This window comes from Eucalyptus grandis, chromosome 9, assembly GCF_016545825.1.
Source record: "Eucalyptus grandis isolate ANBG69807.140 chromosome 9, ASM1654582v1, whole genome shotgun sequence".
NCBI lineage: Eukaryota > Viridiplantae > Streptophyta > Magnoliopsida > Myrtales > Myrtaceae > Eucalyptus > Eucalyptus grandis.
Window position 1 is genome coordinate 11056366 of NC_052620.1, and position 72089 is coordinate 11128454.

General features: G+C 40.2%; 3 protein-coding genes, 1 long non-coding RNA gene and 1 pseudogene across 4 annotated transcripts in view; 3 read left to right on the plus strand and 2 right to left on the minus strand.

The window, feature by feature from the left end:
* LOC120288127 (cytochrome P450 71AU50-like) overlaps positions 1 to 11177 on the minus strand; it is an 11340-nt gene extending 163 nt beyond the window's left edge. Inside the window, exons 1-3 of the mRNA XM_039301535.1 lie at positions 11049 to 11177; positions 1854 to 1893; positions 1 to 631 (exon numbers count right to left, since the gene is read on the minus strand). The exon at positions 1 to 631 is cut by the window's left edge and continues 163 nt beyond it. Coding sequence (XP_039157469.1) covers positions 380 to 631; positions 1854 to 1893; positions 11049 to 11128 — 372 coding nt within the window. The 5' untranslated portion in view covers positions 11129 to 11177 and the 3' untranslated portion in view covers positions 1 to 379. The remainder of the gene's footprint in view (positions 632 to 1853; positions 1894 to 11048) is intronic.
* On the minus strand, positions 11136 to 11890 carry LOC120288385 (cytochrome P450 71AU50-like). Its single transcript, XM_039302336.1, has 2 exons — positions 11239 to 11890; positions 11136 to 11143 (listed from the first exon to the last, which is right to left on the minus strand). The coding sequence occupies exons 1-2, from the start codon at positions 11888 to 11890 to the stop codon at positions 11136 to 11138; spliced, it is 660 nt and encodes a 219-aa protein (XP_039158270.1).
* A 21318-nt stretch (positions 11891 to 33208) lies between these two features.
* Positions 33209 to 35246, plus strand: LOC120288594. The gene is made up of 2 exons (XR_005546696.1): positions 33209 to 33706; positions 35059 to 35246. It is a non-coding gene; the product is annotated as an uncharacterized LOC120288594 (long non-coding RNA).
* An 819-nt stretch (positions 35247 to 36065) lies between these two features.
* LOC104420249 lies at positions 36066 to 38798 on the plus strand (annotated as a pseudogene).
* Positions 38799 to 53730: 14932 nt separating this feature from the next.
* On the plus strand, positions 53731 to 54330 carry LOC120288386. The gene has a single exon (XM_039302337.1). It carries the CDS (start codon positions 53731 to 53733, stop codon positions 54328 to 54330), a length of 600 nt encoding a protein of 199 aa, XP_039158271.1.
* The last annotated feature ends 17759 nt before the right edge of the window (positions 54331 to 72089 follow it).

Consider the following 72089-nt stretch of genomic DNA (forward strand, 5'->3'; position numbering starts at 1 on the left):
TTAACTCTCTTTCACTCACTCAAACGGTACTGAGGCATGACCACCAAATGCTTAGCTCTAGGAGTAGTGAGCCCAAACTCCTCAGTCATGTCGAGCTCGCTTGGTGATATGCCAGCAGGAAGGTCCCAATCAAAGCAGTGTACGAGTTGAGCAAGCACAAATCGCACCACAGTCAAGCCAAGCTGCATCCCGGGGCATCCTCGGCGGCCTGCCCCAAACGGTAGGAGCTGAAAATCACGCCCCTTAACGTCCATGCTCAACCCTAAGAATCTTTCAGGTATGAACTCTTCCGGATTGTGAGTGGTCCACACTTTTGGGTCCCTTCCAATGGACCACACATTCACGATGACTCTTGACTTCAAGGGTATATGGAAGCCGTTCACTGTGCAGTCCTCAGTCGCCTCGTGGGAAGCAAAAGCGGAGCCACTGGGTGAAGCCTCATGGTCTCCTTGATGACCATGTCTAAGTAGTGCAAGCCCTCTAAATCTGATTCCTCTACTGCTCTGTTCATTCCCACGGCTTTCTCTAGTTCATCTTGGACCTTTTTCATTGCACTAGGATGTCTTACAAGTTCGGTCATTGCCCAGTCTATTGCTGTCGCTGAAGTGTCCATCGAACCCAACAACATGTCCTGCATGTAGAAATATATTGAGATTCACGCGCGCGCGCGCGCGCACACACACACACACACACACACACACATATATATATATATATATATATATATTTCCAGATATTGAGATTCACGATAACAAGTATCTTAATGGCACTTATCAGGCATATTTACAAGAGACTGAGTCATGGATGTTACAAGAAAAATTAGTGCATTGAAAAGATAAACTTCCTAAATAAGTTACTTAGCAAGCAAATTTAAAGAACCTTTCTAAAAAAAAACAATGTGTCAATTGAATCCATCAAAAAGTACTTATATGGTCATAAGTACGAAATTTCAGTAAGAATATACTTAAGATAATTTAAAAGATAAACAGCTTTTTTTTTTTCATGTCATTTTTTATGTTGTATGATGAAAATTATAATCTCAACTAGCTATTCCTTTCATACACGAATCAACTTATTGAAATCCTAATGGAAATATGCACCATGAATCACTTATTAATGAAAAAGTTCTGTGTCTCTAGCACTCTCTGTTTCATTGTTGACAAAACATTATTAACCCCTTCCCCTCTGGTGCTTGAAAGAGACAAGCACATGTAACTTAAGGAAGAGACAATAATTTCTCTGTAGTGATCCTTAACTTCTACTTCTTGTATATGACGCACTTTGGCTGACTGGTAGATAGACAACACAGGCTTACAAGATTCGTGGACACCGTCTGTTCACAACAACATATGTTGAAGCTAACAAGACTATCTGCTTGGGGAAAAATTATAGTTAAAACATATGTAATGATTATTAATATTGTAATAATTCATTTCGTGCTAACTATGCACAAGAAATATAAACAAATTATTATTGCTTAGAAAATGCCATTAGGACTTGCAGATCTTAGACAAAAGAGAGGATGAGAGGAGGAAACCAATTCACATGCTTCATAAAAATTTTCGGGACATAACAGTTGAAAAATTAAAATTCGCCTAAAAAATTGATTTATAAAGTGAAATGATAGATCTTTTCAGATGTTTCAATACGATGGTCCATATACTAAAATCTCTTTTTATAATTTATCGAATTACCTTGGAATCAATTTTGCTCCCTAATTACTGAACTCAGAACCTCAACTAGTGGGATCCCTGTTCTAATAAATTTTCCACCCTGAAGTATGCTTAGATAATTGAATAGCTAAGATTCCGGAGATAATCTTTAATCTAGATACAAAAAAATTGATTAATTACCAGAATTATGGCTTTGATATGGGGCCTGTCGATATGGTATTTGTCACGCCCCGATCCTCGGGCACGCACACATCCTTCTCATTTGGTCGATTTTATAATGCGATATCCCAGGACTAGTATCGCCGACCCTTTCATTTATTAAGCACATGCGGAAGCAGATTAAAATCCCAGACAATAAAACGATGGGATAGAAAAGCAGGGCCATATTTTTCATATTGAAATTTATAACCAAACTTTTATACAAAACACAAATCACTTCATAACTATTCACATCAAAATGAATTCTCAAAAGAAGATAGACTCTCAGCCCATCCAGGCCATACTCAAGGCCCCTCTCGGGATTATCTTCTTCTTCCAAAATCCTTCTACTCAAGGTTTCACCTCCGAGTTCTCCTTCTCGAGATTCCTCCTCGGCTCCTCAACGGGGTCCTCGAAATGGTTTTCCCAAACTGGGATGAGACTACGTCTCGGCGAGTTCTACCCCACTAAGCCCGATTAGTAAACTATTATACTAAAGGCTGCCTAAACACGCATAGGTCAGAAGGCATACCTTAGCATCAGATCCCACCTGCAAGTCAGTACAATTTACAATAAACACTCAAGCAATCATATCACCGATCGAAGCATCGATCAAATCGACCTAGTCGATTACAAGCCAACAAGACCACTCACGGTCATTCCCAATCAATCAACCAATTCACAACATCATATCAAAACAATGATCAATCGACCTAGTCGATTACAAGTCAATCCGACCATTCCCTGGTCACCTCCCTTATTCAGTCTCAAAATCTTACTCACTGCTTCACGAGCATAGACTACCAAATCTTGGCAACAAATTACAGTCCCGAAGGACACGACCTACCTTTAGGTAGCAAATTACGGCCCAATGGGCACGACCTTTAATAGGTGGCGGATTACGGCCTTATCGGGCGCGACCCGTATCGGGTGGCAAATTACGGCTCAACGGGCGCGACCCATATCGGGTGGCAGATTACGGCCTTAACAGGCGCGACCGACTCCAAATTCGGTGGCAGATTACGGCCTTAACAGGCGCGACCGACTCCAAATTCGGTGGCAGATTACGGCCTTAACAGGCGCGACCCATATCGGGTGGCAAATTACGGCCTTATCAGGCATAGCCATACTTCGGCGGCTTCTGAGGTTCAACTCACAACCTCTCATAGTCAAATTCTAATTGAATACCGACATTGATCAATCAGATCAATCTTGGGATGAATCCCCACATACTCATCAACTCACTCAATTTCCACACGATATTAACATACCTGATAGATCTTAGCCAAGAGTATATTCAATTTACTCTCACAAACTTCTCCACTTAATAGCCCATCAAAGCATTACAAATGCTAAATAAACATACTTGGCCATTTACCAATCAATAATTCAATCTCAATCAATTCCAATCAATTTAGGGTAACTCCCAAAATATCACAATTTATTTAATTCAATGCAACGTGGAGCTCAAATAAATAAACGGACTGCGCCACGACGATCAGCACGAGATTTCGGTCGTCGGCCATCAAAATCTTAATTTCCGAAAAATAAATAAATAAATAATTAATTTTATTAATTCAATTTAGTACAAAATAAAGCCCGATTAAATAAACGGACTTCACCACAGTCATCAGCACAATATTCCGGTCCCGAGCCATCTCATTGAATTTTCGGAAAATAAATAATTATTTAATTTAATTCCGAAAATTAATAATTAAATACTAAAAATCCACTTAGGCCCGAAAAGCCTAATTGGAGCCCACTAAGGGTCGGGAAAATTCCCGAAGCACTTCCAATAATTAGTAGACCACGTCTACTTGTTAATTGCACAATCAATTTATCTAAATCACATCACAATTGACTAATAATTGCTAATTTATTTAAATCTAACAACCTAAACATAATTAATTAAATCTAAACCAACCATAAGCATAATTAGCCAACTAATCCAAAATTAGTGAGATTACTCACCAAATCGCGCGCAAATCGGATCAATCCGACGGCGGCGACGCGAGGAACGATACTTCCCAAAGCAACTCGCGGATCCGGGGCCGGGAAACGGCCCAAAACGGGCCCGAACCAGCTGGAAACCCATTTCGTGGGTTTGCTGGATCCGCTGCAAAACAGAGAAAGAGAGAGGGTTGGGGGCGGCAAGAGGTCGGGAAGATAGGCGGCGGTCCGACGAGGCTGCACGGCGGCTCGCACAGCCGCTCGCCCACTCACGGTGGGCGAACGCAGGCCGAACCGAAACTAGGTCGCACGGCGAGGACGGCAGCGAGGCGATGGACGCGGGGACGCGCGCGAACGGTGGGACGGGCGGCGAGCAGCGGGCGCGCGGCACAAAGTGCGGGCGGCGGTGCGACGGCTCTCGGCGAGCTGCGATCGTCGGCTCTTCTTCTTCTCGGGTTCGCTCGCTCGGACGTGCGGAGGAAGGAAGAAGAAGAATACGGTCGCGTGGGGGAGGAGGAAAGAGAAGAGAGAGGAGAGAGAAGAAGAGATAAGAGAGAGAAGAGATAAGAGGATTTGACCGGGTCAAAAGAAAAAGGAAAGAGAGAGAGAAGCCAATTTCAATTTGGCAAGGGGCATTCGGCGGTGGGAGGGCTGCGCACGAAGGGGAGGGGAGAGAGAAAAGAGAAAAGGAAAAGGGAAAGAAAATAATACTTTAATAAGAAAACCCAATTTTCTTATTTCTAGTATTTTCCTTTTCTCATTCCCTTTTATTTTCTTTCGGGTCTTCGATTTTTCCTCCGATAATTTCTTTCTTGAAATTCGGACTCAACAATAAATTGATAGACGATGAGACGGTCCTAAAATGAATTGTGACACGTCTGAATATTCGATTCCCGAAACCAAATCAAATTCCATGGTTAAAATCGACCGGACGTGATTTTAGTCCAATCCAACCAATTAGGTAGCTTTTAGGGATTTTACCATGGATATATCCCTTAACAAAGCTTCACCCAATAGGTTAGTTAACTCGTGAGTGATCAGCTCGAGAAAAAGGACCATAGGCACGTCGACGAAATGCACATTTCCTTTTATCGAAACGGGTCGAATTTCAGGATGTCACAACTCTTCCCTCTTATAAAAATTTCGTCCTCGAAATTTAAACCATTACACTTCACTCAAAAGGCGGGGGTATAACTGTCTCATCGACTCTTCAATCTCCCAAGTATTTGCTTCGGTGCCGCGGTGTTGCTGCACCACTTTGACCTACGGGATGGTCTTTGTACACAGAACTTGCTCTTTACGATCGACAATCTGAACCTGGCTTTCCACGTATGACACACGGTCATCCACGTCTAATTCCTCGAAATTGAGCACGTGGGTTGGGTCAGGCTCATACTTCCTTAACCTCGACACGTGAAAGACGTCATGCACTTGCGCCAATCTTGGCTGCAACGCAAGACGATACGTTAGGTTTCCGATTCTTTCAAGAATCTCAAACGGACCTACGTACCTCGGACTCAACTTGCCTTTCTTACCAAAGCGCGAAGTTCCCCTCATTGGTGACACTTTCAAAAAGATGTACTCACCAATTTAGAACTTTTGGGGCCTTCAATGATCAACAATTCAATTATTCTGGCAGTTCGAGTTATCTTCCTTTCTCGGCACAAATCACAACAATTGCAATTACTCGACCGCATCAAGAACCGACCCTCGGCCTCGTGATCTTTCTTTCTCTTTCGATCTCATCTCAACAAACCGAAGTTCCGCACACTCGCTTTCGTTCCGCCTCAGAAGGAATTATCTGATTGATCTGCTGAAACTGGGAACCTCGGTTCTGGATCCAATGTAGGTTCGTTACTAGTATTCCACGCAGATGAACTGTCTGACACACATACACTTAGGCATGCCTATTCCAATTAATATCCTTCCATACAGCGATAAAGTGAGCCGACTTTATCAATCTGTCGACCACTACCCCAACTGGAGTCATTATTCCTCTAACTCCTTGGTAAACCTATCACATCATTCCATCGTAACATACTTCCATTCTCACTCAAAATTCTCGAGCGATTATAAATGCCCTCTTGGCTTGCATTACTGAACTTTCACTTACTAGCACATTTGACACTTACAACCTGTCCGACGATAACTATCTTCATATCGGTTTACCCACCTCACACTGTATGGTTGAATACTACAACTGCCACCATGAGTTCTCGACCAAGTTTCTTCCTCTTTCAGGAGTTGAGTTGCTAGCACTGAGAACCCTTCCATAAACCTTCTGTAATACCTTGCTAAACCTAGAAAACTTCTGATCTTTGATACTGCTATCGGTCTTGGTCCACTGATAACTGATTCGATCTTGACCAAGTTCATGGAAATTCTTTCATCATTCTTAGACATCTCTTGTGCTCTTTAGAATTCCTCGAATACACCGGAATATCATTACACGACACGATCACAACTGACCCAGATATTCCTTGCACACTTGATTTGCCAAATCCATGACAATAGTTGGAGTATTTATCAGACCAAACGATTTTACAATACTCTCGTAAAGACCATATCAAGTACGAACAGCTATCTTTCGTACAACCTCCTTCCTTGTTCGTAACTGACGACTTTATAATCTCAAGTCGACCTTTAAAACATCGATACTCTTTATAACTAGTCATACCATTCATTGATCTTTGGCAAAGAACACTTGTCCTTGATCTTTACTTAATTGAGTTGACAATGGTCGATACACACTTGCAACAAACCATCTTTCTTCTTCTCACAAACAAAACTGATGTTTCCCCAGAGTGATGCACTGATATGCATGAATTCCTCATTCATCAATCTTCACATCCGCATCTTCAATTCTCGACGGCGGTCCAAGTTCTTGTGACAACACATCTAGAAATTCTTAGACCACCGAGATGTCCTCCATCTCTAGTTCTTCAATTTGTCCTACCCAAGACAATCGTCAAGCAACCTTGGCAACCTCCGTCTAACAAACAAGTTGCCTTCAGCCAGTAAGATTAATGAAATCGAAGATTATTTTCGACTCCCAGTAACCTTGACACTTTCACATGCTAATGGACTAAACTGGCTTACTCCATGATCGTGATTCATTATCACTATATGCTTCATAAGCCCACACTATTCATGTGGCATTAAATTCACACTTCAGCAACTAGTCAAGCATAACTATTGCCAGTGATTCCATCTCTTTCACTTTTACGTCAACAATTTAAGTCCTACCCACTCAGCACAAACTCGCTACATTACTCGATAAGATCACTTCCAACTCATTCTTTCCGATCAATGGAAGATCAATTATACTCTCATTCCTTTCGCCATCCTAGTGGCGTTCGCGTAGTAGCGATGTCTGTTCTACCTTAACTTCCACCGACAATCCTTCACCTGATGGCCATGCTGGTCATCATCACAACAGGTTCTCGTCATACTCAGACACTGGATTCATCCATGCTTCCTTCTACAATTCTGACACTTATCAGGTGAGTCTTTTATCTCTTGCCAAGTGACAGCACACACTCTTTCCGGTTGCCCCATCAGTATGCTGAAACCACTCTCGACCTCGATCTTTTCCCTAACCGATTTTCGTTTCTGCCTGAACTGGATCTATACCTCGGCCCGAATGCAATGACTCGCTCCTGGATCACATCTCCACTTTGGATCTCAGCAAGAGAAGCAACAACTGCAATTGCAACACTGACGGCGGTTCGATCCTGAGCCTCCTGGCTCATCCAATTCCCAAGGAACACTAGCATCAGAACGATCCTACCGAACTTAGGATCATTCGACGCTGCTACATTAGTACCAACCTACGGTGGTACTCTTACACTCGAGCTGGCCAGAGTCGACACTCTGCCTCAACCACCTCGGGTACTGACTCTTGTCAGTGCATCATCCCGAGTCACAGAGGACATTGTCCTCTTACTAGGAGTTCTCAGCTCCTGCTCGCTCATGGTTCAGTCTTTACACTGAAACCCGTCTTCCAAATCCACACCGGATTAGAAGATGAGCGATCTACACACAACAAACAATTCTAGCATTCAGCTAGCACAGACATGCATTGGCATGAATTTAAAGGCCATCCTACTAACTATCCCATGGTCAACGCTCCTTATCACTCCAATCTTCAACTTCGCTCTGATACCACTTAAACTGGATGTCACGCCCCGATCCTCGGGCACGCACACATCCTTCTCATTTGGTCGATTTTATAATGCGATATCCCAGGACTAGTATCGCCGACCCTTTCATTTATTAAGCACATGCGGAAGCGTTAAAATCCCCGGACAATAAAACGATGGGATAGAAAAGGGGCCATATTTTTCATATTGAAATTTATAACCAAACTTTTATACAAAACACAAATCACTTCATAACTATTCACATCAAAATGAATTCTCAAAAGAAGATAGACTCTCAGCCCATCCAGGCCATACTCAAGGCCCCTCTCGGGATTATCTTCTTCTTCCAAAATCCTTCTACTCAAGGTTTCACCTCCGAGTTCTCCTTCTCGATTCCTCCTCGGCTCCTCAACGGGGTCCCGAAATGGTTTTCCCCAAACCGGGATGAGACTACGTCTCGGCGAGTTCTACCCCACTAAGCCCGATTAGTAAACTATTATACTAAAGGCTGCCTAAACACGCATAGGTCGAAGGCATACCTTAGCATCGATCCCACCCGCAAGTCAAGTACAATTTACAATAAACACTCAAGCAATCATATCACCGATCGAAGCATCGATCAAATCGACCTAGTCGATTACAAGCCAACAAGACCACTCACGGTCATTCCCAATCAATCAACCAATTCACAACATCATATCAAAACAATGATCAATCGACCTAGTCGATTACAAGTCAATCCGACCATTCCCGGTCACCTCCCTTATTCAGTCTCAAAATCTTACTCACTGCTTCACGAGCACAGACTACCAAATCTTGGCAACAAATTACAGTCCCGAAGGACACGACCTACCTTTAGGTAGCAAATTACGGCCCAATGGGCACGACCTTTAATAGGTGGCGGATTACGGCCTTATCAGGCGCGACCCGTATCGGGTGGCAAATTACGGCCTCAACAGGCGCGACCCATATCGGGTGGCAGATTACGGCCTTAACAGGCGCGACCGACTCCAAATTCGGTGGCAGATTACGGCCTTAACGGGCGCGACCGACTCCAAATTCGGTGGCAGACACGGCCTTAACGGGCGCGACCCATATCGGGTGGCAAATTACGGCCTTATCAGGCATAGCCATACTTCGGCGGCTTCGAGGTTCAACTCACAACCTCTCATAGTCAAATTCTAATTGAATACCGACATTGATCAATCGATCAATCTTGGGATGAATCCCCACATACTCATCAACTCACTCAATTTCCACACGATATTAACATACCGATAGATCTTAGCCAAGAGTATATTCAATTTACTCTCACAAACTTCTCCACTTAATAGCCCATCAAAGCATTACAAATGCTAAATAAACATACTTGGCCATTTACCAATCAATAATTCAATCTCAATCAATTCCAATCAATTTAGGGTAACTCCCAAAATATCACAATTTATTTAATTCAATGCAACGTGGAGCTCAAATAAATAAACGGACTGCGCCACGACGATCAGCACGAGATTTCGGTCGTCGGCCATCAAAATCTTAATTTCCGAAAAATAAATAAATAAATAATTAATTTTATTAATTCAATTTAGTACAAAATAAAGCCCGATTAAATAAACGGACTTCACCACAGTCATCAGCACAATATTCCGGTCCCGAGCCATCTCAGTTGAATTTTCGGAAAATAAATAATTATTTAATTTAATTCCGAAAATTAATAATTAAATACTAAAAAATCCACTTAGGCCCGAAAAGCCTAATTGGAGCCCACTAAGGGTCGGGAAAATTCCCCGAAGCACTTCCAATAATTAGTAGACCACGTCTACTTGTTAATTGCACAATCAATTTATCTAAATCACATCACAATTGACTAATAATTGCTAATTTATTTAAATCTAACAACCTAAACATAATTAATTAAATCTAAACCAACCATAAGCATAATTAGCCAACTAATCCAAAATTAGTGAGATTACTCACCAAATCGCGCGCAAATCGGATCAATCCGACGGCGGCGACGCGAGGAACGATACTTCCCAAAGCAACTCGCGGATCCGGGGCCGGGAAACGGCCCAAAACGGGCCCGAACCAGCTGGAAACCCATTTCGTGGGTTTGCTGGATCCGCTGCAAAACAGAGAGAAAGAGAGAGGGTTGGGGGCGGCAAGAGGTCGGGAAGATAGGCGGCGGTCCGACGAGGCTGCACGGCGGCTCCGGCAACCTGCTCAGCCACTCACGGTGGCTGAACAGAGGCCGAACCGAAACTAGGTCGCACGGCAGGGACGGCAGCAGGCGATGGACGCGGGGACGCGCGCGAACGGTGGGACGGCGGCGAGCAGCGGGCGCGCGGCACAGGTGCGGGCGGCGGTGCGACGGCTCTCGGCGAGCTGCGATCGTCGGCTCTTCTTCTGCTCCTGGTTCGCTCGCTCGGACGTGCGGAGGAAGGAAGAAGAAGAATACGGTCGCGTGGGGGAGGAGGAAAGAGAAGAGAGAGGAGAGAGAAGAAGAGATAAGAGAGAGAAGAGATAAGAGGATTTGACCGGTCAAAAGAAAAAGGAAGAGAGAGAGAGAAGCCAATTTCAATTTGGCAAGGGGCATTCGGCGGTGGGGAGGGCTGCGCACGAAGGGGAGGGGAGAGAGAAAAAGAGAAAAGGAAAAGGGAAAGAAAATAATACTTTAATAAGAAAACCCAATTTTCTTATTTCTAGTATTTTCCTTTTCTCATTCCCTTTTTATTTTCTTTCGGGTCTTCGATTTTTCCTCCGATAATTTCTTTCTTGAAATTCCGGACTCAACAATAAATTGATAGACGATGAGACGGTCCTAAAAATGAATTGTGACACGTCTGAATATTCGATTCCCGAAACCAAATCAAATTCCATGGTTAAAATCGACCGGACGTGATTTTAGTCCAATCCAACCAATTAGGTAGCTTTTAGGGATTTTACCATGGATATATCCCTTAACAGCTTCACCCAATAGGTTAGTTAACTCGTGAGTGATCAGCTCGAGAAAAGGACCATAGGCACGTCGACGAAATGCACATTTCCTTTTATCGAAACGGGGTCGAATTTCAGGATGTCACAGTATTCTCCCTCGTTCAATCCCATGAAGCCCAGCATAACATCCACAAAATCTTTGCTCTCTCCTTCCTCTTTCTTAGACTTCATGTGCTCGTCAATAATCTTCTCAAAGAAGGCATCGAACACTTTGCTCACGGCTTTCATGCGTTTCGTTAACCCCCGAAGATCAAATCGTGCTAAATAAGGAACATAGTCACCGATGTTCGGTGTCGCGCCCAACACCATGAATTCTTGAATCACGGCCTTGAACCCTCTCTCATCAAACTCCTTGTCCATGTACTTCTTTCCGAAGACCATTCGACAACTCATATCGGCGCTTAGCGAAGAGATCTTCGAGCTCAAGTCAATGGCTGTGTGGTCGTGAGCCGCGTCTTTGAGAAAATTCACAAGCAAGCCGACCTCCTCTCTTCTCATGGACTTAAAGGAATTGATTTTTGCATTGCTAAGTAGCTCCAAAGTGCACATCTTTCTGATGTTCCTCCAATATGGGCCATACGGCGCGAACGCCAAGCTCCTTTGCTCGTAAGAGATGTGCTTCGAGGCCTCATGAGGTGGCCGGCTCGCGAAAACAAGATCATGGGTCTTGAGGAATTGTTCGGCTACCTCGGGCGATGAGACGACAATCGTGTGCACAAACCCGAGGCGCAAGTACATGAGGGGTCCATATTTTTGAGCTAATTTGTGAAGATCATGGTTAGGGTTTTGTCCTAACAAAGGGAGGTTTCCAAGAATTGGATACCCTCTTGGACCAGGAGGCAATTTCTTCTTGCTCTTTGTTTTCCATAGCGAAGCTCGCAATAAGAGATGAGCAATCAAAGCGAAGGTGAGTGTTATCCATATCCAAGCCATTTTGGTGGTGGTTATTTGGAAGGAAGTAGGGTGCGGATGGTGGTGGAGATAAGTTCATTGCATATATAGGTAAATATATGACAGGGAGACGTGCCAGATTTATTCCTATTGCTTTTTTGTGGGCCCTTCAACTAGAATCCAAAGAAATATCATACACTATATATTAATTAATATATACTGAAGAGTATTTCAACACTGTAAAAGCTATGAAGTACGGACACCCTCCAAGAGCCTTCGTGTCGTGTCGGACATTTCGACATGTGTCTGACACTCTCCAACACTCGGTCAACACGTGTCGAAAAATCCGACACCTAATCAACTTTCTCGACACTCTCCGACACTCGAGTCGAAATTCTGACATATGAGTTTCCGACACGTGGTTCCGATATTGATGTCAATTTTAAAAATTCAATAAATGAGAGGTGAAAAAATATATATGTGAAAAAATAAAACACAATAATAAAAATAATAAATGGAAAAAGAAGAAAAATCTAGTCTTCTCTTCTCTTCGACTCCCACTTCCCATGATACACAATTCACCACGAAGTTTTTCTCATCTTCCAACATATCTAATATGCGAGTCTAGAATATGGATCGCTTGTTTTTTTTCTCCAAATTTTATGAATCATTGAAATAGAGTTGAATTTGTCAAATTGAAACAATGAATGATATTAAAAAATGACGGATTAATATTTTTAATTTATATTCATTCTAAGCCTCGTCATGGCTTGGCGAGTTTCCCTTGAGGCTAATGACCTCATTAGCTCTCGTTTGGCCAATCATGGTTGGCGATTGGCTAGTGGAAGAAGAAGAGAAGGAACAAGAAAAAAAGAGAAGAAAAGGAAAAAATGTAATAACATTATTTAAAAAGTTAAAAGAAATGCTAAGTTATAAAGAAATTTGAGGCCATACAAAATGCATTTCTATTTTGGAAATAGAAATTTTGAACAATTACTAAATGCTTTCAAATTGTCATAAACTCATCTAGGGAACAAAATTTAAGAAAATTATTTATGAGTAGAAATTGTTCCCGAAAATAGAATGGTTACCAAATATACTCTTAATATCAAAAAAATTCACGTTTGTTATAATACATTATATTTTTTGAAGAATCACAAGGATACAATAGTCATAAAGATATAACAAAATTCATTTTCGTTCTTTTCTCTTCTTTGAATAAATATGAAATGATCAAACTCCCTTCATTCCTTTCTTTTCTTTCATAAACATCGAAACAATAATAAGATCAAACCTTCTTTGTTTTCTTTTATTTTTCTCTTGAGCTCATCTTCCAAACTTTTTATATTCTCTTCTAATTACTCCATTCAAACTGAGTGTTCATTGCACAAACTTTGAAAATTAGGAACAAAATGTACAAAAAAAAACAAAAAATTAGACGACCAAATGGTACAAATTATACAAAATATTGGTTAACATTGTACTTTCTACCGGGAAGTTTCCCCGTTGTTTACCGGGTGTCTAATGATATGAAAATTAAAATTTTCTGCGCAGACCTTGAAAATGTTGTTCGACGCGGATTTGTCACAAAACCCAAGTTCGATGTACTTTGGAGGTTGCTTTCAGAAGCAAAATCCTTGCACTGATCTAGAAGGCTGGGAACTCAAACTCAAATCGAATTGAATCCCTATAGTAGACCTTATCTTTCACGTGCCAACGTGCTCACCTGCACTGGCCTCAACGGGAACTTTCCTAGCTTGAATATACTGAGGTGAGGGAGATACACCTAAACACTAAATTAAAAAGCCGCTTAGTAATGGGTAAAAGTGGAACGCGCTGTATATATCAAACTTGTACATAAGAAATGGCATATCCATCTACAGTTTAAAAGCGGGGCCAAAGAGAGAATTTCTCTGACATTGGTTGTGGCTTTTTCCCTTTTGGTTCACACTTCTCCATCGGAGATTTTGATGACTTTTCTTCTGAGAGGCCTTGCGTGTTTTTTCTGTTTGTCTTCAAAAGGAATGGGCGGCCGTCGTTATGTCTTCTTGTCCGTTCATTGACGCATTGATTCAGAGATTATATCGGTTGTTGTTTCTTTGGTTTGGGTAAGGAATCTGCCGACTCCCCGATACTTCCAAACTTTGGAATACGACCAATCATCAAGCAATGTTTTAGCTGAAGGACTTTTCTAATTTTAGTAAAATCTGGGGCACTCGCGTCCTTTTTTTCTTTTTTTTCTTATAGGTAAGTCGCCAATCGAAATCCAAACTCTAAAATCATGGATTAGCTATGTTAAAGTACTACACCTCACAGGGGTGGCCCTAAATTTATATTCTGTGTGTGTTTGTTTCCCTTCACCGATTGATTTCAGGTTTTAGATTGGATATTGTAACATGATATTGGAAACAAATCTTGTTCTAGTTCATTTCACAAGTGCAGCTTCTTGTTTGTCAAATTTTATGCGTCGTTCCTAATCCAGCTTGCACATCAAAGGGGTGACGGAGTATCACCCATAGCTTGTCTATGAGATTTATATACTCTTTCTAGACATGCAGTTTATCTCCACCTATCAATGTTCCACACTTCAAACTGATCAGATCGAGCTAGAGGTGAATGACAATGTGAACCTCTAATCACATATGTCAACTTATCATTGAGAGAGTAATGCTAGAATTATAAGCAATCCTTTGAGGCTGCGTTTGGTCAACCGGATAAAAACCAGGGTAGGATATGTTTTATCCTATCCCGTGTTTGGTAGTTGTCTAGGATATGATAAGGTTGGATATAGACGGGATATAAAAAAAAAAAAAAAAAAATCCCGAGGGGGTGAGATAAGGTCGGATAGGATTTCTTTTATCTGAAACAAAAAACCTTAAGCTCTTTTTCTTTCTCCGTCATTCACCCACAGATGACTCTCTGTTTCCAAAGTATTGACGTTGAAGCCTTCTCCTCAATAGCTCTCCGATTCTCATCAAAATTTTACAAAAGCCTTCTTCCTCCGCTAAGGTAAGACCCCCCCGGTCCGCCGGTGATCGCCCACCAATCGCCCTGCCGATCGATTCCCCCCCACCGTGATGTTTTCCCCACTTTGATTGCGCCTTGGCCACTGAGGCCACTGGCACCCCAATTGTCCTCGTCACGCCGCCGAGTCCAAGCGGTCACGACTCGTTTCTGTCACGCCCCGATCCTCCGAGCACGTGCCCATCCTTCACTAGTCGATTTAATAGCGATGTCCCAAGACGCATCACCGACTCATTCATTTTAATATACGCATGCTGAAGCAGATATAAAATCCCCAAACAACAATTCGATGGGATAAAAAGCAGGGCCAACTTTTTCAAACCAAAACAAGCCTTTTAATAAACGAACAGGTTTATATACAATGCCAGGCTGGTTACAAAACATCAACTCAATAAAAAGGGGACTGTCCTATGACCCACTAGTCAGACATGCTTGCCAATTCCTCGATCTCCACCTTCCTAGACTTCGGGGCTTCCGGTCCTTCACCAACACTATCTAAGGACCTGAAAAATGGTTATACAATAACCAGTGAGACAATGTCTCAGCAAGTTCTACCCCTTAAGACCCGATTAGGAAGCCAATACACCCTAAGAGCTGCCTAAGCACAACACGGGTCAGAGGACTTACCTTGGCCTTAGTTCCTTCCTACAAGTCAGTTTAATTAATAAATACCGACAACCATACCATCCAATGAAATTATCCAGCCGAGATAGAATCATCAATCAATCAACTCGTCGATTATATGTCAACAAGACCATTCATTGGTCATCTCAATTATTCATTCTCAACTCTTAATTGCGGCCTAACAGGCACAACCTAGATTACGTGGTAATCACGGCCCCGCTAGCAATTTTTCTATATTTAGTGGTCATCACGGCCCCACCTCGCAATTTTTTTATATTTAGTGGTCATTACGGCCCCACCGAGCAATTTTTCTATATTTGGTGGTCATCACGGCCCCACTTGGCAATTTTCTAGGTTTAGTGGTAATCACGATCCTATCGAGCAATTTTCTTAGATTGGGTGGTAATCACAGCCCCACCGAGAAATTTTCTAGATTTGGTGGTAATCACAGCCCCATCGAGCAATTTTCTAGATTAGTGGTCATCATGGTCCCACCTAGCAATTTTCTAGATTCGGTGTTCATCACGGCCCCACCTAGCAATTTTCTAGATTTAGTGGCATCACGACTCCACTTGGCATTTTTCGATATTTAGTAGCATCACGACACCACTTGGCAATTCTTAAATTTGGTGAGATTTAGTGGTAATTAAAAAATGATCCGACATCTTACAGATCAAATTAGTAACTACAATAATTTTGGACAAAACCCTTGCAGTTAATGTCAGAATATGCATAAAATGAAAATCACATCCCTGTACAGTAATATTGAAACTTAAAGAATAAAAAATAAACTAAAATAGCATAAAATAAATAATAAAGAAAAAATACAAATAACAAAAGCCACCTAAAGGAGGACTTGGAAAGAGAGAGGCGGAGCACGGCGGAGGACTGGGGAGGGGCGCGGCACGGGAAGCGCCGCGACGTCGGGCTGCGGCGGCGGTGAAGCGGACAAGCGGAGGTGGTGCGGTGGCACGGCATCGGCGAGGGGGGAGTGCGGTCGTCGAGGCGCCCGGCATTCGGTGTTGCTGGTGCGGAGCGACAAGGTAGCAGCGGAGTCGCGAGCAAAGGCACTATGATCGGCGGGCGGGTTCTTTGTGGGTGCTCAAACAGAGGGTAGAAACTGATGCGAGGTGTAGTGGTGGAGCAACAAGGAGGCGAACGGCAAGAAAGTGTCGGGTCATCGTGGTTGTAGCAAGGACTACGAACGGCGGCGCGGTGCGGTGGATCGGCGTGGGGGGACAATAGGCAAACCGACGCAAGCTGCAAGCGAAGCAGGGCGCAGCGGTGGTCGGCGGCTTCGCAGCTTCTGGGCAAACCAGCAGGAAGCGGCACGATGATACGACGCGGTGGCGGAGACGGTGGCTACGGCAGCGTCACGGCTTTTAGGCAACAACAACAACGCGAGATTGCAGGTGACGGAGCGACGACTTGGGCAAACGGGGGGATGCAACGGATCGTGCACTTTGGATTGCCGAAAGGAGAATGATGGTGAGCGAAGATGCAGCGAGGGACTCGGCGAGGGAGCTCGCGGGCTGCCGTAGGTCGCAACAGCGGCGTTGCCGGGTCGCCTGGCGAGTGGCGTGGTCGGCGAGAGGAGCAGCGAATGGCGAGCGGAGCGGCGAGGAGTGGCGAACGGCGAGTGAAGTGGCGAGGAGCGCGAGCGTCGGCAGCTGTGCTGCTGCGCATCAAGGGCGAGTCCGGCCAGGTGACGGTAGCGGAGGCGCGGTGTTGCTCGGAGGCCAACTAAGGGTGGTTCAGAGAGGAATTGCTGGTGGAGCAGCAGTGAAGCAACGCGGACGGCGCGGGCACGGCCGACGCGGACAGGGGCAGCGTCAAGAGGAAGAAGACGACACCGTAGCCCCTGTTTTCTTTTTCCTTTTTTTTTCTGTTTTCTTCTTCTTCTTCTTCTTCTTCTTCTTCTTCTTCTTCTTCTTCTCTCTCTCTCTCTCTCTCTCTCTCTCTCTCTCTCTCCCTCTCACGTCTATTCACACGTCTCCCTCATTGTTGTTTTATGCTTTGCACTCTTTTCCTTTTTACTTTTCTCCTCCTCACATGAATTTTCGGCCAAAACAAACCAAAGGAAAATTCTCTCCTTTGCACGAATCTTGTCGCATGAACTTTTTTTCTCTATTTTTCTAAATTCGCCCCTATTTCTCACGAACTGTAGCCCTTTTATAGTGAAAACCTCTATTGATCTTTAGAAAGTTGTGCTTCCTTTATTGCAGGAATTACATAATTTCAGCCTCAATTTACCATCGCAAATTAACATTTCAATTTTTCACTCACGTTACTAGAAACGCATCCAAGTTCATTGTGATTTTTGCAAACAGCTCACCTGATAAGTATAATTTCCTGATACTTTTCATTTGATTTATCAATCTGATCAATATCCTCACTGATTTTGGGTTTGGCTTCCATTTTCTTTCATTTTTTCCTTTTATTTGTTCAAAATGCAATTTTTATTTTCCTTATTTCCCTAGGTTTGCTAAAATTAGGTGTTAAACACCCTTCTTGCCAAAGCACAAGGTATCCCTCATTGGTGACACTTTCAAAAGATGTAATCACCAATTTGGAACTCTAAGGGCCTTTGAAGCTCAACGATACCACATTTATGGCGGCTCGAGCGGTCTTTAATCTGCTTTTGATCACGGCAATAGCAATCACCGACTACTAAACTAATTCTAGACCTGTGATCTTTCTTTTCTCGACCTTATATCAACAAACGAAGTTTTGTACACTCTACTCTATCCCGCTTCTAAATGAATCATCGACTGTCCTATTGAAACTAAGAATCCTCGGGTCTAAATTTGATATAAATTTGTCACTGGCACTCCATGCAAACGAACTATCTAACATACATACACTTCTATATGCCTATTCAAATCGAGATCTTTTTCGTACTGCACTAAAGTGAGTCGGCTTCATCCATCTATTGACCACTATCCCAATTAGAATCATTACCCCTCTAGCTCCTTGATAAGCTTGTCACAAGGTCCATCGTAACATGTTCTCTTTTCCACTCGGGAATCTTGAGAGGTTGCAAAAGTCCTCTCGGCTGACAAAGATGTGTCTTCACTCACGAACACATCTAACACTTAGCAACATAATTGGTGATGTCCATCCTCATACTAGACCATTAATAGTGTTGACACAATTTCTGATACACTTTCATATTACCATGATGAATGTTGTAACTGCTACGATGATCTTCTAACAAAATCTCCTTCTAAGTGCTACATCGTCAGGTACACACAATCATCCTCGGAACTTTAATGTTCCGTCTTCAGAAATATAAAAATCAATGTTTCTCTCATCAGTGTCTCTTGCAGGACCTTATGAATCTTTAGGTCTATCAACCGAGGTGCCTTGATTCAAATCTAAGCATCCGGCTCAATTCTGAAGGTGGCCATAAGATTCGAAAGGTAACCTACCTCGAATTTGAAAATCGAATTTTGAACCATTTTTAAGTAAGGTCTATACTTTAACCAGCCTATGCACACATAAAGACTCTATCAACGCTTCATTGAATTTTTTCGTTCTTCCAGGGTGATACAAAATATCATAATCCTAGTTACAAAATATCATAATCCTAGTCCTTCAGACGTTCTACTTCAAGCATTGGGTGATTCAGCTCGTGAGATCTCAACTAACGGGACTCGTGTGGAACAGTTCTACCATGTTACATCAAAATGCAACCCCGTCCCCTAAATGACACATCACTATATAGATCTCATATCCTCTAAGACTAGAGGGTGGTCAGCATAGGCACGGTAATCAATTTCTACTTAATCTCTTGGAAACTATGCTCATACTTATCTGTCTATACAACTTTTCTTCCTTCTTCAGCAGTCGAGTCAAAGGCAGAGCTATTGTTGAAGTTCCCTCCACAAACCTTCTATAGTATTCGGCTAAACCTAAAAAGCTTCTAATCTCTAACACTGACACCGGTCTTGGCCAGCTGATTACTGCTTCAATCTTGCTTGGGTCTATAGAGATTCCTTCTCCGGAAATCACATGACCTAAAAACGCAACACGAGTCAGCCAAAACTCGCATTTGCTAAACTTGGCATACATCTGATGAATCCTTAAGGTCCGGAGCACTAATCTCAAATGTTCCTCGTGCTCTTCAAAGACTCCTTGAATACACCAAAATATCATCGATGAATACTATCACGAATTGATCTAGACATTCTTTGAGTACTTGGTTCATCAAATCCATGAAAGCAGCTGCATCATTCGTCAACGGTTCAAACTGTATTACATTACGCCAACAATTCATTACTACAAGATGCTCCTTGAGCCAACTCTTTTAAAATATGACATCAAAGCTATACATAAGCAACTAGTCAAGTTCAACTTTAACCAGTGATTCTCCTTTCCATAGCTTTACCTCAACAAACTGAAATTCTACACATTTAATCCAAAATTCTGCTGCGCTACTCTAATAAAATCACCCCAAACCATCATTCCCTTGATCAGTGCACGGTCAATTCCATTCTTGTCCCTTTCGCCATCCTAATAGTGTCTTATCTGCGGTAGCGATGCCAATGCTCCCTTGGACTCACACTGATAGTCCCTCACCTGATGGCCGTGCTGGCCACATCTATAGCATGTTCTCGTTATATTGGGACACTAGGTTGATTCATGCTTCCTTCTACTAACTTGACATACATCTTGTGAGTCTCTTATCAACTATCAGGTGACAGCACGCACCCTTACTTGCACCCGGGGCTTGTTCCAAATGCCCCACTGAATATCTTTCAGTACATTCCCTCTATTATGTCCCATCAGCCTTCTGGTACCTTTTTATAGACCAGGTAACCCTGTTGGTCACACTCAGAACAAACACTCGTCTTAACAAGACACGGGGCTGATCTATGTCGGCTTTCATCAGAATGACACACTCCATTCTAATTCCTTGCTAACCTATCCATCCCACAATTCCAATTGGACAGAATAGGATACTTTTCTCCGATCATAGGCTCCTTCCCAAATTAGTTTCCATCTCTACTGAATCTGAACCTCGACTTGGATGCAACAGCTTGCTCCCAGATCACATCTCCATTGTTGGATTGAGCAATTGTTGGTATTGAATGATTGATTGGTTGAGATTTATGAACCGTACTAACTTTCAGGAAGGAACTGAGGCAAAGGTAAGTCACATATTTCTTGGGTGTATAGACGACCTTCAAGCGTATTTTCTTCCTAGTCAGAGTTTAGGGGGTAAACTTACTAAGACCTTGTCTCACCTCGTCGTGGGCTCAACCTTTTATGGTCTTTAGATGGCTGTTCCTCTCGAGCGCTTCAGTCAACCGAAGAAGGTCATCGAACAAATTTCTCAGATTCCCCTCCCTGGGAGCCAAGGAGCCTGGGTCTACGAGCTCATGCAATCCATTATCTGGGTTGATGCGGGTCTATCTCGAAGGGTACCCGATCAATTCAAATCATGGTATCGTTACAGGTGAGATGGACCCAAAGAAGACCCCCTGCAGGAATCTGAGGTGCATGTGTCGGTGTTAAAGATCGCTTTTGGTAAGGGTACAGCTAACCCTCCTGGTGGTTCAGTGGTAGACTCGAGCTCCCCCGAGCCAGAGACCCCGGAGCCTTCGGTTGAGGATTTGAATGTTTAGAGGGCCTATAGCTTTCCTGTTTTGGTAGACCTTTGTGAATAGACTAGTGTTGTAAATAAACTAGTCAGTTTTGTATAAAGGTATGTTGTGTGGTTGTGATTTTGTGATTTTGTGGCCCTGCCTTTCTATCCAATCTTTCTGTTTTCTGGGAATTTATTTATACGATTCCGCATGTGTATTAAAATGAATAGGTCAGCGACGCGTCCTGGGATGTCGCAATTTAATCGACTACCGAGAGATGGGCACGCGCTCGGAGGATCAGGGCATGACACGATTGGTTGCCCTGCTGTTATCTCCATGAGTTCATTGTTCTTGCTGTTCATTGGATGTTGCACAGGTATCAATTGGGTGAATGACTTAAGGGTTTCCGGTATAATCTCTATTGCCTCCTCCCATTTTTCTTGTGTCTCATAAAAGGTTAGCCAAAACGAACTATGTTCCCGGACTTCAGCACATAGCCATTGGCCATAATACATCTTATCTTTCCCTTCGAGTTTTTCTTCATCAAAAGGGAAGTCTTTATAGTACATAGCGTAATGGCCTAGTTTGCCACATGAGTAGCAATAGTGTGATAATCTTTCATAGCGAAAAACCAACCAGATGTTCTTCCCTTCCAATCTGATCATCTTGCTTGTTAAGCAGTTCCTATAATCTGATTTCGACTCTGGCCCTCCCAGCTCCAAGAATTGTTCCTTCTTTAGTCTTGATTTTAACATCCAGCACTTTATCGACATGTCTCATAGCTTTACAGATCATACTCTCAGTACACCATTCTAGGGGAAGCCCAAATACTTGAACCCAGAAAGCGCAAGTCGTAAGGTCATAACAATGTAGGGGAGTATTCGGTATCCAAGGCTTTAAAATGACAAGGTGATTCGAGAAAGACCAAGGACCATTATCCAAAACCGTGTTTTTCCCCTTCGAAGTTGAACTTAAAAACATACGCCCACTTCACATTGAGATATTTCTACTTGGTCGATTCGCCATGCTCGTTTCATTATATTATGAAATGCTTGGAAATTAATGGATGGGTTAGAGAGAAGCTTACCCACCAGTATAAGTTTACATTCCTTTATTTTCTCTATTAGGGCAGGGTCATCCCATACCTCGATTCTTGTTCTGACCATAGGCAACCTAATATGCAGCAAGGCATGCATCTTCTTCATACTCAGTGCGTTCCATCAAAGATTGGGCACCAGGTTAATTCATAGGAAAGGCGAGCCGGGTTGACAATCCCGCATGCAAAGCTGCTTTGGGTGCTACAAGATTGGGAGCGTGACTGTCGAAGGAGGCGACCGGATGAATCAATTGAGGCATGCGGTGGTCAAGAGATGGGGGAGGGAAGGGCACGATTGTAATGGTGATGGTCCCGCGTTGGGAAGGTGATGTGGATCTGAGAAGCGGGTGGTAATAGCTAAGTGAGGGAAGAGATGTAGCGTGAAAAATCGAATTCCATAACCTGTATTGGAAGGGAGCGACGGGGAAGTGAATGGTTGAACTTAAAGGACGATAGAGGGAAGATGGTGGTAATCATCAGTGGGCTTTAGGTTTCTTGTTTGAGTCATGAATATAATTGAGAATTTGATCTTTAAGAATTAAGATTGAGTTCCCGATTACGTTTGTTTCCTATTTTGGATTGTGATGAATATTTGATTATGTGGGTTTACTATATCACATGCTTAGTTAATTTTCCTATTTTGAAAATACAAAAAAAAAAAAAAATAGCATTGCACATTAGGATAAATTGCATTCATGACTTATTTCCCATTTTAGAATTGCATATCTAAAGTAACATAGTAATTTAGGAAATTCCTTAATTTAAATTAGGATATAATAAGTTATTTCCTAGTTTAAATTAGGTAATGATATAGCTTAGTTAGCTTCCTAATTTGATGAAAAAGAAAGTGAAAGAAGAAATGTCAACTTTGCATCAATAAGATATCATTCTTTAATAAAATGTCACTTAAGCCAAATTAGCGTCTTAGAGTCAAGTATTTCATTTATTTAAAAAAAAAGAAAACACACACACACACAAATCTCTCACGCACTTTAAACAATAGGGTTTATTTCATAATTGATCCTATCTCATGTCATAAGAATTACATATAGGAAAAATTCCAAATAAAGGCATAGAATGTCTTTATTTTCTCAAATAAGAACCTAAAGCAGATATTATTTCAATTAAAGGCCTAAAATGTAATCATTTTCTCAAATAATAATTTGACTTTCTAGCTGGTCAAAGGCATTTTCACTATTTACCTTTTTTTATTTTCCCTTTTTTCTTTCTTTTTTCCTTTTTTTTAGTTTTTCTTTTTCTTTGCTAGTGGCTAGGTGAGGATGCCTTCGCTGAGAATGAGCTCACTAGCCACAAGCAAGGGACAACCTTGCCTTGGGGAGGCCACCATTGTGGCCAAACGTGAGGCCGACCCTCACCCTAGGTGAGGCTATCGTCACTGCGACTGGCAAGGGCTTGCAAGCCCTTGTTAGCTCTTACTAGTGATTGACAAGAGTCATCGAGGCCTTGCCGGCCCTCGTTGGCTCTTACTAGCGATTAGCGAGAGTCGAGGCCTTGCCAGCCCTTGCCACCCTTGCCAAGAAAAACCTTCGCCGAACCAAAAAAAAAAGAAAAAAAAATTAAAAACGAATAGAAAATAATTTAAAATTAAAATTGTATTTGGACAAAAACACCATTTAACTAGTTAGAATATTTAGTCAACTTGCAACCGACAAGGTCAGGTCCTTAATTTAAACAAACATGGTCACTTCAAGCCATTTTGAAACAACCATAATCACTTCAAGCTCTTATTTGAAACAAGCATGGTCACTTTACTTTTATTTGATACAATGTCTACTCTAGGTCTTTATTTGAGACAATGATGGCATTTTAGGCTTTTATTTGAATTTTCCTTGCATATAAGTAGCATTACATTTCAATATAATTTGCACATCATTTAGGATCACTGCATGTTAGATTAAATTCATGTACTTATACTAAATCATATTCATATTAAACCAAAAAAAGAATTAGATGTTATTACATGTAGAAATCATGTTTAGAACATACATGCATATTTAAGTTAATATCTTGCAAAGCATTGATGCATTGCAATTAATAGGCTTTTGCTTGCTTGAAGTATTTACATTCATGTTCCCGACCTATCTCTAGCAATTTATTTACTACTTTTTTTTATTATTGGCTATTAAATTCTTGTTTATGCACCCGCATGATCACTTCTCATTAGTGACTTAGGTTAAAATTGATCAAAATTGCCTGCAAAATATTTTTGAAATTAAGAGAAAAGGCCCAAAAAATGGTATTAGATTTATCTAGCGTAATCAAGTTCTCGTATCCATAAATCTCTAATTTGCATAAATAAAATTCCTTCCCCCAATTTATTTAGGTGTTTAATCGACTTACTAATAACTTATTAGCGGCGACTTCTAAATAAACTTATCTACATATTAATTAAATTAAAAACTAAAAGTTGCAAATGGTATAGACTTGAGAGAGTTTGTGCTAAGTCATTAGGCTTAGTAATCTATTAACTATCCCCTTGGTGGCTCATTTAGGAAGGTCGCGACACCTACTTTTGGTGACACTATGGATTTGTCATTTGTGACAAACTAATTGAGACACTAAGGAAGGAGAAAGGGAATTAGACTCTAAATAGCGTAATGTATTTCACACACAATTATTTACCCCAAATTAATATGGTACACGGTTTTTTTTTTTTTTTTTGGTCTGAATATGGTACACTAGTTCACCCGTACTATATTCACTGCAAATGAATCTTTATGACACGAAAAGAGACTTTTATCATATTTTCGAAACTTGAGGAGCTTTTAAGGCAAAATCAATAGAATTGCCAATCTAAGATTAGTTTAGGATAAATGTGGTGTTGTTACACTAGTTTTTGATATAGTATGTGTTGACACATAAATTAGTTTTTGATATATTGTGTGTTGGCACATAAATTTTGATTAAATATTTAGAATGAAATTGTATAGAAAATTATGGATTAATTTGGCCCTACCCAAAAATATTTACGTTGAATAGCGCATCATATAGGCATTACTATTATTTCTACCCATTAAGCCTTATTATTTTTTTATTATTTTACTGCATTTCGGATAGATAGAAAAGAACTTAATTTTTTTCAAAAAAATTTTTTTTAAAAAAAGGCCCTCGAGGGCTCAGGGGCTGGGCCTTCGCCCCAGTCCCTTTCCCTCTTCTATCTCCACTCGGGCTGGCCCATCTTCTTTATTTCCTTCCCCCAGCCCGGCCCGGCCCAAGCCCCCTCCTTCCTCCTTCCCCTCCTCTGCACCTGACGCAAACGAGGACAACAGAGGAGCAGAGCAGGCGCAAAGGGGTCAAGTAGGCGAAGTGACTGGAGCAGCCGGCGGCCGGCGAGCCGACGTGCTCCCACGTACGAGCGGTGGGTCGTCCGACCCTACAAAAGGAGGAGATCGGGAGAGATCTTACGGCGGCTTTCCCCTCGACGTTCTCTGGAGACCTCCATTAATCGCCCCCCAAACCGCGTCCGGCCGCACCTACGTTCGACTTGGCCTGCCGATCGGAGCAGCCGAGAAGCTGTGCTCTCTCTCGTTTCCTTTCCCCGAAGCTACGTGTTTCTGGCGACGCCCAGTCACGCCCACTCTTCCCGACCAGGCTAGCGATTGTAGCCGGCAATGCCTCATCCATAAGGTAAGCCTGTTTCCCCCGTTCGCCCGTCTTGCTCGAGCTGTAGGAGCGAGGCCCGCTGGCCCGGGCTTGCTCATGCTTTTCTCTGTTTATGCCAAGTGTTGTTTGCTGATTGGGGTCGGTTTTGGCTTGAGCCTGTGTCTCAAATGCCCGACGTGGGTCTCCTCAGTTGACTTGGTGGTGGTGCTCGCTGGTAGCATTGGTGGTGGCGTCGTCGGTCGGAGGACTGGTCGTTCCAGCGAAACACCGAGAAGGGAAGTTCTCGGCGGGGTCTCGGTGAAGTCCAAGGAAGAAGACGGGGAAGGAAGAGGAAGGGGATGAAAGAAATTTTTAAAAAAAAAAAAAAAAAAAAAAGTAAAAGAAAACAAAAGAAAATAAAAGAAAGCTGGAAAATTGACTCCGAGGACCTGAAGGGAAAGAGGGAAAAGTTTAGTAATTTTGGCCTCAATCTAGCCAATGTGAATGTAGACTTGCGTTGGTGGTGCCGTCTTGGATTCAAGTTGGTTTGATGGATCTGGGCTTGTTTCTAATCGTGATTGGAGTGCTCACTGTTGGGCTTCCCTCATTAGAAGCGGATTGGACTCCAAGTAAATGAGCCCGCTTCATTTCATTCCTTTTTCCTCTTTTTTGTGACCCAGACCCGAAGGTTTTCTTCAGCCCATATTAGGACCTGGCCTTAGGGCCCTGCCCGGGACCCTATTTTCAGATTAAATTTTAATTTCTAAAATAAATATTTAAAAATGTTTTTCAAAAAATTTAAAAAAATCGAAATGATTTATTTTTTTTCTAAAAATCAGGAAACAAGCTTTAAAAATAGTTTGTGAGTAGTTTCCTAAAAAAGGCACAAAAAAATTCCTTTTAAAAATGAAAAAAGTCAAGCCCCAAAGTTTAAACAAGATTATCTATCGAAATGGTATTAGTTGATTAACTAGTGTAATCAAGTCTTGCATCCAAGTTTCTCTTATTATGTAGGAGTAAGGTAATTATCTTAATATCTTACTTGCGTTTTTAATCGACCTATAATAAATCAATTAATGGCGATTCCTAAATAAAAATGATTTGTAGATTAAAAGTTTGAATCATAAGTTGTAAATTGGTGAGCTTGGGATGATGAATTGGTTAAGCCTAAACTTAGTTAATGCTGCGGAGGGTAAGATCGCGACACTATGTGATGCAAAAATTAGTTTAAGGTAAATATGGCACGGATGTACTAGTTTGAAATTTTATATAACAAAAAAATTCGTTTGGAGTAAACGTGGAACAAATGTACTAGTTTGAGATTTTCTTGGTGTCGGCCTTAATATTTTGAATATTGTAATCGGAAGAGATAGCCTAAAGTGTAAATTTATCATTTATACTTAACCAGGCCAAATTTCACTATATAGTTAACTTGAATGAATAATGTATAACCACTGTGCACTTGTTATTCCCCACCATGTCATTGGGTACTAGTATAGGGCTGATATTAATAAGACTTTGTCACGGTCTGACTTGTTTCAAATATTGTTTTTATTAAAAAGGAGGAGTGCTTACTAAATTGGCCCCAACAGAGCTCCTTTTCCGACTCTTGTACTTTCCACGAAAGAGGGAAGAGAAAAAAAGCAACAAACAAAAAAAGGAAGTAAAATATCAAACATAAGTTTAGATATATGCAAAACATATGCAGTATTACTTTTTTAAAGTGACAACTTTTTCGTTAAATTTACCATTCATAGCACACAAATTGTTCTTTTGGTTGATTAATATTTTTTGTCAAGTCAAATGAGCAAACTACTGCTTGGAGTAATTTAGGTTTTTAATGTTTGATTGTTGGATAATCCTAACAAACCCATGCTCCAACTTTTAGTTAATCTGAATTACTTGAAATCTTTCATAATGTCCAAATATTGCTATGTAGAATCATATATTGTTTTTTTTTTTTTTTTTCAGAATCTTAGAACTTAAATAAAGTTTTAATTTTCAAATTTTGGATGAAAATCAAAATTAGAAGAGACTGATAAGTGCAGTCAAACACGTCCGTTGACAATTGTTTCATGTCGGTTAGAGAAAAATAAAATAAAAACAAAGACAGATATTTTTTTAGGGTAAAAGTTCGACAACCCATCCATATTATTTATCCAGCACAGATAATTATTTATGATAAATTATGAAGTTGTGCAACCTCCTTATAAAAGAAAAAAGTGATAATGTGACGTCATGGACTCATTCGTTCAAGGTTCACTTTTGTCCATGTCTCTTAAATGTATAGATAGAAGATAGCCTTGACTCGTGGGTATTATGTGCATTTATGTGCTAAAGCCAATGAGTATTTATAAGGAGCAATAGTGTTAAGCATTAAATTGCATTCATGGACTCACGACCTTTTGTGCATTTTGTAACCATTATATTTCTAAAAATAATTTCTATTTAAAAATAAATTTTTTATTCTGTTCTCGAGAACAATTTTTAAGCATTTGAAGGCAATTGGTGACCGCCTAAAAGTTCTATTTCGAAATAAAAATGCATTTGCTAAAACTCTTAAAATTTCTAATCCAAACCATTTTCTTTTAATAATTCAATAATTTTATTAAATTCTTCTTTTTTTCTTTTTCTTTTTTTTTTCATTTTTAATCTTCTTCTTCCTCCAGTTGCCCTCACCAGAGTGTCACCGGCCCAAGCCTCACCCTAACACTGGCAAGGCTTGGCGAGGCTTAGTCTAGTTGGGCCATCACTAGGTCGGCCTCGCCTTGGCTGGGAAATGTTAACTTAGCAATAACCCGATAAGGCTTGGCCCTACCGTATTTGGGTGAGGTTGACCTCACTGGTCGAGGTGAGGTCAAGCCTCGCCATAGGTCAACGTCATTGGAGGCCAGCGATGCTCCGATGAGGTTGTCGACTCTCATCTAGCCAGTCGTCGGCCACGACCCTCATTAACGTCACTAGGGGTTGGCGACCAGCCAAAAGGAAGAAAAATAAGAAAAGAAAAGAAAAGAAAAAAAAAATAAGCTTGATTCTAAAATTGTTGATAAAAATAAAGAAGCAACTTTTTTCTATTTATTGTTTCTGTTTCAAATCAATTTCCAAGAATAGAAAAACTAATTTTTGTTCTCGGGAATAAAGAGATTTTCTGAATTTTATGGTGATGTCTAACATGAGGTAAGTGGAATTCCATCTAATGGCAATGTCAAGAACTAATTTTTGTTCTCGGGAATAAATGATCCATTCACTCTCAATGCAAGATTGAAATGCTTTGGCTCTCATGGCAGAACTCCTTACATACCTAAAGATACATGCAATGGAGTCACATATGTAGTCAAGCCATTTCTCACAATCAAATTTAATATATGAACTGTGCACCTCATGTCCAAAATACCACCATCTAATATTAACAACCTTTATTTCAAAAGTTTTTCCCTTAAATAGCCAATTGCAACATCATTTGAGCTACTATTATTCACGGTGATTGTGGACACTTTTTTTTTTTTTTTTTTTTTTCTATTCCCCACTCCTGAATATATTTCTTCACTATTTTCCTAATCTCCATACCTCTATTACTATACATCACCACAAAATTGATGATTCTTTTATCCAACTTCCAATTTTCATCAATAAAACATGCAATGAGACACAAATAATTCAGATTTTGAATGGAACTCCATGTATCAGTTGGAATTAATATTTCCAAAATAATTATTCAAAGAAGTTCTTTCATACAAATACAACTTTATGTAATCTTTTGTCATTGTGAAACGTGATAAATATTTGAAGAGAGGTTGTAACTTACTAACAAATTCACAAAATCCAACATGCTCAATCGAGGAAAAAGGTTGCTCATCAAGAATGATGAACTGAGTAAGCATTCGTCTACAACGTTTTGATTAAATAGCTATATCGATAAGACCCTACCAATATTAGAATCTCCTTCTGCCTTGTCAACCATGTCTACATTACATAGTGCAAAGAATTTATGTCTTTTATCTATATTACAGGGAAACCTTTTGCATGTGGTCAAGTGCTTCCCCATTGCAGAAGTACCGTTAATAACACGATACTTAAGCACGGATCTACAATGAATGCACTTCACTTGATATATTTTTCCATCTTTATTATTGATTCTTGTATAATGATTCCAATATTCGAATGTATATTTCTTATCAAGAGGAAGATGCTAACTAGGTACCTTATTTATGGCACTTGTGATAAGAGGTGCCTCTTCTTCATTTTCATTGCGAGAAAACTCCAATTCCGTGATCAAAGTCATCTCCTCATGTCCCTCCACCTCCATTGACGTGTTATCTTGATATATTAACTTTGTACTACATAACAATAATAGAATATAATTAGAAACTTCAAAATAAAGAGCAAACTAAAAATGAAACACTACAATGAACCCATTTATTTCAATGCGACTCATATAATGATACCCATTGGCCAATAATTTCTAAATGTGACACCAAATATATAAAATATAGAATTGCTGAAAGATATAGAATTGCTGCTTAACATATTATTTTATTAGAAAAATTTCCTGAGTTAATTTTTAAGGAGGGAGGCAAGGGAATTACTTCTTTTTTGTTTGTTGAAGAAGGAAAAGGAAAATTGGAGATACTAGGAGAACTTATTTTACCTTAGAAATTGGTATGTAGACTCTATATGTAGTCTACTATAATTTGGATGAAACGCTTGGGGGTAGGTTCCGATTGTTAGGCAAGATTTGAAGATGGGAGCAGGAAAAGTGGCATCTCAATGTGCTCATGAATTAACCTTAATTTCACGGAATGCTGGGAAATTGACTTGTGCTCCTTCAAATGATATTCAATACGGTCGTTTCTCTTGTTTCTCTGACTAATTTGTAGATGTTGCCACGGGGATGTATGCGGAACTGATGCAGAGGTTGGTTGTGAAGAATTTCCTTCATGGATAATTGCTTCCAAATGACAACTCTATTTTTTTTTTTTTCATGCAAGCGAGTTGAGTTTATTAATTTATTCTCTTCTGCAGCAATTGGTTTCTTTTAAGATGGTGGGAGCAATGCGAGCAGCCCAAGATAATCTATACATGCAAGAATCAACAAGAAATGTAAGCAGGTAAATTTTTCTCTCATACTAAAAAGACTGCACTTATAAGTTGGAGCTATTCCACATTGAGGCTTGCTCTTCACCAGGAATTAGCTCAGAGAAGCTGCCGAAAGCACTGGCCTTCCAACTTTTGTAGTCACTGATGCTTGAAGAACTCAAGTATGCATATGCATGTCCTTGCTTGTGGCATGTCTAAGAACCTTTCTTAATAACCTGCTTCTGGTGGCAACTGCAAAAAATTCAGAAAGACAGGGTTAGCATATGGGTGTGCTCAAAAGATTGTACGATTGCTGTCATACTTTCCACATCATTTCTTTTTTGTACATACAAGCCTGTGTCATCGATTTGATTGGAGTTTCTGATCTTTGGTCATCAGAGGACTGCATTGAAAAATGGACTAAAGTTCCAGGACCTCGATTACACAAATTAAGAGTTACAAGACTTGGATTACACAATCCACCTAAGCCAGAGGACTAGAAATGGAATTACCCCTAAACAATAACTTTGGATGTATAATGCTCATGAACATCTTATGGATCATAACCTTCTTGAAGTAGAAAATTTAAACTTTACATAATTATAAAAACAAGGTCACAAGATAAAATTTTGACCTTGGAAGTGGCTCAATACAAACAAGGAATGGTTCTATGGAGGTCTCCTATAGCAGCATGAAAAGTAATGCCAAATCTTCAAAGAGAAAGGTAATAGATGATGCAAGCTGTGGCTCAATACAAACAAGAAATGGTTCTATGGAGGCCTACCATAGCAGCATGAAAAGTAACACCAATTCTTCTAAGAGAAAGCTAATCGATGTCACAAAGGAGGGAGGGATAATACATCCACAAAACATTACTTTATAGGAAAATTAAGGGAAACCATAGCTAGAGGATGCATTTGTCCCATTCTATGTTGAGATTTTTGATTTTCTTATTTCTTTTTATTTTTTCTTGAAGTTTTTTTCTTGTTTCTTTTCAGAGTCTAATGCCCTCTATTTTAAGAAATATAACTAAGTTGCTGAATCTCGATACTTTTAAATTTATTAGCTGGGAAAGTGGCGTCGGGACGGTTAGGCGAGCGAGCGACCTCCACACCGGGGACGAGCAGCGTCCAACGACAGCGTCGATGGCGAGCGGCAAGGTGAGCAAGGGGTAATTGTGACATCCCGATTTTCCAATTCTATTTTCAATAAATTGAGACGGGCATTTTGTTGGCACGCATATAGTTCTTTTCCTTGAGTCGGCCACTCATGTGAAAACTAGTCTATTGGGTGAAGCCGTTAAGAGTTTCTAATGCATCAGACTCGAGAATTTGATCAGGAAGCGACCTTTCGACCGAGCTAATCTGCAAGGGTCATTACGGCACAATTAAAAATCGATTAGAGATCGGAGATAGGTCGACTCGACAGAGGCATGTGATCAGGTGTGGGTGATTCCACAAGATCGCACAATTCTTGTCGATCGGCACTAGACCGACTTTTCTATCGATTAGGTACCCCGTGTTCGTATCTGAAACCTTGAGATTACCCCGACAACCGAAAGTCGCCAATGTTTCAGAGATGTACATTGTGGCTTGAGATGATCAACCACAGGTCAAATGCATGAAAATTTCTAAAGGCTACCCGGTAGGTTGAGCCGCGCTAGTATCGTGCCAAAGTGAAATTAACCGTGGAATTGAAATCGAATTTAGAAATTGGAAGTCTGGGTGTGTCACAAATCATTTTCGGAATATTGACTAATCTTCGGAAGATTTTTTTTCATGCAATCAGAATTTTTCAGAGATTAAATCAGAGAATGGCTATTTTGGCTCGAGAAATTAGTAGGCCCGCCTTTGGTCTTGCTTTTGGGACTTAAGTTGGTTCTATGGACAAGTGAAGATGTGAATTGAAGTGTGGTGACATTGGATTAATTTTATGAACTTCAATTGGACTCAATTGGAAGAGAATTGAATGGAATTGGAGAAATTAATGTACAAGAATTGGACCCCGGCGGAAAATGAATTTGCCACCATTGAAAAATGTTGTGGGAGGTTTAGAGATAGTGGGGTATGACATCACTTGATGATGTCATGGTGGGCCATTGTGTGGGATTAAAGAAAGAGAAAAAGAGAAAAGAAAAATGGTCCCATCTCTCTCTCTCTCCTTCCTCTCTCTCCTCCTTCCCTCTCTCCCGTCGCCTTTCTCCTTCATCTCCATGGTGCGAAGACCAGAAAATTTGCAGAGGGAGAAGCCGAAGCAGTCCTTCGCCGTCCGCCTCCTTCGCTGCTCGTTGCTCACCACCGGTGTCGTCGTTGTCGCCGCCGTTCGCGCACGAAGCCGCGTGTCCGCTCACCGTCGCCCTCTCTCCTCCATCTTCTTCTTCTTGCTACTCGAGATCTTAGATCTGGTTGGACGCCAAGTAGAAGCAGCAGCCAACGTCACCCGGAGCCGTCGCACGCCTCCGCCTGTCCCCATTCGCCGCTGCCGTGCGTCGTCGTTGCTGCCCGTCCGCTCGCGCTCGCCCGCGCTTGGCCGACGCCCAGCCGCCTCCGCCCCTGTTCGCGCGTTCCACGAGCTGCCGGAGCTCGTCTCCGCCGCCGAAGGGTCGCCGGAGCTGCCGCCAATCACCACCTGAGCTGCCGCCGTCCATCTCCGCCGGTTTTTGCGCCTCACCAGCCACCAGATCCGCTCCTTCTCGGCCCCAAACAGAAGCTGGAAAAATGGGTATGGCAGTGGACATTTGACCCGTTTTGGCCGCCTTCCCGAGCCCGGATGCTCGGCCCGCCTTGAGGAAAGTCAATCCTTGCGTCGTCCTCGTCGTTTTGGTCCGCTTGGCTCGCTAATCCGGTGAGTTTAACTCACTAAATCTTGATTAAAGGGTTAATGATGCCCTAAGTGTGCTTAGTCTAAGTTAAGTGAGTTTAGGTGGTTAGATTAGTTTATTTGGTTGATGATTAGATTAGGGTGTTTAATTAAGTTAAAGTGTGTTTAGTTTAAGGTTAAGTATGTTTATTTTTAATATAAAGCCTTGATGTGACATAATAGGGTTTTATTTTTTTAATTATTTAATGATTTCGAATTCTGGAATTTATAATATTATATTATATTCCGAAATTATTAAAATATTATTACTTATAAAAAAACGGAAAAATTATTTTTGACCCCGGTTGCTCGGAATTTCGTGCCGATCGCTGCTGTGTAGTCGGATCGTGAAAAATATGGATATTATTATTATATTAATTTTCGGAATAAATTTAATTATTTAATAAATTCGAAAAATTATTTTGGGACCCTAAATTCTCGAATTCCGTGCTGATCGCTGCTTTGTGCATTTAGAATTTGAATTTGATGAATGTCTGTGGCAAATTGAGTGTTGATTGTGGTAAATAAGGATTTTATTCATAAAAACCCAAGTGTCGGGTTTTGATGCAAAAATTGGATTTTAATGATTATATTAAATAGTGGGGTTTGAAAAAGTGACATATTGGCTTTTTGATTTGAAATTAGCATGTCCCCACACACGTGAGTAATTTCTGGAATATTCTTAATATGAAGAAAAATGGCCGGGATCACTATTTTAAGTGGAAGCATTGAGTGAAATATAAAGTGTCTTGGGGCCGAGTATGCTTTGACTGTGTGATAACTAAGAGGAATCGTCCTGGGCTGTTGAGCCAGACTTGCCCCTATATGGGATGCCCACGCGGTGGATGCGGGTCGCAATTGATTCTGGGCCCATGCTCCTTCGGGAACGCCGTCGATGTACTGGCGAAGCCGCGCTCCATGGGGGGAGGCGATGCCTGGCTATATGCCAGTAGATAGCTGAACTGCGAGTAGGCTATGCCCTTGTGTGGTAGTGAATAACAATTGGAATGCATGCGGAGTGTTGTTGATGTGTCGGATTATGGGACGGAATTGTGTGGCATGGAATGGGACGTGTCATAACGATTTAGTCTTATAATCAGGACCCCCGCGGTTGTTGGTTATATAAAAGAGAATGCGTTCCGGTTGTTTAAGTTCCTATTACTATATGCGATTGAGTGATTTGAATTGTGCTAACCTGCAGGAAGGAACTGAGGCGAGGTAAGTATTTTGTGTGATGTGGCTAGGCCACTCGGGGTGTATTTTCTTTCTAATAGGGGTTTAGGGGGTTGAACTTGCTTAGACATCGTCTCATTCCGGTTGTGGGATTAAAATTTCAGGTCCCTAGATGGCGGTCGTGGAGGACCTGAAGCCCTAAGTCTAGAAAGGTGGAGACTGAAGTATCGGTGAACGTGTCCTGCTAGTTGGTTTTAGGATGGTTCCCCTTTTGTCGAGCTGGTCTATTTTGTAGACAGTCCAGAGTTATATTTAAACCTATGTGTTTGTAAATGAGTGTTTGGTATTGTGATTGATTGCCTGCTTTTCTATCCCAAGTCCAATGTTGTCAGGGGATTTGTTTCACTTCCGCGTGCGTAATAAAATGAATGGGTCGGCGACGTATCCTGGGATGTCGCATATTTGATCGACCGCAGTGGGATGTGCGCGCGCTCGGGGTTCGGGGCGTGACAATAATGTCATCCATTGGTGGCATCGAGGGAGGCAAGGGCGGGATGAGCACGGGCTGACTGAGGTGCAGTGGTAGGATGAGCAGCGTTCAACAACGGCGTTGAGGGTCAACGGCATTTGGCGGCAGCATCGAGGGCGAGCAACATCCGGCGGTGGCGTCGAGGGAGAGCAGCGTCGACGACAGGGCTGAGGCAGAGAATGGGAGAAGACCGAGAGGAGAACCGTGAAGTGTGAACTAAGGGTAAACATTAAACTTGATTGGGGGCCTTTTTTTGGAACCACGAACCGTTGGTTCCTAGAAAAGGGGAACCGGGAAATGAAACATTTCTTTTTAGAACCGGGAACCAGAGGGGAACCGAATTGGACCCTTTGGTTCCCGGATCTACCTAGGAACCGTGCTCACCCTTAATTTTTTATAATTCTGAAAGGCCATCCGACCCAACCTGAATTTAGAAGATATGGATCTGGAATGGCCGTCCCTCGGAGACCCAACCTGACCCAACCCGAAGGCCCGAATTAAGAAGATCTGGATTCGGAAAAGCCGGTCCCTCGAAGACCCGACCTGACCCGAAATGACCCATTTTCCCTTCCCACCCTCTTTTCTTTCCTGCATGCGTAGAGGAGAGAGGACTCAAGAAAGTTACTCGGGAAGAAGGAAGCCATGGAAGAAGCTCCGAGCTTGCCGCCACCGCCATCGTCACCGCCGATTGGCGACCCGCTGACCAACCCATTCGCCTCCTTCTTGTCCCTGGACGACCTTGCCAATGAGCTCGCCTCCCTTGAGGACCTCGCCAATCACGGCTCGTGGCGGTCCGTCCTCGACAAGGTCGCCCGCGCCCGGTCCCTCTCCCTCCTCCGCCACCCCCACGACCACCTCACCTACCTCTCCTACAACGCCCTCGCCCTCACCAAGCTCCACTGCTTCGCCGATGCCGCCGCCGAGCTCGACTCCCTCCAGGATCTCGAGTCCCCCAAGTACAGGTACGAGTCCTACCCACAAATCTACCCGGGCCGGTCCGGCTTGATGGTGCCCTTCTGCCTCCGGTGGCTGAACTGCGTGATCCTGATCAAGTTGGGCACCCGCCAGGAGGGTTTGGATCGGTTCTACGCGCTTCTGGATTTCGTCAGAGGGAAATTGGAGGAGAGAAGGAACAAGGGTTTGTCCGAGGAGGACGAGTCGGTGAGGGCTCGGAGGAGGAGGGAGGTTCTGGTGATGAATGGCATCGTGGGTAATCATTTAAGTAATAAGGAGTTCAGTGCGTGCTTGGATTTAATCAGGGATATGTTTAGAAGGGGTTTTTCGGAGGACCCCGTTTTGGTCTCGAGGTTGGGGTCTATTCAGATGCAGATCAGAATCTGGAGAGCGCGAAGAGCTCGTTTAAGCAGATCGAGGGGATGGTGAACGAAGGGAAGGGTCATGGGTCGTTGAGTGAGGTTGACCTGAAGAATCTCGTGAACAGAAATAATGCCTTGTTGTATTTGGTGGCAACGGATTATGTGTCGGTTGTGAGGGAGTATGAGCAGTGTATTGAAAGAGATGATTTGGATGTGGTGGCGATTAACAATAAGGCGTTTTGTTTAATGTATCTAGGGACTTGTCGGATTCAATCGAGGTGCTGGAGAACATGCTTGAAAGGGTTCCTACCATTGCTTTGAATGAGTCTCTCGTGGTAAACCTGTGTATCACTCGGATATTATTTAATATTCATTCTGTTTCTGGAAATAATTTTTGATAGAAAATGATTCTATTTTATTCTGTTCTCTAGAATAGTTTTTAAACATTTTAAGGTATTTGGTAATTGCTCAAAATTTATATTCTCGAAATATAATTATATTTGGCACTGTACTCAAAATTTCTAATCCGAACCATTTTCTTTTAATTTTTTAATGATTTTATTTAGTTTTTTTCTTTTTCTTTTCTTTCTCTTCTTCTTCAACCTTTGGCCGGTCATCGGTAGTTGGGCAAGGCTCGGCCAAACCTTGCCAGATTTGGGCTTGGCTGAGCCTCACTTGGTCGGGTAAGGCTCCCCCAACCACCGGCAAGCTTCACTCGGTTATGGTTGGGGGAGGCCCAGGCGAGGCTCGCCAGTGGTTGGGCGAGCCTCCGATGAGCTTGCCGAGCCTGAGCCAATTGGTCACCAATGATCGGCGGTGGTGGATGGTCGCGGCAGCAATTGATGGTGGCGGTGGTGGAAGAAGAGAAGAGAAGAAAAGAAGAAGGGAAAAGAGAAAAAATAAATCTAGGTTTGCTTGATTTTGGTATTGTTCCCGGGAACAAAATAGTAACTTTTTTCTTACTTCTTGACTAAGTAGCACGGACATGCGACAAAGACACGCGACACGACACGTTGATACATTATTTCTTAAAAATAGAGAATTCCGATATATTGGGACACGTTGTATATTAAATAAATATTTTTATTTTTAATTAATTGAATTCAAATTAAGTATATTTATTTTTTGAAATTATTTTTTAATCTCATTTATTTATTTTTTTATTAAAAAAATCCCCACTAGGGTCCCCCACTCTCTTTTTTCCCTTATCCATTTCCTCCCACCCTCAAATTTATTTTCCTTTCCCTCCCCACCATCGTCCATTCCCCCACCCCCAAATTTACTTTTTGTTTTCTTTCCCTCCAACCACCGTCGATTTCCCCCACCTGTCCCTATCACTTTCTTCCCCCCAAAATACGTGATGACCCATTTAGACTCCCATTTTTTTTTTTTTAATTATTTTTGAGTTTCTTATCAAAACCCTAGCTCCTTTACTCCTCCTTGCTGCTCGCGACCCTTCCTCTTCTCCTCCTCCCGATCCTTCTCCTTCATTGCCACTCGCCGCACTACCCCTTCCTTGCCGCCGCCGCTCACTGCATGACCGCCTTCCTCTCATCTTCCTCTCGCCTTTGGTCCTTTCTCCCTCGCAGCTGCAACCTCGTCGGATCCATCGCAGTAGCACAGTGGAGGCCCTCGCCTTAGTCTATGCTTGGCCATCTCTCACTGTTGCTCGCGGTCTGCTCCCTCCCAGACATGTGTGTCGAAGCGTGTCGGGCAAAGGTTGACCACGTGTCAGAAAATTGACACGCGTTGACCACGTGTCCAACCGTGTCCGAGCATGTCGACGTGTCCGACACGCTCCAACACGTGCCAGACACAACACAGAAGCACTGACATGTTGTCCGTGCTTCATAGCTTCTTGATTCTGTTTCACATCCATTTTTGGGAATACAAATTTACCAAAAGAATTTTTATTTCACATTTACTCATGCAAAAAAAAAAAAAAAGAATAGAAATTGTTATTATTTGGGAAATTGTCAAACGCGTCCTAAAAGACTTTTAGTAATTGAATTGCGCAAGTGGCTCCTATGATTTTGATTCATCGTGTACCAGGATTTGATGGTACTATCTCGTCCACTGTCATACGATAGTTTTCTTACTAATGTCATCCAAGGGGCCAGGGTGATTTGGGGGTTGCGTTGGGGTAATCGGCACTACTAGGCCCTCAGCCTTGGAGTTCAACGGATAAATCAGTTTGACTCAGCACCATTGGGTATATAGCGACAATTTAGCAATATTGAGGGGTGGGATTGAGAAAATATATGATGACGGACTAATTATCTTCCTTCTTTCTAGGTAAGCTCAAAATATATATGTATAAGTGGTGGTCCTAATATAGTTTCAAGCAACCAGCATCTTCAAACAAATTATGGACACCAGACTTGAGCTTGACTTATAATAATGAATGCGTTTGTTATGTGTTGATTTCCAGATAAAAGGCAATGTTGATCTCATCTAATTCTTAGAATGTGGGATAGGCTTGCCGTCTAGGATTTCCGATTCAACAACCAATACCATTGACTAGACGAGAGCTATGTGGCCAAAGAAGATGCGTTCCACTGGTATAACATTGCCTAATTCATCAAAAAGAGATCCACCGATGTGCCACAAAATAGCCCCTCTATGGCGATCAAAGGCGGGATTCAATAAAAGTGAAGGCTCATCTTAGCGAGGAAAACCAAAAAGAGTTTGAGTACCGCAACATAAGTATGTGATGTCCCTTATGGGTACAGGGGACTTTCATCAAGCACCACATGCACAAACAGAGCTGCAAAGTCAAAGCATTTGTGACATAGAAAGTGTGTCCTTAACTCGAGTCTCTCTTATCATTAAATCTCTAGCGACTAAATCTCTAGCGACGATGGACATCACATAAATGCACAAAGTTTTCCCTAGACACACTGGGTTCGTTTCGTTCAACTTTAAGAAAATGCAAAGCCATTTCCCCAGTATCTTATGAAAGCAATAATGTTTGGATAATTTATTTTGGAGTATATTTTATAAAGTAATTTTTAAGTGAAAGGAAAAAAGAAAAAAATAAAGAAAAATAAATTTGGATGAGCATCGGCAGAGGCAGGGGTTGTGCGAGCTTTGCCAGCGTTGACCATAGGCCAGCATCAATGGCGATCAAAGGTGACTGTCGGCTGTGGTCGTGCAAACTAGGTTAAACCGTGAAACTTATATCCCGGTACACTGCAAAGAAACATAGCGCAGACACAGACAGAATCGCCAACACAAATACTAAAAAAGATTCATGCAGCGTCGAATCGAGTCATGGAGACTGATTCGCGGGGCGCACTAATCTAGGCCGTGGGTAAAACTTTTACCTGAACTGAACATTGATCCGTAACAATACCCACACACAGTAACTGTTACCAGAAAGAGACAGACTCGACCCAAAAGACCCGAAATTTCGGGTTGGATCTGTTCTGGCCGGGCTTTTTTGACAGCCCTCGGTAAAAGGACGGGTCTTTATACAGCGTTGCGGATTCTTCGTCATCGCCAAAGGGAATTTTATTTGTCTTTCTCCTAATCGTCTTAAATTTACCAACTCTTACGCTGACATTGGCATTTTAAAATAATATTATGAATTTAAAAAAATATATATATGTTTTTCTCTTCTTTTTTTCCCTTTCTTTCACTTTTTATTTTAGGAAGGCTGACAAGGATTGCCAGCTAACTCTCGTCAAGACCGCACGAGGGCATTGTGGCCGTTGCCCTTGCCAGTGGGCGTCGTTGCCCTCATTGTGGCTGGTGAGGGCAAGGGCCACTGCGTCCTTGCCAGCCAAAGCGAGGGCTCATGAGCCCTCACCTAGGTTTGTTTGGCAAGGACTGCGACCTAAGTGGCATTGACACCAATACGATACCGTACAACATGACACATCGGCATGTCATTTCTAAAAAAATAGATAGTTTTGACATATTGTGACATGTTGTATATTAAATATATTTTTATAATTATCATTTTTATGATTATTTCAATCAAATTAATTTGATTCAAATCCAAAAATAAATAATTAATAAAAAATATATAATGAATTTACACTAAAAATATCAATCCATCATTTATTAATATCATTTATTGTTTCCTATTGTTGCGACCTAATTTTCGGGTGTGAACCACCTAGGGTTTGGCTAACGGATTGTTAAGCCTAAACTTAACTCGGGCTCTCCCAAGCTCATACCAATTCGCGATTTAGGTTCAAGTTCTTAACATGCAAACGATTTTCAATCAGGAGTCGCCACTAATCAATTTATGGTAGGTCGATTAGACACCTAAGTAAAATAACGGGAGAATTATTTTACTTCTACGAACTAGAGATTTTGGATACGGGGACTTGATTACGTTAGATTTCTCTAACGCCCTTTCGGTACCTTTCTCTTTTATTTTGAAAAATGTTTTTTTTTTTTTTTTTTTTTTTGCAGGCGGTTTAGATTGATTTTAAATCTAATTCCCTAACATGTGAGGTGTTCATGCAGGTGCACAAACCACCAATTTAACATCCAAAAAAGCAATTAAATAATGCATGACTTACCTCAAAGCAACGAAATCATCTGCAGTGTTAAATTAAAATCCACATCAACAACCCTAGATATGATTTCTAATTAACAAACAATTACTCAATTTTTGTTTTCTCTTTTCCAACGAAAATATAGTCCATATGCATTGTAATGCTTCTAATCTAATATGAAATGATATGGCATGACGATATGTCCTAAACTATATGAATGAGTAAAAAAGCTAATGATTTCTTAATGAACATGCAATAATTAAATATGCAATTTAAATTAACCATAATGACTTAATTCTAATGACATGTGATGCAATGCAATGACGCACAAAATTATTTTAACTAAAATGACATGCAACATGCAATTTAATATGCGAGCTATATATCACGCGGCATTTATTAAATGACCTAATCTAATGATGGCCAATTTCTAATTAAATGAACTTAACAACAATCACTAAATGACGTGCATTTCATGAATTTAATTCTATATGACATGGGCATTTTTATTTTCCTAACAAAAACATGCAATTTATCTAGGAGAGATTATTTACCTATAATTGATAAACATGCAATCCTAACATACAATGACGTGCAAAGAATACCCTAACTCAACATGATATATGCATGATGATTTTTTTTTTTGTGTTTTTTTATTAATTCCGAAATTAAAATTTTCACATGATTAAATAATGATAAAACTAACATCCTAAATGAATGTGCTTTTTCTTTTGGTTTTCTTTTCCATGATTCAAAATAAAATTCTTATTTTAAATGTAAAAAATAATAACCAAACCAAACCTAATCTTAATTCAACATTTTTTTTATTTTCTTATTTAAAAGTTGAAATAATATTGCAATTTTAACCTTAACACATGAAATATTCTGAAGCAAATCTAATCCTAACTCAAATATTTTTTGGATTTTTTTACAAAAATAAGATTGACTCAACCAACTTAACGACGGAAATCAAACAAGATAAGATTGATGTCTAAAACTCAACGAATCATATCTCGCGCATGAGATCAGGTTGGTCAATTTCAAATTAAATTGAGAATCGAATCTCGGGCTTGAGATTGGATTGTCGATTTTTGTAAGGGATTGCGAGTCGGATTTCGAGCGTGAAAATTGGACTGTCAATCCCTCACTTGAGGGGCACTTTCATGTTGGAACATCAATCATATATTTAGGAATAATCCTACTAAAGAAAAAAAGTAAATAAGTGAGAATAACATAAAAAAATAAAATGAAGTAAATAAAAAAAAAAGAACTACCTAAATGATTTTTTTCTTTTGTTACACGCGGCTGGTGGTAGGTCACCGAAAGACAGCCGGTCGGAGGTTCAGCGGGGATCGCGGCGGGGGCTCCAGCGAGGCAAGGCAGGTGTGGGCGTCGCGTGCGGCAGCGAGGATTAACGCCAGCAAGGGACTTCGACGAAGCAGGGCACCGGCGAGGGGGCGTCGCAGGGCGCGGGGCTTGCTGTCGGGCACCGAGGAGACGCGAGCAACAACAATGTGGGCTCTGGCGGCGTCGGGTTGCGGCAGGATCAACGGCACGGCGGCGGCTGAGCGTCGGGGGGAGGAGCGGTTCGGCAGCAATGTCGGCGGGGCACAACTGGGCGAGCAAATCACGGACTGAATGGTGTAGCAGTAGCTTTGTCGGGATCTCGCAGGTTGCGGGTGAGGCGGAGCGCGATGGTGATTTGAGGAATGGTGATGCGGCGTTCGGCGAGCGGGGGTGTCGGGTCTCGGTGCGGCGGAAGAGGCCACAATCCGACTCGGGTCTGGCTTTGGTTGCGTCGCGGCTAGGGCGGAGCGGGAGCAGCGAGGCGGAACAGGGACTGAGGCACGACGGGGTAGATGTGGTGACCGGTGGGTGAAGACGCTTCGGGGGACGCGGCGAGAGGGAGGCGTAGCAGTGCGGGCGCGGCTGCGGGGGCACAATCGTCGGAGGCGGCAGGCAGAGGCGTTGGCACAGGGGTGCGGTGGCGCGGCTGGGTGAACCTGATTTGGGACTTCGGTGGTGCGCTGGTGAGGATAATCCCACGGAGAAGAAGCACAATAAATCTGCCTTTTACTGTGTCTTCTCTCTCCTTTGCTGTCTTGTACTTCTTGCTTCGCTTTTTGACTTTTGCCTTTTTTTCTAACTTTTTCAAAAAAGAGAAGCCCTAGACCGAAACTCTCTTCCCTCTCTTTTGATTTTTTTTTTTACTTCCTCCGAGAAAAGAACCCTCCAAAAGCCCCCTCCTCTTCTCTGTCGTACACTGTCTCCTTTTATAGACAAACATAATGCGATCTTCTTATAATATTTCGAAAATTGCCTATAACCTCCGAATCACAAAATCCTTTTATCTCATAATATTCTCCTCATCTACTAAATATTTTCTACTGATTTTTAAAGATAAGATTACAACCCGATTTTCTTAAATTCCAAAAATCATTATTTCAAATCTCAATTTCAGAAAATGGGCTCGGGCTAACCTGTAGTCTTTATGGGCTTAGTCCGATCAATTTGAACCCATCCGCACCGGTCCAATAAATAAAATGCCAATTAAAATAAAATGCACCTAAATCTATATGCTATGTAATTAATTTTTTTTTGATAAAATTAAACCCTAATTTTTAATGACTAAACGGGCCGTTAAAATTTAGGTGTCAACACCTATTTGACAAATTCAACTCCATTCCAATAAACTATTGGGATTCGCCCCAGTAGCCACTCTTTCAACATGGAAGGGGGAGGTGAGGGGTTCAAATCGCCACCTTCTCAGGGGGGGATGGGATGGGGACGCGTAAGTTTCAGGAGTGGGTTTCGACTCCCATGTCCTGCAAGAGGTAGGACAAAAGTCTGAGAGTGAGTGTAGTGTAGGAATAGAGTAGGACTGCCCTAATAAAAAACAAAACTCCACTCTAATAATCCATAAAACTTAAAGAGAAAAAACAAGCAATTCAAATTATGGACTTGTGTGTCAGATATGTCTAAAGAGAAAAGAAAAGAAAAATTTGGGGGTGAATTGTATCTCATGGGAAGTGAGAGTCAGAAGAGAAAAGATGAGAAGACTACGTTTTCTTCTTTCCCCATTTATTACTTTTATTATTGTTTTTTTATTTTTCACATATATACATTTTGACTCATGATTTATTGAAGATTTTTAAAATTGATCTCATGTGTTAGAATACGTGTCGGAAACTCACATATCAGAATTCTGGCTACATTGAGAGTGTCAAGAAAATTGACCATGTATTGAATTTTTCAACATGTGTTGATTGAGTGTCCGAGAGTGTCGGAGAGTGTTGGACATGTGCTAGAGTATTCGACATGATTTGAAGGCTTTTGGAGAGTGTCAGTGTTTCCTAAACTGCGATGCCCTCTCCAATATGGGTCGGACCTAAAGCTGGCGAGGGCCATAGCCACCTAGCCTAATGCCAAGAAGGGTTGGACCCACCTTTGCTAGCCCTCAGGCTTCCTAGGAAAAAAAGAAAAGAAAAAAAACCATAAAAATTATTTAAAAAATCAAAATATTATTAACAAATATTCATGTCAACACCGCCAACATCATGTCAAAGCTAGTCATGCCATAATTACAATTTTTGACTAAAATTGACTAGAATGACTTAATTGGTACAAATGTAAAAGGTTTAGGATTGAATTGGAACCAACATAATATGTTTAAGGCTTTTTTGGTATTTTTCCCTCATGAACCAACTCTTGATCACCCTCCCTCTCGTATTCCACATCAAATATGACCCAACACACTTTATTCTCTTATACGGAGACTTTATAAGAAAAGGTGCGGGCAAATGCCTTTTATTCATCCATCCAAGTGCAAGTCAAGTCCCCTCCATTATTTATCAGCGAAACATCATGGAAAATCTCCATGCTACATTGTTCTTTTTGGTTTTCATACATTGTGCATTGTGTAAGTCTCATTGCCATTAGTGGAGAAGGGAAAATTTTAATCAATCATTACTAAATTTATTGTACTTATGCAAATTTAGTCATAAATTTTCGAACTTTGTCAAATGAGTGATAAACCTTTATGCAAAATTCTAATGGAGTCATCTTATATGGCACACATCTACGTTAGTGATTTTGTGGAAATTTGACTATATATTGGAATTTCAATAAGATTCTTTAGGAGTAAATTGACAAAATAAAAGATTTTAACATTGAATTGGCATATGCATAATAGATTTTTAATTGAATGGACAATTTTCCCGCAAAAAAACATTATTTATTTAGGACGATGCTATTTCCACCTACTAAATGATTACATCCATCCCTATCTACACTAAAAAGACAAAACTATCCTTAAAATATCAATTGCAGTTTAAAGTGATGGCCCCACTCTTCTTCTTTTCTTTTTTTTTTTCTATTTTTCCTTTTTATATTCATGACAGTTGCATAATTAAGAATTTCACATATTTTTTTTAGCATATTAAAATAAGTGCATTCTCTAATATTCTTATAACATTTTATATACTCCAAGTATAATCATTTCGCTGATAGTAAGGAAAAAAGACATTCTTTGATATAGTATAAAATTGAAAAGTCTCTTCTTCATTATTGATTTTATAACAACTTACCTATTTTTTGTCCATCTTATCTCAAAAGCTCACTATCTTGTTGAGCTTTTTATTAATGTCATTAGTCCACTATATAGATCAAATCTCTTAATTTACAATATCAATGAATTTATCTTTTTTCCTCATTATACTAGCAAAATACTTTTATACTTATAATGTAAGATGTTAGAAGAATATATAGGAATGCACTGAAAACATTATGCGCAATAAGGTATCTAGATATACTTTGTGAATAATTCATAAATAATATTAATTTTTGTCTATACAAAATAATGATATTTCATCAGCATTTTCAAAAAAAAGTTCTTACTTCATGCAATGTTTTTATTTAATTAAATTTCATCTACTTAACAATTTATCTATAAATATAATTGACAACATGAAAATGAACTAGATTTATGGGAAATTTCTCTTTTCGACAAAACAAATTTTTGGAAGTAATATCTAACAATAAATAAATAAATTACCTTACCAAAAAATAAAAAAATAAAACATGACACCTTTAACATGTATGGAAAATCTACAACAAACAAAAACTAAACATATTAAATTCTTCGTTATGGTAAGTAGACCTTCCATAAATATAAAAAAAATTAAAAAAGGAAAGTAAATACATTTGGGACCACCAATTTAAATTGCAATTGAGGGTAATTTTGTCTTTTTGGTAGAAATTGGGTGGATTAAATCATACAAGGAGTGGAACTAGTATCACGCTTTGTTTATGTATCTTTTTTTCTTCTCATGAGAATTAGACCTATGGAATTCATTGAGCACTCAAGTAATCATAATTCACATGAATCACGATATTCCTCTTATCCTAGTTATATACTTCTCTATGCACCAAATAATAATAATTAGTTTACATAGACTGGTATGCTCATCATAGTTACCCAACTGAATTGATGTGGTTATATTTGTCAACAAATTATGTGTATTCTACCTTCCATTGCAATAATTGATAATCATGAATAATATTTTCTATGGTAATTTTCCATTTTTAATAATATTACATCATTCGTTGTAATGTATAAACAAATGCCATAACTCTTGTAAAATTGGTTTATCGTGTCACATATGTATGTATGTATACGTATGTATGTGTGACGAACACATACACGCACACACATTTAGTCCCGGAGAAGTGCAAAAATAGTATAAAATAAAATATTGTACAATAATACCCTCAAAATATTTTTACCCAATTAACATTTTCCTATCATAATTTCTCGTCTTCAAATGGAAAGAATCATTTTTCATCTAAAGGGAAAAAAAGAGGAAGATTTAGGGCACGCATGACAAAATTTTTGAAATAGAAATCAATTTATAACCAAAAATTGATTTCTCAATTTCTATTCCGTGGACGATTTTTTTAGCAAAGAAACGTGTTTGATAACGATTCAAAATTTCTATTTCTAGAATAAAAATTTGTTTGGTAAAAGAATAAAATTTATATTTCTAGGAGCGACGACGATTGGCGTCTAATGGCCAAAGTTCGACATCGGCAACCGGGTAGCAAGTGGCGAGAGTCTGAAGCTCAACATTCAACGAGTCGATGGCTGGCATCCAAGATTCGACGTATGGAGTTCGGCGTTCAACGTCTGACTAGCCGGCGACTAGCATCCAACATCTGGAGTCCAGTGTTCGATGTCTAGAGTCCAACAGCCGGCGGCTGGTGGCCGGTGGCCAATGGCCAAAGTCTGGCAGGCGGCGGCAAGCGGCCGACATCCAATGGCCGGTGGCAAGTGACAGGCGGTTGGTGGTGAACGTCGGAGTGGTTGGTAGTGGGCCTTCGACATCCGGTGGTTGGCGATGAGCGACCCACGATTGACAGGCATCCAACAGCCAACAATCAACGACAGGCGGTTGGAGTCCGGTGGCCGGCGGTTGGCCGTGGGCAGCTGATGGCGGGCAATTAGCGAGCGGCGGCGAGTGGCGGGTGTCTAGCGTCCCACGGTTGGCTGGTGGGCAATGGGCAGTAACAAGAGTGAACGATGAGAAAAATTTTAATTTCTCATTTCTATTCCAGAAATAGAAAAGCTAAAAATTTTAACTTTTGATTTCTACTCCAAATCTATTTTTGGAATAGAAATTTGTTTCAAAAATAGAAAAATTAATTGTATTAACAAACGAATTTCTATTCTAAACCTATTATGAGAAACAAAAAAATTAGAGAAATCGAGAAATAGAAATGTTGTCATGCACGTAGACTCTGTTTTGTAAAAATTTTTCGAAATTGTTTTTCAAGAAGTCATTTTTCGGGAAAATAAAAATATTTTTGGTATTTGGCTAAAACTTGAAAATGAACTTTCTGCTATAAGGTATGCAAATTCTAATTTGATTTTTCTAGGGAAACTTACCAAAATAATCGAATATTTTATTTTGTCTTTTTCTTTATTTTTAATTTTCCTTTTTCCTTCTTCCTTGGCTGGTGGCAACCATGGCGATGGTTGTTTCCCAGCTGTGGCTAAAGACTAGGTGAAGAATAAAGAAAAAGAAAAATAAAGAAAAGAAAAAAAGAAAAAAAAAAATTAAAATTCAATTTGAAAAAACATTATTGTAAGAGTGAACATTTCATCAACCACGGACTCGAGCCTGAGCATTAGGGACCCACGCTGGACCTCTAAGCTTTAGTGCTGGGGACTAGAGCCCCAACATCAGGGACTCGAGAACTACTTTTATGGACTTGGGCTTGGATGTTGTCACATTGGGCATGGGGATCAGGGTTTTGGGCCAGGCCTTAATAGATCAAGGCATGGGCATTGAGGGCCCAGGCTAGGCCTCAATGGACTCGGGCCCAATAATTGGATATCCTTTGGGAAATATGGTTTTGAATCAATAGAGTAATCAAATCAGACTTTGAGGCGTGATATCACTTTCTTTAAAGATTTATTTGCCTCACAATGTTATTAATGGTCACTGGCAAATATCCTCCAAGATATAACAAAGTTTCAAATGGGAATACTATATAGCAATTTTAGTATGTCTCTAGGGTCTTTCTAGGAAGTAATTGAAAAAGATGGTTGTACTTTTGGAAAGAAAACTCAAAAAATGATCTCATACTTGTTCATCCAAAAACTGACATATATATATTGGTCTCAAAGAACATAGACGACTCTTTGTGGAAGATTGCAAAGTAAACAACGGCATCACTTTCAAAGAAGTTGCAAAGTGAATAAATGCAACCCTTCGGGAAATGTTGCAAACTGAACGAATATAATTTCCAAAGGTTGTCTTGAAATGACACATATATAAAAATTCGGAATAATAAAAATAATAATAAAATAATAATTTCTTTTTAATAAATAAAATTTGGAATTTTCATAATTTCCAAAAACACTTAATAAAAAAACATTTGAACTAATAAAGATTAATAAGGTAACTGCACAAAATAAAATAAAAATAAAGCTTTTAGTGCTAATTAAATCGCGAGCGTGCAAGTGTACAAAGTGGTAAGTGTGCCTAATAATCACGGGTATGGTGTGGTCTAGCTTGCACTTAACCTTTTCTTTAAACCCATTAGAGAATGCTTATACTTATTAACTGGCTCATCTCCTCCTAACTTTCCAAAGTGGGACAAGTAAAAGTGCACTTAGTTTGTTTTACAAATTGGTGAGATTAATATACATACATAAAGGTTTCTTTCGAGTTAGATCTTTACTTAGTGCAAGTCTCTCAAAACTCTATAAAAGTAACAAGTAACTCGATTTTAAACTTGCACTTTTAAATAATAGAATTGGACATACCGCACATATACTAACCTCTTATTTCAATGAGAAGTTCTATATTACTCTGCATTATTACGGCCTTGTGCTTGATCTTATTTTATGAGCTCTCTAGAAAACAACCCTAACTTCCGTAAGAAGCGACACCACTTTTAAACTCATATGAGTGAAGTATCTACCATGTGTTTTTGCTACTATTAACACATTAAAAATCTGTTCTATACTTCATTAAGAATTTAATTCAACCTACAAAGCGTAACAAAGATACTGACTTTTCATATCAGGGCTACGTCAGTATCAAACAATCACATTCAGTAATTTGTTTTTTTTTTTTTTTTTTTTTTGGTAAGGATCATATTCAGTAATTTGTTTTTTTTTTTTTGGTAAGGATCACATTCAGTAATTTTTTTTTTTTTTGGTAAGGATCACATTCAGTAATTTGTTTTTTTTTTTTTTTTTGGTAAGGATCACATTCAGTAATTTGTTCTTACACATTAAACCTTAAAACTAGTAATGTTCGAGAAAAAAGATCAAGTTACCATTACTGGTGATTTCAATTAAAGGGCTTCAGCCCCATTTCTTGTGAGATCATTATTACCATGTCTCTTGATAAAGGTCTTGTCAAGAGATTGGCTAGATTATTACTTGACCTCACGTAGACAATTGTTATGGTACCATCTTTAATTAATTGTTGCAAATGTTCATGTTAGGTGCTACTATAAACTATTGCCAAAATGGTCTGACTATCACAATTAATAGAAATTTGAGACATAGACCAGGTCATATTTTGATATCCGACAACAAATTTCTAATTCATTAAGCATTTTTCTCAGTTGATGCTAAAGCAATGAATTCGGATTACATCGTTGAGTGAGTTATACATATTTGTTTCTTGTCTGCCTAAGATGCATCACCTCCACCTAGTGTGAAAATCCATCTAGAAGTGGAATGCTCATCTCCTACACTTATAATCCAACTGACATCGGTATATCCTTTTAATACAGCCGGATAATTATTATAGAACAATCTTAAATTTTTAATTCTCTTAAGATAACAAAGAAATTATAGTAATAGCTCTCCAATGTTCTATACTTGGGTTACTAGTATACCTACTCAACTTGCATACTAAATAAACAATATTAGGTCTAATACAATGCATCGCATACATTGAAGACTCTATAGTACTTGCATATTCAAGTTGTGCTATCACTCTATTAGTATTATGATTTAAGTTAATACTAGAATAAAATGGAGTACTTTTTCCTTAAAATCAAGATGTTGAAATTTATTTAGCAATTTTTCAATATAATTACATTAGCTTAAAGAATAACCTCCACTATATTTTTCAACTTTGATACCTAAGATAGTATTTACTTCACCCAAGTCTTTCATTTTAAACAAGGAAGTTAGATACTTCTTAGTCTCAATAATTCTAGTCATGTTCATTCCAAAGATAAGCATATCATCAATATAGAAGCACATTAAGACACTGTAGTCTTTCGTGGATTTAGAGTATATACACTTATCAACACTATTATGGATGAAACTATTAGACAATATGACCGAATTAAATTTTTCATGTCACTTCTTAGGAGCTTGCTTAAGCCCATAAAAAGATTTAATCAATTTACATACTTTCTTTTCATTTTGAGGAAGAACGAAATCCTTTGGTTGTTCCATGTAAATTTTCTCATTTAAATTTCCATTCAAGAAAGTAGTCTTGACATCCATTTAATGAACACAAAAATCACAAATGGAAGCAAGAGCAAAAAGAATCCAAATAGAAGTTATACGTGCAACAGGAGCATATGTATCAAAATAATATATTCATTCTTTTTCTTTATACCCCTTAGCCATAAGTCTAGTCTTGAAAGCTTGGATAGAACCATTAGAACGATATTTTTTTTTTTTCTAACAACCCCTTTGCACCTAATAAGCTTGGATCCTATTGGTAAATCTACTAATGGCCAAGTATTATTGAATATAATTGAGTCCATTTTATCATTTATAGCTTCTTTCCAAAAAAGAAGTATCTCTAGAAAACATAGCATCATCAAAGTTTTGGGGTCGTCTTCTAAATTTAATAATAAAGGGTATTTATTTATCACGTTATTATTTTTGTCTCCTTCAGTAAGAAAAACATGAGTAATAAAATCAGGACCAAAGTTTTTTAGTTTCCTAACTTTAAAATCTTCTCCTTGATTCAATCATGTCTTTAGAATCATTCGTTTCTTTCTCTTGAGAATCTACTGGAATTTCCATAAGTTTTGAATTATTTTCAATAGTTTCATAACCCTTAAAATATTTATTGTCACGCCCCGATCCTCGGGCACGCACACATCCTTCTCACTTGGATGATTTTATAATGCGATATCCCAGGACTATATATCGCCGACCCTTTCATTTATGAAGCACATGCGGAAGCAGTTATAAATCCCCAGACAGTAAATCGATGGGATAGAAAAGCAATACCATATTTTTCATATTGAAACTTATAACCAAACTTTTATATAAAACACAAATCAAAGTACTTCACAACTATTCACAACTTTTACTCTAACTCTACTCACATCAAAATGGAGTTCTCAAAAGAAGATAGAATCTCAGTCCATCCAGGTCGTACTCAAGATTCCTCTCGGTATTATCTTCTTCTTCCAAAAATTCTTCTCCTCAGGTTTCACCTCAGAGTTCTCCTTCTCAGATTCCTCTTCCTCAGTTCCCATCGAGATCCTGAAATGTTTTCCCCAAACCGGGATGAGACTACGTCTTAGCAAGTTCTACCCCACTAAGGCCCAATTAGTAGACCATTATACTATAGGCTGCCTAAACACCCATAGGTCAGAGGACTTACCTTGGCCTCAGATCCCACCTGCAAGTCAATACAATTCATAATAGGCACCCATTTACTCAAAACAAATCGAATCAATTGATTACATGTCACACAAATCATTTCCCACTGTGGAATATCTAAAAGCTAGGCCATGTGCATTCTCCAGGACGATATCCCAAGTCTCCGAGCCACGTGCCTCAAACCTTGGGCCAACGTGCATTCTCTAACGCGACCTCTTCGCCAAGGTGGTACATCAAGTCATCGAGCCACATGCCCTTTTAGATGCCATCCTCGAATACTGGACCCACGTGCATTCTCTAAGGTACTCGTTCACCAAAGTGACGCATCAGATCACTGAGCCACATGTCCTTTTAGATGCCATTCCAAAATGTCGGGCCCACGTGCATTCTCTAAGGCACTAGTTCGCCAAAGTGACGCATCAGATCACTGAGCCACGTGCCCTTTTAAGATGCCAATACTTAATCACCGAGCCACGTACCCTTCTCCAGGTGATTTACTTTCTACTGCGATTCCATTATGAGACAACTCATTTCTCTACAGTTTGCCAATCCACTACCGATACCCAATTAATTCTCAATCAAATAGTCAAATCAATTCAATATGAACATATTCAAAAATTCACAATTTAAATCATTCTACACAAATTAAAGCTCAATTAAATAAACAGGCTGTGCCACGATGATCGGCACAAAATTTCGGTCTTCGGCCATCTTAATCTTAATTTCTGAAAAATAATTAATTAATTAATTAATTTTGAAATTTAATTAATAAATATTAAAAATTCAATTTAGCTCAAAATAAAGCCCGATAAATAAAAGGACTTCAACACGGTCATCGTATAATATTCCGGTCACTTTGGCTATCCTAGTTGAATTTTCGGAAAATAATTAATTAATTAATTTAATTCCGCAAAATAATATTTAAATACCAAAAATTCCACTTAGGCCCGAATGGTCAAATTGAAGCTCGATAAAGGGTTGGAAAAATCCCGAGCTACCCTCAATAAATAGTAGACCATGTCTACTTGCTAAATACACATTCAATTTGTCTAATTTGCATCACAATTATCTAATAATCATTAATCTATTCTAATCTAACCACCTAATTGCATTTAATTAAACCTAACCAACCCCTAAGCATAATTAGTAAACTAAGCAGGGATTAGTGAGATTACTCACTAGAATCGTGCGCAAATCGGATCAATCCGACGGGGGCGACGCGAGGAACAATACTTCCCAAAGCACGGCTCGGGTTCGGGGCCAGGAAACAGCTCAAAGTGAGCCCAAAAAGGGCTGGAAACCCACTCCGTGGGGTGGCTGCGATGGCTGAAAACAGACATGAAACAACCACAAATCAAAGTAGCAAGGGCGGCAAGGTGTGGGGGAAGGCCGGTGGAGGTCCAACAGGGTCGAATGGCGACCAAAGGTGGCCGGATAGGGGTGGAACAGGGCTGGGTAGAGGCGGATTTGCACGGGGGAAAACGCCAGGACGCGAGGGGCGGCGGCTGAACGCGCGGCGTCGCGCGGGTGGTGTGGACGGCGGCCCGGCGGCGTGCGGCAGTGATGGCGAGCTGCGGCTTATGCTCCAACGTCCTTCTAGATCTATTGGGACGTCGAGCAGCAAGCCGAGGGGGAGAAAGAAGGTGTCCACGGCGGCTGAGGAGGGTGGGGGAGAGGCGGAGATGAATGATGGAGTGGCAGAGCGGGTGATGCACGGGCGCGGGCGTGGGCGGCGGGACGGGCGGCGGCGGTCTTCGGTGAGCTGTTACTTCCGTTCTTCTTCAACTTCTGGTTCACTGGTTTGCACAAAGAAGAAGGGAAGAAAGGAGTTCGGTCACAAGGGGGAGAAGAGAGACGAGAGAGAAGAAGAGATAAGGGTTGACTGGTCAAAAAATGAAGGTGAAGGAAGCAAAGTGAGTTAGTGGGGAGGGCTGTGCACGAAGGGGGGAGGGAGAGAGTGAGAGAGAGAAAAGAGAGAGAGAAAAGGAGAAAAATAAATAGAAAGTAAAAGAAAATAGTAACCAAAGTCACATTATTCAATTTACTTCTATTATTTACCTTTTCTCATTCCCTTTTTTATTTTCTTTCGGTCTTCAATTTTTCCTCCGATAATTTCTTTCCCGAAATTTCGGACTCGTCAATAAATTGACAGACGATGAGACAGGATCATAAAAATGAATTATGACATGCTCGAATATTCGATTCCCGAAACCAATTTAAATTTCATCGTTAGAATCGATTAGACGTGATTTTAGTCCAATCCAACCAATTATGTAGCTTTTAGGGATTTTACTGTAGATACATCCCTTAACGGCTTCACCCAATAGATTAGTTAACTCATGAGTGATCAGCTCAGAAAAAAAGGACCATAGACACGTTGACGAAATGCCCATTTCACTTTATTGAAATGGGGTCGAATTTCAAGATGTCACAACTCTTCCCCTCTTATAAAAATTTCGTCCTCGAAATTTAAACCATTACACACTTTGATAAAAAATGTGGGGGTACAACTGTCTCATCGACTCTTCAGTCTCCCAAGTCACTCCTTCAGTATCGTGGTGTTGCCAGACCACTTTGACCAACGGAATGGTCTTTGTACGCACAACTTGTTCTTTGCGATCGACAATCTGAACTAGACTTTCAACATATGACACACTGTCATCCACGTCCAATTCCTCGAAATTGAGCACGTGGGTCGGATCAGGCTCGTTCTTCCTTAACATTGACATGTGAAAGACGTCATGTACTTGCGCCAATCTTGGCGGCAATGCAAGACGATACGCTAGGTTTCCGATTCTTTCAAAAATCTCAAACGGACCTACGTATCTCGGACTCAGCTTGCCTTTCTTACCAAAGCACGAAGTTCCCCTCATTGGTGACACTTTCAGAAAAACGTGATCACCCACTTAGAATTCCATAGACCTTCGATGCTTATCTGCATAACATTTCTGCATGCTCTGCCCTGTCTTTAATCTGCCGCTGATCACTGCCACGTCATTTACGGATTGCTGAACCAACTTTGGACCTGTGATTTTCCTTTCCCCAACTTCATCCCAACATATTGGAGTTCTGCACGCTCTGCCAAATAATGTTTCAAAAGGAGACATCTTGATGCTATGCTGATAATTGTTGTTGTAGGGGAATTCCACCAGATGAAGCTGATCTTCCCAACTTCCTTTGAAGTCTATTACACACGCTCTTAGCATATCCTCGAGGATTTGAATCGTCCTCTCGGACTGGCCATCCGTTTGAGGATGATATGTCGTACTGTATTGAAGCTTTGTACCTAAAGCACTCTGCAAGCTCTTCCAAAAGGCAGCAGTAAACCTCGGGTCTTTATCGGATGTTATCGTAACCGGCACTCCATGCATATGAACCACCTGACGCACATACATGTCTGCATGTCTATCCAGACTTAGGTCCTTTCGAACTGCAATGAAGTGAGCCAACTTTGTTAGCTTGTCAACCACTACCCAAATTGAATCATTTCTCCTTTGACTCCTTAGTAGTCCAGTCACGAAATCCATTATGATATGCTCCCCTTTCCACTATAGGATCACAAGAGGTTGCATAAGTCCTTCTGGCTTGCAATGCTGAGCTTTTACTTGCTGACAAGTCAAACACTTGGCGACATGCTTGGCAATGTCCGCCTTCATACCTGACCACCAGTAGTGTTGACGCAGATTCTGATACATCTTAGTACTTCCAAGATGAATGCTGTAACTACTATGATGTGCTTTAGATAAAATTTCTTCTCTAAGCTCTACATCGTCAGATACAACTAAACGTCCACGGAGCCTCAGTACCCCGTCATCAGAAACCTAAAAATCAGCCTTTCTTTTATCGGTATTCTCTTGAAGAATTTTCTGCACGTCTGGATCCGTCGGTTAGAGTTGCTTGATTCTAACCTAAACATATGGTTCAATTTTGAGGGTGGCCATAAAACTTGAAAGGTGGCCTACCTCAAATTTGAATTTCGAATCCCGAGCTCTCTTGATTAGGTTCCACTCCTTAACCAAGATTCGCACCACTGAAGACTTCCGACTCAATGCATCGGCGACCTTGTTCGCCTTTCCTGGGTGATATAGAATGTCACAATCGTAGTCTTTCAGTAATTCCATCCATCGACGTTGTCTCATGTTCAACTCATTATGAGAGAATAGATACTTGAGACTCTGATGGTCCGTGAAGATTTGAAATTTTCCACCACACAAATAATGTCTCCAAATCTTCAGGGCAAAGATAATGGCTACGAGCTCTAAGTCATGCGTTGGATAGTTCTGTTCATGCAATCTCAAGTGACGGGAGGCGTACGCAACAACCCTACCATGTTGCATCAGCACCCAACCCAACCCTCTAAATGACGCATCACTATAGATCTCAAATCCTCCAGGACCAGATGGAATTGTCAGCACAGTTGCGGTAGTCAGCTTTTCCTTTAACTCTTGGAAACTACGCTCGCACTTGTCTGACCATACAAATTTCTCTTCCTTATTCAGGAGTTTTGTTAGAGGCAATGCTAATGCTGAGAAACCTTCTACAAACCGTCTGTAATAAGCTGCCAATCCTAGAAAACTTCTTATTTCTTTCACTGATGTCGGTCTCTACCAATTGATTGCGGCTTCTATCTTGCTCGGGTCGACGGAGATTCCTTCTCCGGAAATCACATGACCTAAGAATGCAACACGAGTCAACCAAAACTCGCATTTGCTAAACTTAGCATACAATTGACGCGTCCTTAAAATCTGGAGCACTAATCTCAGGTGATTCTCATGCTCTTCATCACTCCTCGAATAGACCAAGATATCATCTATGAACACGATCACAAACTGATCTAAGTATTCCTTGAACACTCTGTTCATCATATCCATGAAAGCAGCTAGAGCATTCGTCAATCCAAACAACATCACTGTGAACTCGTAATGCCCATACCGGGTACGAAATGCTGACTTAGGAATATCCTCTTTCCTAATCCTCAGCTAATGATATCATGTCCTCAAGTTGATATTTGAGAATAGTGACACTCCTTGCAGTTGATCAAACAAGTCATCTATCCTCGGCAACAGATACTTGTTCTTGATCGTTACCTAATTGAGCTACCGATAGTCTATGCACAAACGCAACGAACCATATTTCTTCTTAACAAACAGAACTGGTGCTCCCTAAGGTGATGCACTAGGATGAACAAATCCCTTATCCAGTAATTCTTGCATCTGCACCTTTAGTTCCTTCAACTCAGATAACGTCATTCGGTAAGGTGCCTTTGAGATCGGTTCTGTCCCTAGTGCTGGCTCGATTACAAATTCAATCTCTCTTTCTGGCGGTAACCCTGGCAATTCTTTTGGAAAGACATCGGGAAACTCTTGTACCACTGAAATATCTTCCATTTTTAGCTCTTCAACTGTCATATCCACAACGGTTGCTAAGTACCCTCAGCAACCCTCGTCTAACAAACGAGCTGCTTCCGATGACGAGATTAAGGAAATCGAGGGTCCTCCTCGATTCTCGACAAAATCGAAGCTCTTACCCTCTAACGGGTCAAACTGAATCGCCTTGCAATGGCAGTCCATTTTAGCTCGTTGATTGGTGAGGTAGTCCATGCCAATTATCAAATCAAAATCATACATAACTAGGACTAACAAGTCAATTTTCCCCATTCACTCACCATTCTCTAACTTGCACCCCGAACATCCCAAAGCAGCAATAAATTTGTCTTTCAATGGTGTAGATATTCAAATTGCGGACTCCAACAATACAGGACTCAACCCTAGCATCCTAACATATTGCTCGGCAATGAAGTAATGGGTTGCTCCCGAATCAAACAAAGCATAAGCAGGTTGGTCGTTGAGCGAGATTGTACCTGTGATCACACCAGGCGCAACTTCTGCCTGACCTTGGGTAATTGCGTACACAGTACCCTGAACTGGAGGTCTCCGCTGTCCTCCTTGCGGTGCATTCTGAGGGCATACCCTCCTATCTGTCTCATCGGTGGTAGCAACGGCAACTGAGGTTGTCCTCTTTGCTTCTTTGGACAATATTTGGCTATGTGGCCCTGTTGGCCACATTCGAACCATGCACCCGTCCTAGCTGGGCACGGTGCTGTCCCATGTCTTCTCCCACACAAGCGACATGCACCACTTCTAATAGGTTGGATCTATTAAATCCACCCTTCTTGCTAGGCGGGCCTTGGAATCTATTTCCAAACATCGGCCTCTTTCCTTGGCGGATGTTGTCTCTATGAGAGCTAAACCTCGATCCAGATGAGGCGGCTTTATCGTTATGATCTTTCTCAATCTTCTGAGCTCTCTAATATATGTTGTTATAAGTCTTCAGATCCAGAAGGACTAAGGCGCTCCTCAAATCTTGTCTGAATCCATCTCTGAACCTTCTCGCTCGGTTCACAGGATTCTTAATTAACTCGAGGGCATATCGTGAAAGTTCAGCGAACTTCGCCTCATACTCATCAACAGATAGGGAACCCTAGCGAAGACGTTGAAATTATGCTATCTTCACCTCTCTGGAAGTCTCAAAGAAAAACTTATCAATGAAGGCTTCACGAAAAATGTTCCAGTCCTAAACAGCGCCTTCTGGAAAGATCGTTTTGCGAGTAGTCATCCACCAAGTGTCCGTAACTCCCTCCAGTTGGTAAGTTGCTAACATTACCTTCTTAGCCTCGTTGCACAACAACAGTGCAAACGCCTTCTCAAGCTTTTGAACCCATGAAGAAGCGGCTTCGGGATCTCCAGACCCAGTGAATAACAGTGGATTTAGCCTTAGGAAATGCTCCACCAGCTTATGGATTGGTCTTGCAGTGACCACTATCTCCGATGGACCTTCAACATTCATGGTGGCTGGAGCAATGACAGGTGCGGCTGTAGGTGCGGCGGCAGGGGCAACTCCGGTGGAGGCAGTAGCAGTGGCAGCTGCAGCGGCCTAAGTAGCGGCTTCAACAGTAGTGGCTTGCTGATCCATTATAGTACCCATTGCTTCTAGAACACGCAAGATCCCATCCACCCTGGGATCATTAGGGGCTGCTACCCCGACATCTACGACAGGTGGAATCATTCCACTCGTGCTAGCCTGTGCTGGCACTTGACCACGTCTGCCTCAGGTTCCGACATGAGTCGGAGCTCTACCCCGAATAATGGCCCTACTAGTCCTCTTTGCAGGAGTTCTCAGCTCCTGATCGCTCATGGTGTAGCTTTACTCAATTAACACCTACTTCCAATTCAACACCGAATTAGAAATAGAGCAATCCAAACAACAAGCAATTTTAGCATCCAGCTAACACAGACATGCACCAGCATGAATTTAAAGGCCTTTCCTACCACTATCCCATGGTCATCGCTCCTTATCACTCCAATCTTAAACTTCGCTCTGATACCATAAAAAGGGGATGTCACGCCCCAATCCTTGGGCATGCACACATCCTTCTCACTTGGTCGATTTTATAATACGATATCCTAGGACTATGTATCGCCGACCCTTTCATTTATTAAGCACATGCGGAAGCAGTTATAAATCCCCAGACAGTAAATTAATGGGATAGAAAAGCAATGCCATATTTTTCATATTGAAATTTATAACCAAACTTTTATACAAAACATAAACCAGAGTACTTCACAACTATTCACAACTTTTACTCTAACTTTATTCACATCAAAATGGAGTTATGAAAAAAAGATAGAATCTCAGTCCATCCAGGTCGTACTCAAGATTCCTCTCGATATTATCTTCTTCTTCCAAAAATTCTTCTCCTTAGGTTTCACCTCAGAGTTCTCCTTCTCAGATTCCTCCTCCTCAACTCCTCATCGGGATCCTGAAATGTTTTCCCCAAACCGGAATGAGACTACGTCTTAGCAAGTTCTACCCCACTAAGGCCCGATTAGTAGACCATTATACTATAGGCTGCCTAAATATGCACAGGTCAGAGGACTTACCTTGGCCTCAGATCCCACCTGCAAGTCAATACAATTCATAATAGGCACCCATTTACTCAAAACAAATCGAACCAATCGATTACATGTCACACAAATCATTTCCCACTATGGAATATCTAAAAGCTAGACCACGTGCATTCTCCAGAACAACATCCCAAGTCTCCGAGCCACGTGCCTCAAACCTTGGGCCAACGTGCATTCTCTAAGGCGACCTCTTCGCCAAGGTGGTACATCAAGTCACCGAGCCACGTGCCCTTTTAGATGCCATCCTTGAATACTAGATCCACATGCATTCTCTAAGATACTCATTCACCAAAGTGACGCATCAAATCACCAAGCCATGTGTCCTTTTAGATGCCATTCCAAAATGTCGGGTCCACGTGCATTCTCTAAGGCACTAGTTCGCCAAAGTGACGCATCAGATCACTGAGCCACGTGCCCTTTTTAGATGCCAATATTTAATCACCGAGCCACGTACCATTCTCCAGGTGATTTACTTTCTACTGTGATTCCATTATGAGAAAACTCTTTTCTCTACAGTTCACCAATCCACTGCCAATACCCAATTAATTCTTAATCAAATAGTCAAATCAATTCAATATGAACATATTCAAAAATTCACAATTTAAATCAATTCTATACAAATTGAAGCTCAATTAAATATACGGACTGCGCCATGACGATCGGCACAAAATTCCGGTCGTCGGCCATCTCAATCTTAATTTCCGAAAAATAATTAAATAATTAAATAATTTTGAAAATTAATTAATAAATATTAAAAATTCAATTTAGCTCAAAAATAAAGCTCGATAAATAAATGGACTTCACCACGGTCATCAGCATAATATTCTGGTCACTGGCCATCCCAGGTTGAATTTTCAGAAAATAAATATATAATTAATTTAATTCGAAAAAATAATATTTAAATACCAAAAATTCCACTTAGGCCCGAATTGTCAAATTGAAGCCCGATAAAGGGTTGGAAAAATCCCGAGCTACCCTCAATAAATAGTAGACCACGTCTACTTGTTAAATACACATTTGATTTGTCTAATTTGCATCACAATTATCTAATAATCACTAATCTATTTTAATCTAACCACCTAATTGCATTTAATTAAACCTAACCAACCCCTAAGAATAATTAGTAAACTAAGCAAGGATTAGTGAGATTATTCACCGAAATTGCGCGCAAATCGATCAATCCGACGGGCGACGCGAGGAACAATACTTCCCAAAGCACGGATCGGGTTCAGGGCCAGGAAACGGCCCAAAGTGAACCCGAAAAGGGCTGGAAACCCACTCCGTGGGGTGGCTACGATGGCTGAAAACAGACACGAAACAACCACAAATCAAAGCAGCAAGGGCGACAAGGTGCGGGGGAGGGCTGGTGGAGGTCTAGCGAGGTCAAACGGCGGCCGGAGGTGGCGGGACAGGGGCAGAACAGGGCTGGTCAGAGGTGGATTCGCACGGGGGAGAACACCAGGGCGTGAGGGGCGGCGGCTGAATGTGCGGCGTCGCGTGGGTGGTGCGGACGGCGGCCTAGCGGCATGCTGTAGTGACGACGAGCTGCAGCTTCTGCTCTGGTGTCCTTCCAAATCTGCTGGGATGTCGAGCAGCAGGCCCAGGGGGAGAAAGAAGGCATTCACGGCGGCTGAGGAGGGTGAGGGAGAGGCGAAGACGAACGATGGAGCAGCAGAGCGGGTGATGCAAGGGCACGGGCGCGGGCAGCGGGACAGGCGGCGAGCGGTCTTTGGCAAGCTGCTGCTTCCGTTCTTCTTCAACTTCTGGTTCGCTGGTTTGCACAAAGAAGAAGGGAAGAAAGGAGTTCAGTCACGAGGGGGAGAAGAGAGAGGAGAGAGAAGAAGAGATAAGGGTTGACTGGTCAAAAAGTGAAGGTGAGGGAAGCAAAGTGAGTTGGTGGGGAGGGTTGCGCACGAAGGGGGGAGGGAGAGAGCGAGAGAGAGAAAAGAGAGAAAAAGAAATAGAAAGTAAAAGAAAATAGTAACCAAAGTCACATTATTCAATTTACTTCTATTATTTTCCTTTTCTCATTCCCTTTTTATTTTCTTTTGGTCTTCAATTTTTCCTCCGATAATTTCTTTCCCAAAATTTTCGGACTCGTCAATAAATTGACAGACGATGAGACAAGATCCTAAAAATGAATTATGACACGTTCAAATATTCGATTCCCGAAACTAATTTAAATTTCATGGTTAGACTCGATCATACGTGATTTTAGTCCAATCCAACCAATTAGGTAGCTTTTAGGGATTTTACTGCAGATACATTCCTTAACGGCTTCACCCAATAGGTTAGTTAACTCATGAGTGATCAGCTCAGAGAAAAAGGACCATACACACGTTGACGAAATGCCCATTTCACTTTATCGAAACGGGGTCGAATTTCAGGATGTCACATTTATCCTCAAAGAATTCAACATCTCTCGATTCTACAATGACATTAAACTCTAAGTCAAGAAGCCTATAAACTTTACTATTTTCGGCATCCAACGAAAATACTTTTAATAGCTTTAAGTCCAATTTTTGTTCTCTTGGGGTTTGATACTCGGTAGTATGCCAAGCATCCCCACACTTTAAGGTATGACATATTTGGTCTTCTACCTTTCCATATTCCATAAGGGGTTACGTCATTTTTCTTGGAAGGTATTTTATTATGAATATAACATGCAATAAGCAATTCTTCTCCTCAAAAATCAATTGGTGGCTTTGAATTTGAAAGCATACAATTAACCATTTTTCCAAGAGATCGATTTTTTCTTCTAGCCAAACCATTTTGTTGTGGAGTATATAGTGCCGAAACTTGATGAATAATACCATGTTATTCACAATATGAAGATAATTCATTTGATAAATATTCCCCACCTCTATTTGAATGTAGAACTTTGATTTTCCTCTATAATAGATTTTCTACTTAAGTCTTATATTTCTTAAACATGGTAAATACTTTATCATTCGACCTCATGAGAAAACATATAAAACCTACTGCGATCATCCATAAAGGCAATAAAATGCCATTAAATTCACATTTATCACTATGAATCAAATCCAATAAATTTGAATTTCTTTTAACACTAGGATATGGTTTCTTAGTAAATTTAAACTTAGCACATATTTCACACTTCAAATTTTCTATTGAAATTTATCAAATCTAACTTTTTCATATTCTTTAGATAATTAATATTTATATATGCCAACCTACTATGCTATAAAACGAAGATTCAACGATATAAGTAGAACTAACAATATTATTATTGATATAATTGATACATGCCATTATTGGCATAACTCTTTCCTACAAACAACCCATTCTTCGACATGATAACCTTGTTATATTCAAATAAAACCTGAAACCCCTTCTTACCAATTGACTCCTAAAACTAGGTTCTTCCTAATTTCAGGTATAAATAGGACATTAAGAAGAGTAATATTCTTTTCAGAAGTGAAGTCTATTTCCACCGTGCCTTTGGCAGCAATCTTTGTAAAAGCATTATTTGTCATCAGGACCTCTTGAACATTTGAGTCAATAGTTTCTTCAAATTGCTTGAACATGCATTTGTCCTTGCACACATGGACTGTTGCTCTAGAATCTAACTACCAACCATATTGGATAGTAGCCATTGCATCATTAATTTTAAAAATTTCCATGTTTGAAAACATGGTTGAAATTATGGCCACATAATTTTCTTCAACCAAATCGCACGCCATCACCGTTGGAATGTTCTTATCCTTTGGCATGCTCTTGTGGTGAATGTGGTCCTTGGCATAGTGTCCATGTTTTCCACAAACAAAACAACAACCATTTTTCTTCTTTTATGTTCTCTTAAATTTATGCCCGTTCTTTATTTTGAAGTTCTATCTAATTTTTCGTTTTCTTTTCATAACATTTATCTTGGAATCATACAAAACATAATTATCACGTAAATGTGACTCTTCCTCAATGCGAAGATGTTTCTGTATTCGCTCAAGGGTGATGTCCTCTGGCATGTGCATCAATCTTTTTCTATAGTCTTTCCAACTTAGAGGCAATTTTGCAATAATTGCTCCAACTTGAAAAGCTTCTAGAATATCAATCTTGAAGGTACAAATTTTATTCACTAGCATTTGCAACTCATGAACTTGTTCCAACAAGGGTTTGGTATCAATAAACTTGAAATCAAAATACTTTGCGATTAGATATTTGTTGGTATCTTGCTCCTCCACTTTGTATTTAAATTCCAGTGCATTCCAAATTTCTCTAGTCGACTTCATTTCAGTGAATAAGTCGTACAATCGATTGGACAATGTATTCAAAATGTGTCCACGACAAAGCAATTTGTCCTCAACACGTTTCCTCTTTGCCTTATTAACTCTTTCAATGGCTTCCACACTTGGCTATCCTCCCTCGATTACAGGTTTCGGATTTTCAATATCTTTAGGGTAGTGAGCAAAGTTGTTCTCATTGAACCGATCCAGTTTGACCATGTCTTGATTCATCACTTTGATTATCGCCGATTCCATTGTTGAATGAAATACATTCTTAAAATTGTGAAATATAGCTTCGAATCAATAAAGCAATCAAGTCGAACTTTGATGTGTGATATCACATTTTTTAATGATTTATTTGACCTACAATGTTGCTAATGGTCATCGGTAAGTATCCTCCAAGATACAATAAAGTCTTAAATGAAAATACTAGATAGTAATTCTAATTTGTCTCTAGGGTTTCTCTAGGTAACAATTGAAAAAGATGACTGTAGTTTTGGAAAGAAGACTCAAAAAATGATCTCATACTTGTTCATCCAAAAACTAATATATATATATATATATATATATATATATATATAAATCGGTCTCAAATAACATAAACAACTTTTCGAAAAATTGCAAAGTAAATAAAAGCATCCCTCCAAAAGAAGTTGCAAAATGAATGAATGCAACCCTTTGGGAAAGGTTGCAAACTGAACATGTATAATTTCCAAAAGTTGTCTTGAAAAGACACATAAAAATTCGGAATAATAAAAATAATAAAAATATATAATTTCTTTTTAATAAATAAGATTTCGAATTTTCATAATTTTCAAAAATATTTAATAAACAAAAACAAGCTTTGAATTAATAAAGATTAATAAAGTAATCGTATGAAATAAAATAAAAATAAAGGGGTTAGTGCTAATTAAACCACGAGTGCGCAAAGTGCTAAGTGTGCCTAATAATTGCACAATTATTTATGCACCTGCACGCAGGTATGGTGAGGTCTAGCCCACACTTAATATTGTTCTTTAAACATATTAGAGAATGCTTGCACTTATTAACTGGTGCATCTCCTCCCAACTTTCCAATGTGGGACAAGTAAAAGCACACTTAGTTTGTTTTACAAACAAACTTCCAACAATATCTAGTCCTGAATGTTGGGAATCTAAGAACTAGCGTTGGTGTTCCCATCCAAGCACAGAGTTTCAAGTCCAAGCGTCAATACCTAATTATATCTCGGAAAATGTTCTCTGATTTTTCAAAAAGGAAATCCTTTTTCCTTGAATTTAAGCATATATTTTTTGTTGACTAGGAAAACATTTTCTGTTAACTTACTGTCCCCTGAGTGAACCAAACAACAGAAAATGATAAAAAAAATTCTTAGAAAATTTTTTCCATGTAACAAATGGAGCCTTGAATCCCTTCTCAATATCGTAAAATGGCCAAACTTTGATTGGGACAACTCATTTTCGTCATTTTCCCCCAATTTTTCCAAGGAAGAAAAAGCATACCTCTTCCTTTTACGTCCAATTAAGAAGAACAAAAATTGTGTGTGCATCTCTAATCGACGTTATTATTTAGGATATTTGTTTCCATTGGTTTAACTTCATAAATAGGGAAATTTGACCATTGTTGATAGTGCTCATGAACTGATTCGAGCCATAGCACACGGTTTTATAAAACCGTACGATTTTCCTGATTTGAATCAAGCGGGTATTTAAAGATAGTTTGAAAACCCCAAACTGGGTACACATGTGATAAATTTACCCAAACTAATTTTTTGACTATGAAAACCCCAAATTGATATACCTGTGACAAATTTACCCCAAAATGATACACTTGTGATAAATTTATCTCATTCGACCGTAAAAAACCCCAAAATATTATATTTGTAACAAATACCCTTTGTTAAATTGGATTACAAAAATTATATAACCGTGATAAATGGATAGTAAAATCTCAAATTGGTACAATGGTCAACTGCTACGTGTTATCCAACTTAGTACTTTAATAGTAAAATTTAAGGAAAACTAACATAGGGTAAATTTATTACAATTGTACTAGCTTGGGGTAAATTTGTCAAAAAGTGTACCAGTTTAGAGTTTTTATAGTGAAAAATTAGTTTGGGGAAATATTATAGGTGTATTAGTTTGGATTTTTCAGGATATTTATCCTTTAAAAAAAGAAAAGAGAGTAAATCCTATTAAAAGAAGGGCCAAAAACGACTTTTCCTTATTTACGAAATGTCATTTGGGACGACTCATTTTCCTCACTTTACTTTTGAAATCCAATTCTTTTCCTATACGAAGTCTAGTTTATTGTATATATCCAAACCGCAATTCTGGATTGGGCAAATATGTAATAAAATATGAGAGGAAAACAAAGCATAAAGTTCATTGAAATCACAATAACTAAAAAAGAAGAAACAACCATGACATGGAATTAGGAAAATTGCCCAAAAATTCATAAATTTATTTTGTACTTTTACAATTTAATCCTAAAGTTTTTAATTTTACCAATTAACTCCTAAACTTTTCACATGCCACCAATTGAGTCTATTTGGCCAATTTTGATAGGAAATCATTAACCTGGATGCTGACCATCCTACATGCCATGGTTAGGACTAACGAAAACAAATTTTAATAACATTTTAATATTTTTAGATATATTATAATTTCTATTTCTTTCTTTTTTTGTTTTCTTCTTCACTTTTCTTCTTCGTGACCCTCCTCGTGCCAGATTTGTGTTAGGATTTCTAGGTTAGGAAAAAGTAATAAAATATGAGAGCGAAGCATCATATACAAGTTCGTTGAAATTTAAATAACTAAACAAAGAAAAAATCACGACATGAAATTACACTAGTATCCTTTGTTACTGACTGATGTCCATGAGAGTCCACCAATTTGTGTGGACAAGAACACATCTAAAGAGCAAACTTTAGAGATATACAAAAATAGTGAATCAATTTTTTTTTTTAATTCGTCTATTTAAATAAAAAAAAGTACCTTGGCATATGATTAGATGTTTTTGTTCAGTTAAGCAAGCTCGTCTATTCTTTTTTTTTTTTCCTAGTCGATTTCATTAGCATAAAAGAAAAGAGCAATGTTTTGTCACACTTCGTAACCAACAAGAAAGGGGGATGACATGACTATTCTTCTACACGAAAGATGCAGCCTCAAACATAACCAATAACCCATTATCAACATACAGACAGATTAGATAAACCAATAGTATGGTTACAATATCATAGTTTCTATAATCTACCAGAAAGAATATTTACAACTAGAACTCAATCGACCTAACAAACTATCAATGACAATAATTATAACTCCCTTAAGCCATACCCAAAATACAACTCCCAAAAATTCTCCACTAATAACGCTCTCACCCTACTTACTACAAACTGAGGAACCTGAAAACATGAAGTATGAGTGGAATGAGCAACCACTACTCAATAAATAGTACATTTCTTCTAAGTAAAGCGAACAACTACTATGCAAGTACACAAAGCAAGACAAGAACTTCACAACCTAAACTCAAAGTATAAAATATATATTGAATTATATGAGTTGTTTCATTTCAACAAAGCTTTGTACAAGTCAAAAATACTCATTTAATCGCACCATCATAATTCAAATATCAATAATTAAGTTCACTTATCTTTATCAAATCAAACGTTCATGGTCCATCCATTGACTAATCTATTGCTCAATATTTTACCACAGTTATGACACGATGCATGGTGACAACGCGACCAAGATTCCCTCGCTGGCAAGATCTCTACTTACAAAACCGGTGGCTTGACCTAGAAGGATATCGTAAACCACTATGCATACCCATAAGCCCCTCACTAGGTTTGCAGTCATATTGAGCATCAAACGAACACCCTCAAATATAAAAAATCCAAATAAGTATACATTTCACCAACTAAACAAATAACCTTTTTGCAATATAGCTCATATGCTGGAGATACCTTTTGCAAAGCATTTCTCATTTCAAAAGTCATTTCGTGAACCATTTCATGAGGCAATACATATATGTATGCTTTTACTTTACTTTTCTTAAAATCATTCTTAAATCATTCAAAGTTCTAATAGGTACTTTTTATGCAACAACAATGTCATTTCGTAGTTCACACTATATATAATCTATAGTATTTTTGGAATATGAGTGTTAGAAATTTAAATAAGAAATTATACTACTCACGTTAGAATGCCTACAATCAAACAACGTAACTATAAGCGCCAACAATCTCATAATCCCAACAACTAACAAGAATCGACATCAATGTCACGGCTTTCTAGAGGAAAATAACCAAGGCAAAAGCTAATAGATTACTAAATAGAAATAAAGGTTCCTGTGACATCCCGAAATTTGGCCCTTATTTCGAATATATGAAATGGTTATTTCATGGACATGCTTATGGTTATTTTACTCGAAACTGATCACTCGTGAGTTAACTAATCTATTAGGTGAGACCGTATAAAGGGATAAACGCGACATACTAGAGAATTCTATCAAAAATCGACCGCTCAACCATAATAATCGACAAAAGTCAATGCTACAATGTTGTAAATCAATTAACGAACGGATATAAACCGATTTGATGGAAGTATGTGGTCAAATTGCGGGCGGCTCCGCATGATTATGATATTCGCGTCGAACGGCAATAAACCGATTTTCTATTGATATTATATTCAAGATACGTAATTGAACCCTTGCGATTACATGACAACTGAGGGTCGTCTACGATCCGAAGATGCACATACATGGGTTAAAAACTATCGACCACGGGTCAACCACGCAAAAACCCCTAAAAGCTACTCGATAGATTAGGTCGTACTAAAGTCGGGTTCAATCGATTTTAACAATGAAATTTAATTCGATTTCGGGTATCGAACTTTCGAGCATATCGCAATTTAATTATTGGATGTCATCTCATCTTTCGTCGAATTTTCAATGAGTCCGAAATTTTCGGAAAAAGATTTTCGGACAAGAAGAAAAGGGAAATGAAATTCGGATGAAGAGGCCAAAGTGGATTTTGCTGCCCAAAAAGCTTTATTTTTGAGAAATTAGAGTTAAAAGGATAATTGGGAGACTAAAGATAGGCTTAGAAGACTTTTGTGGCAAGTAGATAGAATGTGATGATGAAAATTTTGGGATATTTCTTAGAAACCTTTTGTTTCCCTTTATTTTCTTCTCCCTCCCTTTTTCTTCTTCCTCTCCCCCATGTTACTTTCTCTCCCTCTTCTGTAGACAGCCATCTTCATCTCCTTTGCTCCCATTTTTCCCTCAATCTTCTTCACTTCTTCACCATCATCCACGCCAGCCTCATCTTCTCCAACCTCTCCCTTGCTGCCGCACCATCACTACGCCACCATCCATCTCCACGCCACCCTCACCCCGACGTACAGACACCACCGCCAACACTCCACACCACCACCAACACTCCACACCACCTGCCAGCACCGCCACTACTCGCCAACACCTCCACCACCCGCTAGCACCTCCACCACCACCTTGGCCGCACCATTGTCACCGCCGTAAAGCCACTGTCTGCCCGAGCACCCCAAGGCTGCCACCAAGCCAAGCCACCCTAAGTGGCCGAGAGCTTGAGGGGCCACCACCACCACCGTCGAGCCTCCGTTCAAGCCGTGGGTGTCACGTTCTTGATGTCGTCATGTTGCCATCGCCGCGAGCCCGCTGCCATAAAAAACCTGTGAGTTACTTTCCTAATCGTGGATTAGAGCGTTAATTGCGTTTAGGGGTGGTTAGATTAGTTCTAATGGTGATTAGTCTTAGTTAAGCTTAGTTTATTTTTAATTTGCGATTAAGGATGGTTTAGGTTAAATTTAATTACAATTAGTGTAAATAATTTTGATTAGTCTATTTAATTTTGTTTAGATTAATTATTTGAGTATGGCTTTAGTAATTGTGGTTTATTTAATTAATCGCAATTAGCGTAATTAGTGACGGATTAATCGTTACGTAGAATTTTATGCTTGTTTTCTTGGATCAGATGATGCGTAATTTTGATTGTTTGTACATACAATATTATGTGATTGATTGCTCTATGCTAAATATCGATTATTGTTACAAAAGATGGTTTTATAGGCAATTGAATATAAAAATGTGAGGTGTCGGGTTTGGACGCTAAATTTTACGTGCTAGCTAAAACAATGGAGTTTTAAAATAGAAGTGTGCCAAGTTCGACGGGTTGATTTTGAATACGTGACCACGTACGATTATTTTACCGAGATTTTTAAATAAGAAAAATTGACCAAGTTTATTATTTGAAAACAAAGTATTGTGTTCTTGGCTAAATGATGGCAATAAAAGTTGGCTTGATTGATGATGTGTTTGAGTGGTCATTTAATTAAACCCATCACCCAACGGGAGTTTGGGGGCAATGCTCGATGTTATCGGATGCCCAACGGGGGTCCGGATGCCGAGTCGCAATTGAGGCCGGACCAAAGCTTCTTTATGGAATGTTGTTTAGGCGGGGGTCCTAGATGATGCCGTGCCCGATGGGGTGGGATGATGCTCGGTCATACCGGAAGACTGCCGACACTTGTCTTGGCCATGGCCCAAGGGGTCGTAATAATTGGAATACGTGTGGTGACAATGCGCATGAAATTCTAGTATGTGTTCTAATTGTTATTTATGCATGTTACACTATTATTACTGTGTGAGACGTGCTAATATGCAGGGGTGTGTTGAGGCGAGGTGAATTTATGTGTGGCACGTGCTTAGGCTGCCTTCAAGGCAAATTCGCGTCCTAATCGAGGCTTAGGGATTTAACTCTCTGAGATTTTATCTCACATTGTCGTTGTCAAAACATTTTTAAGTCCTTAATATGGAGAGTCGCCCTATACGTTTTGGGGTCCCCTGGTACATGGAGGTAAAGACTACTCTATACCTTATCCCCGGGACCAACCATACTCGTGAGCTGGTGGTCACAACCGTATGGGTAGACAAGGGGCTGGTGCACGTGGTGCCCCACAACTTCAAAGCGTGGTTTATTAGGGAGAAGAACGGCGATCGGGTGGGTCCACTTCGCGGTTTTGATGGACCGCCCGTCGGAAACATGGATGGGCAAGTAGGAGACCCCATGGTATCAACATCCCTGATAGTGTTGTTGTGGATCTAGATTCCAATCCGGATGGGCCCAGGAAGCCGTACCCGCCCGACTACGTGCCTGACTTTGCACCTAGGTACTAGAGCAGGTGTTGGGAGTTTGTGCAGTTAGAAGTTAACCTTGACTGTCTGGCCCTTTTTGCTTATAGGTCACATAGGAGTTTCTTTTTGTTGCAGGCATGTACATATTAAACTCCTTGGGTTAACCATTTGATAAATAAATCGTGGTTTTTGGGAAATCGCTGTTGTGTTTTACTATCCCTATTGCTGTTGATTGACTGAGTGTTTGATTTAGTCGCTTCCACATGTGTACAATCGTAAGATAAAAAGAATGGGTCGGCGGCACGTCCT

Excerpts from the sequence above, each read along its gene's own strand:
- LOC120288385 (XM_039302336.1), bottom strand. The coding sequence starts at position 11,890 with ATGGCTTGGATATGGATAACACTCACCTTCGCTTTGATTGCTCATCTC.
- LOC120288386 (XM_039302337.1), top strand. The coding sequence starts at position 53,731 with ATGGCTGAAAACAGACATGAAACAACCACAAATCAAAGTAGCAAGGGC.